We start from the raw sequence: 72,089 nt of genomic DNA, 5'->3' as shown, positions 1-72,089 counted from the left end.
ATGTTTCTTTGGGCACCCTTTGGGACGATGTGCTCACTTGTTCCCACTTCAGTTTCAGTAATCAGAAGGATTGAAGCGCGCAAAGATATCCGATTTCGTATCTTAGTGCTCTACCGAGTATAGTGTTGTCGTGTATCTGTATTATATGTATTCTTTCTTTATTCTGTAAAACAACACATTTATATATTTATATAACATGAGAGACTTTCAAATATACTGTATGAGATAGTTTGGGATTGTTTGTTAGCACTTTATGTGAAGATGGTTCTTAAGATTGATAATATGGATTTGATGCTTCAATTAGGTTGTAATCTTATAGTTAGTAGGTTTAGGAGTTGGGGCGTCACAACATTTGAACATTCGTGTCTGATTGAAATTATCATACAGAATACGTAAAGGTTGCAATATGAAAAAGATTATAACTCATCACATCTAAGTACTACTTGAAATAAATAGTACACCTCGCGCAGTAATCCTTATCTAGCAGGATTTTTATGAATAAGGTTCCAAGACTTGTGCCTAATTTGCACAAGGGTGAGAAGTACATTCACCAGAGGAATTATGCTGCCGTTTATTATTTTACCTCTTTCTTTTGATAAGGAAGTCCTTTTGGAACGTGAAAAATAATCATAGAAATTACTGCCATCATAATAAGAGATATGATTAGAATCCTTACTCGAAATTGCTTGTTTGGATGATAAAAGTTTATCAATAAGATCTTTGTATCCTGTAAGATCAAATTCATGTTAGCTTCTTGAATTGTTTCATTGATGAAAACATCAATTTTCTCAGTTGGTATATGAGTATCCTTACAAATCCATATCTATGATGGTTTCATTGAGTTCTTTCTTATCTGATTTTGCATACTACCTTTTTGACTTGTTCAAATATTTATGGACCATAAAGTACTAACATTCCTAAAAGCAGATTTTCTTGAATGTGATTTCACCCCAATAGGTTTAGACATTCAAATATCAGACACACCCTTCAGAATTAAATCCAAGGTGTTTTGGAGACAACCAAACTGATAATTTTTCAACCTGAGTTTATACTTTCATTGAACATGTCCTTTAGTGTTGAAATAGAAGCACACTTTCTGAGTATCAATGAAATCAGAATAGGTAGTTTTATCACATCGTCTTGTAAAGAACTTTTCCTCCTTGGAGACACAGTTTTTTCTTGGTCAGGGAATTTAAACTGATCATCTATTGTCAAAGTAATAGTACTTCGATTGTTAGTCCATGACTGCGATTTTGTTACCATATCATGAACAACAAGTGTTTTTACCCTTTCTAACTCATCGCCTTGTACATTATCTGCATCCATGGTAGTTTCTTTGGATCCACTATCACAACGTCGAGTAGCGTTTTTACTCGTCAATCGTTCGATCATCAAGGAATTACCTTTAAGTTTATCTTAGAATGAAATAATTCTCGATTTCACTTTGGCCTATTCTTTGAGAAAAATACTTGTTTTGGAATCATGATCATAAATAATGCCAATGAGAGTATTGACTTTGTATTTCAGCTGAATGACCTTGGAAGACTGAAATTCAATATGCTTGAAAATCTCAGAACTTTGTTTGGATGTTTCCCGTTCTACTTCTGAGTATTGACTTTGTGTTTCAGCTGAGTGACCTCAGATAACACTTATCGACATCCAACTATTTTATGGGAACAAAATGTTCATCTCTATGAGAGTTTGAGAATTCAGACTCTTTTACAGAATCCATAAAAACCGTTTCTTTTAAACTGGTGGAACGTTTATCAGAGATTATACTTGTTAGAGCATAACTCGGTAGAACTCACCAAGCGTTGGTATGTCAAGTTTGGTTGTCATATTTTAGTGTGTCAAAACTCATCTAAAGTCGCTTGGTTGTAAACTAGAGTCAACTTCGTTTAGGTTAGACTAGAAAGTCTAGGAATGTTGAGACATACAAGTATTACTCCGAAGACCTGAAGAATGTGAAGAAGAAGTGGACTACAACGACAATATCATCCTTCCTATTGAGGTTAGTAATATTGAATTGAACTATTTCATTCCTAAGGTATCTTTTAAGTCGTGCTATATTTAAAACATAAATGCGAAGCTGTATATACTATACATATTGTATAATACTCTAGTGATGTGACATGGTCATATTTGTATGATCATAATATTAGGGAATTAGACTACGAAGTATATCGCTTATCTTTTGAACTTCGTAGATATGACATCGACATAATCTTGTATATACTGTTATGATTATGTGAATGGGTTATGGTGAAGATTTCATCCTAGGAAACAATGTTTTACATTCGTTTAAAGGAAGTACATTCATGAACTTGTTTTATGAATAAAAAATGGAAATCATTAGGCTTATTGGTACGTCTATTCAATGCAAATATTTAAATTACCAATATGTTTTAGATGGTATAACCGATCGTAAATTTTTTATGTATCTTGGTACAACTAATCACAAGTGCCTGACTTATGATTTGGTATGAATAGTTTTTATTAATTAGTGTAACCGATCCAAAGTAATCACCATAAGATGGTATGATCGATATTTGTAATTGGTGTGACCGATCCTAGTAATTGGTGTGAACGATCACAGAGAATTGTGTAATTGATCCTTGTAATTGGTATAACCGGTCCTGGTAATTGGTTTAACCGATTCTAGTAATTGGTGAGACCGATCACAAGCAATAACATAAGTATATGGTAACCCCTCCTGGTAATTGAAGTAACCGATCCTGGTAACTGACGTAACCGGTCTTGGTAACTTGTGTGACCGATCACAAGTGTTTCCATATTAGGGTATAACCGATCCTAGTGATTGGTAGAACCGATTGAACCCATGTATGTGATTTGATATTTGATCAATCACATAGTAATCTTGGAATACATGTGAACCAATTCTAAACTTGTTTGGAAGTATGGTATAACCGATTCTAAGAATGTAAATCCATGTAAATATGAATAAGGATTTACAATGAAGAGATGTCAACATACTTTGAACACGTATAGTAACTCTTATCATTTATTGTTCAAAGATGTTCCTCAGTACTCAAGGAGGTCATGTGCCGAAATAAATTGATAATCTTTTAATTAAGGTTTTTGGTTTTATATGCTTTAATTACCAGCAATTAAATGCATATCTCTACAGAATAAAAATTAGTAATGTGCATTTACTAATTGGAGATCTTCTATTGATAGATTTCAGAAATTTTAGACAAGCATTTATTGGAATTAGGAAAACCGAATTTTGCTATTCATTGCATATCTTGAGAATATTTTAGGTTTTGGAAATTCCTTGGTGTCCAAACATACTTGGTCTATAAATACCTAAGTTTGCATTTTTAGCAAACTATCCTAAGAGCCAGGAAAACTTCATCTTGTTACTTCTGGTGGAGCCGTCTAATCAGAGACGAAAGTATCCTAATTAGGTGAAATCTCTTATGACCGCTCGTTTAAAAACTTATGCGGAATCAACAAGCTCTACAAGTACCGTTGGTGGGAAACTAGATAATTGTAGTGTTATTAGTTTTCGATTGATTTGATTGAAGAACGGTTGTTAAAATTTTGATTGCACCTAGTTTGTTTATTCTTTAGAATCTTCTCTTCTGATATAAGATTCACTCAAACTAGATCGAAGTATCGACAGGATCTTTAGAACTGTTTGTATATCTAAAGACATCTTATGATAATCCATTGTTAACAGACTCCGTTATGTATGTGATTGATCACAAGAGATTCAAGTGGTGTTGTGCAGGTGTTTATTGAAGATAAAAGAAGATTTGAAGACGAAGAAGATTTAGTTCTCATATATTTGGTGTGCACAAACCTCGATCGCTGGGATCCAACTAGAATCAGATTTATTCGATTGATTAGTTGCGTGAGATCGGCATTCTCAATATATCTCTTTGAGATTTATTTGGATTGAGTGTGAATCTAAACTTGACTACTTTTGTAGTTATTGGATAGATTGATTTAACCAGGCAAATGAGTTTATTAGATTAAACGGAAGAGCCTTTGCGTATGACTTGAGATATCTGTATCTTGAAAGAATCGAAAGAGTTGTTACCAAACATATTTGTTGTTCCTTTACTGTTTGGAATACGATCCAAAGGAATTGTTCTAGTGCGTGCACTCATCGAAGTCGGAAGCGCAGGGATACTGAGGAAACTAAGTGAACTAGGAGTAGTTGCTTGGTCTCAACTATACGAAGTTGGTTTAGATTTTGTATAGCGGCTTAATTCTGAGAGTATTCAATTCTGGACTTGGTCCCGGGGTTTTTCTGCATTTGTAGTTTTCCTCGTTAACAAAATCTTGTTGTGTGATTTACTTTGGTTTCCGCAATTATATTTGTTTATATAGTTTAAATTAAATTACATAAATGTTAACTCCGATATACTTGATAGTGATTTTATAGAGTTTGGTTAAGTACGAACCTATTATCAAGTATCACACTTTGATAGTCGTATTGTCTCGATCCCGTACCCATAGACAATCACACAAAGTGTGAATACCGATTTGTTGTATTGTCTCGGATTTGTCCATAGACGATCACTTTCGGTAAGAGGACTTATATTTGGATAAATAAAAGATTGTGGTGTATTTGGGTACCCTCGTGTTTACAATACTCTTGTCTGTATAGTCAGATTTCTTCAAACACATACTTATTAGGTCTTAAACGTGTTTGCCTGCTCGGATACCAATTGAAAACATAGGGGGATCCAAAATACACCACCAAATTTTTCTTAGGCAACCTGTATGGACAAACTTAAATACAATTCTGAGAGTTCAACTTAATAAATCTCAATCAAGGAATAATATTTAGAGTTATATCTCTGTCTCCCACAATGAGAAAATTTACAGAGACAAGTCCGTGAACCTGATTTGATTGTGAGAGTTTTTGGACGATTCAAAAGATCAATATTCAAGAATCAATCAAGTTGTATCCAACAAACAAGGATGGATGTATCTAATTTAATTGATTAACGTACAAACTGTGACATTTCAATAATAAAGATAAACAATATAATGCGAAAAAGAAATAACACAGGCACCAAAAATTTTGTTAACGAGGAAACCGAAAATACAGAAAATCCCTGGGACTGAGGCGCCCCATTTACTAAACCTGCTTATCTAATAGGTTTACAAACTAATTGAAGTATCAATTCCAGATCAACGATTTTAAGAATCACAATTACACAAAAATGAATTACAACCAAATCCTAACTGTTAAACCCGAACATTCTGATATCAATAGATGAAGAACTCTCAAATAATATAAATGTATTTATGTGTTGTTTTACAATAAGTAAAGAAAACACACATATAAAAGATACATGAACATAACTTAGTTCGGTAACACTTTAAAACTACGAAAACGGATATCTTCACTTCACCCTTTTCTTCTGATAACTGAAAAACTGAAGTGGGAACAAGTAAGCACATCATCCCAAAAGGATGCTAAATGGAAACATGTAAATCTCAAATAATCACTAATATGAGAATATAAGTTGAAAGAATACAAGAGGAAACAAATTAATCAACAATTCATACATTATGAAGCAAGTGTCGCTCTAACCTCGCCAAACTCATTGGAGAAGACGACGCGAAAGCAACCCTAATCAATAATAAGAACATCGTCCACACAGAGTTCCCATACAAACCATGTTTCAGAATATTACCATCAAGATCAGAAAGATAGACAAAGCAAATATGATATGCATACGAGTGATTTCCCCCAAATAAAATAGTATTGTAGGATCAGAATCTCTTATGTGTTCAATGAATGTATTCCCCATGTTTATGATTTTGGTAAATCTAAATCTATAAAATGGATTCCCATCTATTCTAATCCACTTGAACCAGTTTCAAGAGGTCCTAGATTTAGTCCTCAGAAAAAACCTTCAAAAGGATATGCAGAACAAGCTTTGTCGTATTCTTCTAAACTGAGGGATAATCAAAGAAGGAAGGCTAAACAAAAGCAATGGTAATTTAATGAGAAATATTCTCATACTTGTGCGAATTAATCACAAGGTTGATATATCACTCACCAAAAATCCTAGTTGTGTGAGAACTGAATAGGTATACTCTGTGCAAAGTAACTGTGATTATATGGCTATTTTCTTATCGTTCTTAGATGGATAATCAGTCACATACTTTTACATGAGTATTTTATCATCTTTTTGTATTGCTTGTGTTAGTTTTGTCTTGTCCTTCAAGAGCTTCATGTTTTTTGTTGGGTCCTCATAAGGGTTCTTATACGGTTTTGGATTTAGTCTCTTATTACTACTGTTAAACCCTAAATTCCCTCAAATACGTTTATATACCCTTCCTATTGTGTTAAAACTTTCACTCTAGGCTTATTATCAATGGCTTCTTATTCATGGGACTTGCCTGAAGACTTTGTTGATAATGGTATATACTTTAAGTTTAATAAAGAGAAGGGAACCCTTGTTGAAGTTGAAGGATCTTTTCCTCAATTTCCTGCTTCTTACTCAGATATTGGGGAGAAGATTCAATCTAAGGTGATCATTGATTCTTAGCAACTTGTTAGAACTGTTATGTGTCTTGATGCTATAAAAGCTGAGTTGAAAAAGGTTAATTGTAACCTTGCTATGATGAAGAACCGCGTGAAAGAACCTCTCAAAAAGGATGTTTCCTCAAGGGTTGATGAGGTTGCTGTCACTCATAAGCCTAATGATCACAAGTCTTATGAGTCTTTAGATCCGTCCTTCTGATTTTTAGTATCTGGGTGTTCGCCTAAGAGTCTGCTTCTGGTTTATGTGCCTAGTAAGTCTTCTTTTTGGATTAGTTGGAAGAATAACTAGTGCTTTGAATAACGATGACTGTAACTACATATAGCTATTTTTGTTTCATCTTCTTATGTTTATTTTTTAGGTTATTGCTTTAAATTCTAAAAATATTTGGAGGATGATGATTATTGCAGTATTGATTGTTATGATTTTGTGATATTGCAATTTTATGGGATATGTATTATTTGCGTCCGTGAACTTGAAGGTCCCATATTGCGGTCAAAAGTAAAGTCGTCCATGAATTAGTATTCTTATTGATGAAAGGACGAATGGACTTTTGACATATACAAAAGTTATGCCTATGCAATCATGTAATTCATGGAAAATAGAATTAAATCTTTTGTGTGACAAGGATAAAGTCTATTATGTTGTTATGCATATAATGATGCAAAGATAGAATAGATCCTTGTATGTTAACCACGGTATTGATCTTCATTGATCCATCTTGCTATGTTTTACCGTGAAGGCTCCATTGTGTGTCTTATGTTGAACACCTTACAACTAAGTCGATTAACATGGGCTTTGTTGGTTGTTCCATAAGATGCTATATGTTGAGCATTATGAACTAAATTAATCATACTTGGTTATTTAGTTTGTACTCCATAAGTTTATTTCTTATGTTGAGTACATGTGCGGTTAAGATGGTCCTGTTCCATGATAATCTTAGTCGGGGTTCCATAATCTCTTATGTTGAGTCCAAAATAATTAAATTGATTACTCGGTGATTAGTTTGGTTGTTTGCTTTTCGATTAGATTAATTATAGGCTCTCTTGTAATTAATCTAGTTGAGTTTTCATATATTCCACAAGCTCTTGTGTTGAGTATATGAACGGCTACACTATCATGTTATATTGGTTAATGTAGTCACGTATTCCGTAAGGTTTTCCTTATGTTGAGTACTTGAACGGTTAAGTTAGTCACCTCCATATGATTAACTTAGTCGTAGCCTGTTGCTCCGTGAGTTTATTTATGTTGAGCACTTTCAATTAAATTGATCACTTTTGTGGTTTTGATTTAATTGTGTATTCCAATTAGAATATTCATGGGTTTACTTGTGAGTATTTTGGTTGAGTTTTGGATATAAAAAATCATTCACATGGTTTTTGGTGTCCAAATAAAAATCCTTCTTTTCTTTCGAAATTAAGGTCGCTCTTGTTGTTCCTCTGGGAATGACATCAAATGGGGGAGAGTTCTTTTGAACTTGTGCTTAATGGTAATATCTTGCGGGGAGTGCGTATGTAAAAAATACTAGGTTCATGACCCTCAGACGGTATTCACATCTCATCTCTCAATACTCATGGTGAGATTATATCTCACTTTGTTTCCTAGTCCTAGGGATTTTCGTCCTTGTATCTAACTTGAGAGTTGCAAGGATGATATTTGTGAGATGCTCAAGTCTGATGTTCGTTACCATTTGTGTTGTGTTTGTTTGAGTTCTTCTCTCCCTATGTGAAGGTTGAGTCATTTCGTGACTCCTTGTGACAAATGTATCTCTTCTGTATGCTCTGATTAAATTTTTTTTAGTTATTGAGCCCTGATGGTAAGAGATATTTGAAAGGAGATGGTATTTCTTATTGGATTTTTTCTGATCCATTAGTCTTCCACACCTTGTCCATAAACGTCTATGTCTCTTAGGAGTTTTAGGGTTTCCACAACAAGGGTGTCCTTCTCTTGGTTGTAAACATATATATTTTCATTGTTTTTCCTTCCCTAATATAAAAAAAATAAAGAATGGAAAACTCCTCAATACCTCAAGAAGTGGCGAATCTTGAGATGGAAGAAGATATTAAAGGATACGACTCTGTTCAAGAACTTGTCTTGAAAAAGATGATTGAAAGGAAAGAGTATAACTCCAGGATTGGAGAACCTGTCAAGGATTTAATTCTTTTTCAGAATGACTCTAGGGTCGAATTTGCAAATCTTCAATTGCAAATAAATCAGCTTATTGATGGTCAGACCAAAATCCTGGATAATCAAAAGATCTTGATCAGGAATCAGAAGAAACTTATCATGGACTGTGTCAAAGCTAGGCATCTTGCCCGCGGTGTTGATCGGAAAGTTAATGTTCTAACTCATGAACATGGTGTCTCTACGGTCAAAAGAATCAAGGATATCGGTGATACCTTTTATGATGGACCCTTTCAAAGGTATGATTTTATCAAAGAAACTTGATTTTTGTTTTGTCTAGGAAACTTCTTATGAGAATTTATTCTTGTGTTTTAAGAAGGATAACCAGGATTTGGAATAGCAATTATTGTGAGTACACATAGCTATTTCCAACGATTTTCATCTTGGAATGTTTTTAGATTTATTTATTTAAATTCTAAAGTTAATTTGGCAGATGATTTTGCAGTATTAATCTTTATGGTTTTATATATTGCAACTTGTTATCGGATATGTGTGTTTGCGTCCATGAACTATGATTGTCCCATATCTGCTCAAAAGTTAAGTCTATCATATGTCTATATGAAAATATTGATAAAAGATAGAATGAACTTTTGACAACAAAAGTTAAGCCTATTACGTCATTATACGAATATTGATGACAGATAGAATGAACTTTTGTTTACAAAGATTAAGTCTATTACATGTCTCTATGCAAATATTGATGAAAAACAGAATGAATCTTTGAATATTACGCAGTATTGGTCTTTCCCTGATCCACTTCTTGTGAATATATTGTGCGGCTCCACAAGTTTTCTTATGTGAGCATTTCCGATTAAATTAATCATGGGTTCTGTTGTGGTTAATTTAATTGAGTATTTTGGATACAAATTCATGTTTCATGTAATTTGTTAATGTCCAAAGTAGTCCTTCTTTTCTTGTGAAAGTAAGGTCGCTCTTGTTGTTATTTCGGGAATGACATTTTATGGGGGAGAGTTCTTTTTGAACTTGTCCTTAATTGAAAAATCTTTGTGGGGAGTGTGATCGAATTTTTATATAGTGGTAAGAAGGTTTTCGTTCACTCGGACTTGATGAGATTGATTTTAAGAATTAATAAACCAAAATAAAAGAAAAATATATACAAAATATTGTCACGGGATGAAGAGAGTTACTGGGACTAGGATTTCGTCGAATTCATAACATGGAATTCAATTTATTTATTCTCAACAATTAAAGCTCAATAAATAAAATAAACATGGACTCTGATTTTTCCAAGTTAGATTCTCAAAATATTAGTTGTAAATCCTAAGCATGATGTATCGAAACATTTAAGCTAAGCATACCTCATCAAATTGAATGACAACCAATTAATTAAAACCCCTAACACTCTGTATATTCTCTATCCCCCAAACACCTCTTTTATACTTAACAACCTCAAGAAATCTTCATATTAACTCCCCAAAATTCTACCATAACTTCTCGGGATTGATTTTATTCCCTTTTCTTCTCTGCTTCTGATCTTCATATGCTTTGCAGCTGTTGACGCACTCCAAGCTCGCTAAGTCCACGTCAAACATGCTCTTGCCACACACACATAGTTTTCAAATATATAACCAGAAAACCAAAAAGAAACCCGAGAATCATCTTCTTCCTTGTTTAAAGTAACTACCAAATATAACAGAATATCTTCTCCCATTATCTTCATGTATCTTCTCATTCATGCTAGAAACACGTTCTAGACATAGTCAAACTCTCTCCAAGACGTTCCATATACACCCAATCTTCTCATAATCTCGAGAATATTTCTCACTCCTCTGTTTATGAAAATCGTGAGTGATATTCCCTTTCTTTCCACACTTCTGAAGATATTACCTTCCTTGTTTCAGTTAAACAGGGAAATACCAAACTATCCCAACGAGAATATCTCATTGAATCTCATGCAAATCACATCCAGGAAGTTACTGATGAGTGCCAAATATTGTATATATTTATCCCTTTTTGTTGGCATTTTAACTCATCTTTTATGCATTAATTCTACATTTTATCCCATATTCTGTATTTTCATTGTTTTCAAGAATAAATATTTTTATTAATTAATTTTGCATTTTTAGGTAATAAATAAAGTTCGGATGAGTCGCGGAGCGAAAAGAGCAGAAAAGTAGTGAAAAGCCGGGAGAAATTACGCAAGGAAGCCGCGAAGAATGGTGCGCACAACCTCATTTTCTACACACAAAAGCGCCTCCGTTCTCAGCCGTCAGATCAGTTCTCAGAAGCATCCGATGGTCGCTCCTTCATAGAGCATCAAAATCTGAAGTCTCGGCCAAGCACCACAGCGCTGAAATTCCAAGCCTTCGGATTAGATGGTTGTTGGATCCAGCGGTCGCTCCCTTGCTGTTCATCAACGTTTGATATCTCCGCCTTACACTACAATACCTAACCCCATCTAGAGCCGTTAACTTCGTTGTATCAAAACAACCCAGCGGTCGCTACAAGCTTCACTTCACCTCACCGTCCGATTGATCTTTCATCTCCCTATCCCACGGCTAAGCGTCGCATATCATCACACTCGATACACTCGCCTCACACCCTAGCGACCGAGCACCTACACCTCAAACAAACACACCCTTCCCTTCTCCATCGAACCATCTCCTCCATCACCCCCTCTGCAGAACCGCCATGCCCCGTACCACCACCATGTCCGTCTCCATCACCACCACCTCACCCCAAATCACTCCACTAATTTCTCCCCAACTCTATTCTACCTAAACCCATCACGTACCATCTCTTTAATCATCATTTACAACCTCAATTTCTCATCTCTCTGCCTGAAACCCTAGGTGAGAAATTGGGGATATATATGATGATTAAAGCATCAATTGGAGCTCGAGAGGAACGAGAAGAAGCAGGAGAAGATTGGGTCGACGAGATGGAGCGAGTATCTCATCAACAGTAGGTAAATCAATTTCACCAAACCCTAGTTCTACTGACTTTGGGGAAAAATTGGGGAAAACCAAAATTATGTGTATTGGGTATAAATGGGTGTTGTGTGAAGTGTGTAGAAGACACTATTTACCTCTCTGGACTAGCCAGTAGAGAAATTGCTACAAATTGTTATGAACTTCAAATTTCAGTGTTTTTCAGTTAACAGTTGAGAATTGCTTCTGTTTGTAGTTATCTGATATGTTGCAATTTGTGTTTAATTTATATCATATGATGAATGTGAATGTTTTACTCATGGTTAGCATGAGCTAATCAGCTTCAGGCCAAGGCTCAGTGAAGCCTTGTGCACTGTCAAGTGTGAATGAGCTAGGATAGTTACTTCCTGTTGCTGTGTTTTGATTGTGCAAATGAGAGATGCAAATGTTCATAGAGCCTGTGATTGGCTGTACTGTCAAAAGACAGCCAATGCTAGGGGTAGACTAGTGAGCAATTTGGTGTTCTTCCATTTCTAGTTGTATGCTTAGGAATGAACATAACCTAGAAACATGTCACTTGATTAGGACACAAGGTGGATCATAAGCCTTGGCTTACCCACCACTTCTCTTTCAGTCAATTATAATTTCAGTCCTGTGTGTTTGCTTCCTGATCAGTTATTTTCTTCAGTTAATTTTCTTGCTTTTTATTTTCTTGCACCTTGTAGCTTTTGTGCACTGAAGTCAGTGCATAATCCTCACCCTGCCCTTGGCTGCCAAGCCTTGGTTATTTGCTGCTTTTCTTGGCTGTTTCTTTGCTGCTTTACCTTCCAAGCCTTGGTTATTGTCTGTTATCTTTCCCTGCTGTGGTTCTTAGCCTGTTTCTCCATTGCTTTACCTTGCATTTTTGTTTGTATGCCTGAAACCTTGTTTGCCCTTAGCTCACTGCCATAGTGCATTGCCACTCTTATTAGCCTAGGAAAACTTCTTATATGCTCCTCTCCCTGTGGACAAACCCCTACTCCCCCTTTTATTACAAATCTTGACCTTGTATACTTGCAAGTGTTTTGTGTGCTTCCCATTTTCACACCAAGTTTTTGGCGCCGCTGCCGGGGAGCTGGCTGCCATATTTTTGAAGTTTTCAGAGTCTGCTGCTGTTGTTGGCCCTGCCAAGTTGCTGCTGTTGCTGTTGCTGCTGCCAACTGAAGCTGCCTAGCTGCTGCTGCTGCTGTTGCTTCTGCCAAGCTGCTGCCAACTTGCTGCCAACTGCTGCCAACTGAAACTGCCTAGCTGCTGCTGCAACTGCAAGTGTTGCTGAAGCTGTTGTGAAGCTGCTGCTACTGGTGCTGTTGCTGTGCAGCTGCTGCTGTTGCTGCTGCTGCCAAAGCCAAAGCCAAAGCCTGCTTTCTCTGCTGCTGGGCTCTGCTCCACCTGTTGCTGCTGGGCTTGTGCCAACTCTCTGCTGCTGGGCTTGTGCACCCTCTGAACTGGGCTTGAACCAACTGAGCTGGGCTCAGTAACCTCAACTTCTGCTGGGCTTGCAACTTCAGCTGCTTCACCTGTTGCTGATGGGCTTGTGCGTGAGCTTAGGACGATCCTAAAGCCCAACTGGGCTGTGCAACTAAAAGGGGACTAAAAGCCTATTTTTGGGCTTCCCTCCAAAAACCAAGTAAGCCTAACCCATGAGTTAACCCAATTGGGCCTCATTTAAATTCAAATTTGGGCTTGTAATAATTAATTTAATTATTTATTTGGGATTGTAATAATTTTTATTTTTATTTTCTTTTTCTTTTTTTTTCTTTTTGGGATTGTAATAATTTTTTTTTTTTTTTTTTTTTTTTTTTTTTTTTTTTTTTTTTTTTCTTTTATGGGTTTGTTTTAATTATTATTATTGTTTTTATTTTCTTTTATGAGTTGTGATAATTTATGCTAGGTTTAGTTCAAAATTTTTTTCAAAGCCCAAAATTTTTAAACCAAAAACAAAACCCCTTCTTAAACCAAAACCCATTCAAAACCAAATCTTCATAACCCTGTGGGCCAAATTGTTTCCGATTGCTCTGTCTGACCAACATGTTAGTTAAGGTACCTACTAGGACATGATTGTGACCTACAGAGACCAGACAAACAGACTTGTTAGAATTAACCCAGACGAACCTATCGAAATTCTAAGTTCTGAGGGAGACAGTCCAGATCAACCAGAAACAATGGGAGAACCACGTACCCTCAAGGATTATATGTACCCAACTAGAGCCAGTCAACCTTCTTGTATTTTGGCCCGAGGCTAATGGCCATTATGAGCTGAAATCTAGCACAATACAGATGCTTCCTATTTTTAGAGGTGTTGAGAATGAAAACCCGTACCACCACGTGAGAGAATTCGAGGAAATTTGTGGAACTCTGCGTTTCACTCAAATGACCGACGAAACCCTGAAGTTAAGGCTTTTTCCTTTCTCCCTGAAAGATAAGGCAAAGGCCTGGCTCTATGCTTTACAGCCTCAATCCATCATGACATGGGATGACCTCATAAAGGAGTTTTTCAAAAAGTTTTTCCCGAACCACAAGACTGCGACAATTCGTCAAAGTCTGAATAGCTTTGTGCAATTAGAAGGTGAGACCTTAGCTAGATACCTGGAGAGATTCAATGAATTATTGCTCCAATGTCCCCATCATGGTTTTGAAAAATGGAGACTTGTGCAAATTTTGTATGAAGGTCTAGATGTGTCCACCCGAACAACGGTTGAGTCGATGTGTAATGGTCTATTCGTAGATAAAACTGCTGACGCGTCTTGGGACTTCTTGATTGAAGTAGCTGAAAAGACGCAACAGTGGGAATCCATCCGTGAAACCAGAAAGACTACATCCGAAGCAAAGGCTTTTAGGATTGAAGCGGATTTTGAGGGTAGAGCAAACATGGCATCAATAGTTAGGAGATTAGAAGAGTTAGAACTACATAAAAATTCAAAACCTTCCACCACTACTCTCCGAGAACATGTCGCTTCATCTGTTTGTGCTGCTTGTAACGACCCCAACCATCAATTCCAAAATTGTCCAGATTTGCTTGCAGTCCAGGAGTCTAGGCTTGAACAGGCACATGCCATGTTTCAGAAACCAGAGCATAACCCTTATTCACAGACCTACAATCCAGGATGGAGAAACCACCCTAACTTTTCATGGTCAAAAGGACCCACTCAAGGAGGACCATCTCAACCCAATCAGAGCTATCAAAACAATCAGGGATATCAGAACAATCAAGGTTATCAACACCCGAGAAACCCTCAACAACAATCAAACTCTCAACAACAATCATATCCTCAACACAATACGACAAGAGATTGTCCACCTTAGAGGAAATGTTCCAGAGTTTGATGCAAAGTCAGAAAAATCTAGATCAAAAGATGGATCAAATATGTGAGAGAGAAAAGGGTAAACTTCCGAGCCAACCCCAACAAAATCCAAAGAGGATATTTCAAACAGGCACAACATCCTGCACTGAAACCTCACCTGATCAAATCCATGCCATTACCACCCTCCGAAGTGGTAAAGTCATCGAGAACAACGTAGGCGAACCTAATGAGTCTGATACAAATTCCACGTTGTCTCCACAACCCCAGAAAACCAAAGAATCTGAGCAAGTTGGAAAATCTGACAATTCTACTGCTGTGAATGTCCCTTTGCCAACTCATCTTCCTGTTGCTCCATTTCCTCAAAGATTGATCTATCAACAGAAAAGTACCCATTACAATGAGATGTTAGATCTGTTCAAGAGAGTCAACATCAACATTCCTTTTCTTGAAGCAATCAAGCAAATCCCTGCTTATGCCAAATTCCTCAAAGACTTGTGCACTCAAAAGCGCAAGCTCAATGTGCAAAAACGTGCTTTCTTAGCTGAGCAGGTGAGTTCCATCATTCTGAACAAAACTCCACCCAAGTTTAGGGATCCAGGATGTCCAACAATTTCTTGCACTATAGGAGAACACACGGTCAATAAAGCGTTATTAGACCTAGGTGCAAGTGTTAACCTACTGCCATATTCTGTTTATGAGCAGTTAGGTCTTGGGGAGTTGAAACCAACATCTATCACTCTACAACTGGCAGACCGATCTGTCAAGATTCCTCGTGGAGTGGGGAAGATGTTTTGATCAAGGTTGACAAATTCTATTTTCCCGTAGACTTCATTGTCTTAGACACTCAACCTGTACAAAACCCAGACTGTCACATTCCTGTCATCTTAGGACGTCCTTTCTTGGCTACGTCCAACGCATCAACTGTCTGAATGGAGTGTTAAAACTGTCTTTTGGTAACATGACGGTAGAATTGAATGTGTTCGATATTAGTCAACAACCTGTGAATCTTGATGATGATGATGTGCATGAAGTTAATATGATTGAAGGATTAATGCAAGATTCGTTGACTAACATTCTATCCGTTGACCCCTTTCAAGCATGTATGGAGAACTTTAACCCTGATTTCTATGATGATGCATACTGTAGTGACGTCCTATCTCTGCTCGAATCTGTACCTCAAATGGACGTCACTGAAAGGAAATATGAAGTGGAACAACCCCTATTCTCTGATTCCAAGCTTATTCCATCCATTGTTGAGCCACCCAAGCTTGAATTGAAACATTGCCTAGTACGTTGAAGTACGCATTCCTAGGTTCTTCTGATACTTTACCTGTCATTATTTCATCATGTTTAGACACGGAACAGGAAAGTAAGCTTTTAGAAGTACTTAAGGAACACAAAGAGGCCTTAGGATGGACCATCTCAGATCTCAAAGGAATTAGTCCCACCATTTGCATGCACCACATTAACCTTGAAGAGAATGCCAAACCATCGAGGGAAATGCAAAGGAGACTTAACCTAACATGAGAGATGTAGTCAAAGGAGAGATCCTGAAACTACTTGATGCGGTATCATATACCCAATTCCCGATAGCAAATGGGTTAGTCCCATTCAAGTTGTGCCTAAGAAGTCAGGCATTACTGTTGTTCAGAACGACAAGAATGAATTAGTCCCTACTCGTACAACCACAGGATGGCGAGTATGCATCGACTACAGGAAGTTGAACACAGTAACAAGGAAGGATCACTTCCCGCTCCCTTTCATTGACCAAATGCTAGAACGTGTGTCTGGACACAGTCACTACTGTTTTCTAGATGGCTTTTCCGGTTATAACCAAATTCACATTGCTCCGAAGATCAGGAAAAAACTACATTCACGTGTCCATTTGGGACGTTTGCTTATAGACGTATGCCCTTCGGGTTGTGTAATGCACCTGCTACTTTTCAGCGTTGCATGATGAGCATTTTTTCTGACATGATAGATAGTTTTCTCGAGATCTTTATGGATGATTTCTCTGTTTTTGGTTCCTCGTTTGACGAATGTTTGAAGCATCTTGCCCTCGTGATATCCAGATGTAAAGAAAAGAACCTTGTTCTAAATTGGGAAAATGCCATTTTATGGTGAATTCAGGAATAGTTCTAGGACACATCATCTCAGAAAGGAATTGAAGTGGATAAAGCTAAAGTTGACCTCATTCAACATCTACCACAACCTTGCTCTGTGAAGGAGATCAGATCATTTCTAGGTCATGCTGGTTTTTACCGGCGATTCATCAAAGATTTCAGCAAAATCTCCAGACCTCTGTGCAGTCTTCTCTCCAAAGATGTTGCCTTCAATTTCGATGCTGCTTGTGTGAAGGCATGGGAGGAATTAAAAACCCTTCTCACCACCGCTCCTATAGTCACCACCCGATTGGAAGCTTCCGTTCGAACTTATGTGTGATGCCTCTGATTATGCTGTTGGTGCTGTTTTAGGACAGCGATAGACTACCATATGTGATATACTATGCTAGCAAAACCCTTAATGATGCCCAACTCAATTATTCAACTACCGAGAAGGAATTGCTTGCCGTCGTTTTCGCATTAGACAAGTTTAGATCTTATCTGATAGGGTCTAAGATCATCATATACACAGACCATGCGGCTTTGAAGTATCTTCTTTCCAAGAAGGATGCTAAAGCTCGCCTTATTCGATGGATACTCTTATTACAGGAATTCGATCTCGAAATCCGTGATAAGAAAGGTTGTGAGAATGTGGTTGCTGATCATTTGTCTAGATTAACTTTAGAGTCTATTGATGAATGAGCTGATTAGAGAATCATTCCCAGATGAACAGCTGATGTCTATCTCAGACCTTCCTTGGTTTGCTGATATTGTTAACTACCTCGCTACAGGTAGGATGCCCTCACGTTGGTCGAGACAAGACCGCTCTAAATTCCTGGCTGAAGTCAAACATTTCCTTTGGGATGACCCATATTTGTTTAAGTACTGTCCAGACCAAATCATTAGGAGATGTGTCCCCAACACTGAACAGAAAGATGTGATATCTTTCTGTCATGACCAAGCATGTGGAGGCCATTTCAGTGCCAAGAAAACCGCTGCAAAGATCTTGCAGTGTGGATTCTATTGGCCATCATTGTTCAAGGATTGCCATGATTATTGTGTTGCTTGTGAACGCTGTCAAAAGCTAGGAAGCATTTCGAGGAGAAACATGATGCCATTGAACCCCATTTTGATTGTGGAGATTTTTGATGTTTGGGGGATAGACTTCATGGGTCCATTTCCCATGTCTGACAGCAAGTTGTACATCCTAGTCGCAGTTGATTACGTTTCTAAGTGGGTAGAAGCCATAGCAACCAGAACAAATGACCACAAGGTGGTACTTTCATTTCTAAAGAAACATATTTTCACGTTTTGGTACCCCTAGAGCTATCATCAGTGACGGCGGTTCACATTTTCGTAACAAGTACTTTTAGTACTTTGAGTCTTTAGTAGTACGCAAGTATGGCATAACTCACAAGGTTGCTACTCCTACCTACTCCGTACCACCCTCAGACTAGTGGACAAGTGGAAGTGTCTAATAGGGAAATTAAGCACATTCTGGAGAAGACGGTCAACCCGTCCAGGAAAGATTGGTCATTGAGATTGAATGATGCTTTGTGGGCCTATAGAACAGCTTATAAGACACCAATTGGCATGTCCCCCTATCGTCTAGTGTATGGAAAGCCGTGCCATCTACCTGTGGAATTAGAACATCGTGCCTACTGGGCAATCAAAGAGCTGAACTTTCTCTGGACGAAGCTGGAATTCAACGGAAACTTCAACTCAACGAGTTGGAAGAATTGAGAAATGAGGCTTATGACAGTGCCAAGCTGTACAAGCAAAGATGAAGATATTTCATGACAAGCGTATTCTGCGCAAATCCTTCACTCCTGGTCAGAAAGTCTTGCTGTATGACTCCCGATTACATCTTTTTCCAGGAAAACTGCGTTCCAGATGGAAGGGTCCGTACCTAGTACGCACAGTTTTTCCTCATGGAGCTGTAGAGTTGGAGGATGTCTCCAACAAGAACGTTTTCAAAGTCAACGGGCAGAGATTAAAGCCATTCCTTGAGCCATTTCCACCCGACATTGAAACAACCGACCTGGAGGACCCAGTCTATGTGGACTAAACTGGTCCACTCTTTCCCTAAATAACCAAACAGTTTTCCAAATGTTTCCCTAAAAACCAAAATTTTTCGTTTTCCCATCAAAACCAAATTTTTTCCAAAAAGTCCAATCCCATTAAAAACCAAATTTTTTGTAGATAATGTGTTAGTTAAATTTCCTTTTGTATATATTTTGTGCTCATCCATTGTGACTGCTAATATGATGGATTTTTGCCTTGAAATAACGGAGTTTTAATCGAGCTACCACCGTACAATCGGGTATTCTCTCTCCTTTTACTCTACTCAGCATGTTCCTCTTCATATATTGTTTTATAATTCTTTCCATGTTTGAAACATTGAGGACAATGTTTAGTTTAGGTTTGGGGGTATAGAGTAGATACCATGATAATTTGCTAATTGAAAACAAAACTCCTCTCTTTTTGAAAAAAATTGAAAAATTCCAAAAAAATTAAAAAATCAAAATTCAAAAAAAAAAAAATTAAAAAATGAAAAATCATAAAAATGGAGCTCATTTACCTTGAAATGTTGACTCTTGTGCAAATATGTATTTTTATTAGGAGTCTTAGTCTAGATATTTAGGCACCCTGATTCTAGCACAATTCACATAGTGATAAGAAATTTGCACGCGCACGATCTACCAATACATGTATGGCCTCGATCTTCAAGGTGTTGGATAGGAAGTTACGATTGCCAATCACTTTAGAATACTGAACGAAACTGGACTAGCTTGTTCTTTGGTTGGTTGGGATAGAAGGTGGAGGTTACATTAAGAAAGACAACCATCGAATTTAACTGGGTGCATCAAAAAGGGCTACCTCTTGCAAAGTGTCATGTAATCTTTTGTTTCTTTTGTTGTATCAAAAGTGTTTCCAGTTCAAAAAAAAAAAAAAAAAATCGATGTATATATTCAGAAAAAAATATCAGAAAAATACAAAAAAATCAAGTTTTTATCAATTCCATCATCTCTTGTTCCAAAAATAAAAGAGATAGTCAATGTAAATAAGAGTCATGTAAAGAGTTATTTTTGTTGTTGTGTTGTAAGCAAGGAGGGTGTATGCCATTGATGTACAACGCGAGTAATTGTGAAATACCTCCAACTCATTCACAATTCTCGTAAAGTCCGGACAGCTAGCTAGATTTCGACCTCAGTTCTTAGCCTGAGAAACTATCTCTTGGTGATTAGTAGTCATGACTTCAGATCTTTCTTTACACATGTGTAGATACACTTTACACTCTTATCACATGTCCTTATTTGTTATCAGTGCTAGGATTGTGCCTTCGATAGCTAGATTGACATCTCCATTTTGCTGTGAGCTTAAACTGTTTTGCACATGTCACGTTTGATGGAATCTGAGCTTATATTTTGACCTAGAACTTTGTAGGTACGTTCTAAGCAAACCTTCACGAGACTTCAACTCGTCCACTAGGGACACTTAGTGGTTTAAAAGGCTTAGTGCATACGCTAAATGCATTCGAGAAACCAGCGACAGTGGTATAGTTAGGATTTCCTTAGTTTTGTTTTACTTGAGGACAAGTAAAATTCAGGTTTGGGGGTATTTGATGAGTGCCAAATATTTTATATATTTATCCCTTTTTGTTGACATTTTAACTCATCTTTTATGCATTAATTCTACATTTTATCCCATATTCTGTATTTTCATTGTTTTCAAGAATAAATATTTTTATTAATTAATTTTGCATTTTTAGGTAATAAATAAAGTTCGGATGAGTCGCGGAGCGAAAAGAGCAGAAAAGTAGTGAAAAGCCGGGAGAAATTACGCAAGGAAGCCGCGAAGAATGGTGCGCACAACCTCATTTTCTACACACAAAAGCGCCTCCGTTCTCAGCCGTCAGATCAGTTCTCAGAAGCATCCGATGGTCGCTCCTTCATAGAGCATCAAAATCTGAAGTCTCTGCCAAGCACCACAGCGCTGAAATTCCAAGCCTTCGGATTAGATGGTTGTTGGATCCAGCGGTCGCTCCCTTGCTGTTCATCAACGTTTGATATCTCCGCCTTACACTACAATACCTAACCCCATCTAGAGCCGTTAACTTCGTTGTATCAAAACAATCCAGCGGTCGCTACAAGCTTCACTTCACCTCACCGTCCGATTGATCTTTCATCTCCCTATCCCACGGCTAAGCGTCGCATATCATCACACTCGATACACTCGCCTCACACCCTAGCGACCGAGCACCTACACCTCAAACAAACACACCCTTCCCTTCTCCATCGAACCATCTCCTCCATCACCCCCTCTGCAGAACCGCCATGCCCCGTACCACCACCATGTCCGTCTCCATCACCACCACCTCACCCCAAATCACTCCACTAATTTCTCCCCAACTCTATTCTACCTAAACCCATCACGTACCATCTCTTTAATCATCATTTACAACCTCAATTTCTCATCTCTCTGCCTGAAACCCTAGGTGAGAAATTGGGGATATATATGATGATTAAAGCATCAATTGGAGCTCGAGAGGAACGAGAAGAAGCAGGAGAAGATTGGGTCGACGAGATGGAGCGAGTATCTCATCAACAGTAGGTAAATCAATTTCACCAAACCCTAGTTCTACTGACTTTGGGGAAAAATTGGGGAAAAAAAAATTATGTGTATTGGGTATAAATGGGTGTTGTGTGAAGTGTGTAGAGGACACTGTATATCTCTCTGGACTAGCCAGTAGAGAATTTGCCACAAAATTTTAATGCATTTCAAATTTCAGTGCTTATCAGTGACAGTTGAGTATTGCATATGTTCTTGGTTATCTGATATGTTGCTAAATGTGTATGAATTATCTATGTTAATGTATGTATGTTGCCATAATATGGTTAGCATGAGCTAATCAGCTTCAGGCCAAGGCTCAGTGAAGCCTTGTGCACTGTCAAGTGTGAATGAGCTAGGATAGTTACTTCCTGTTGCTGTGTTTTGATTGTGCAAATGAGAGATGCCAATGTTCATAGAGCCTGTGATTGGCTGTACTGTCAAAAGACAGCCAATGCTAGGGGTAGACTAGTGAGCAATTTGGTGTTCTTCCATTTCTAGTTGTATGCTTAGGAATGAACATAACCTAGAAACATGTCACTTGATTAGGACACAAGGTGGATCATAAGCCTTGGCTTACCCACCACTTCTCTTTCAGTCAATTATAATTTCAGTCCTGTGTGTTTGCTTCCTGATCAGTTATTTTCTTCAGTTAATTTTCTTGCTTTTTATTTTCTTGCACCTTGTAGCTTTTGTGCACTGAAGTCAGTGCATAATCCTCACCCTGCCCTTGGCTGCCAAGCCTTGGTTATTTGCTGCTTTTCTTGGCTGTTTCTTTGCTGCTTTACCTTCCAAGCCTTGGTTATTGTCTGTTATCTTTCCCTGCTGTGGTTCTTAGCCTGTTTCTCCATTGCTTTACCTTGCATTTTTGTTTGTATGCCTGAAACCTTGTTTGCCCTTAGCTCACTGCCATAGTGCATTGCCACTCTTATTAGCCTAGGAAAACTTCTTATATGCTCCTCTCCCTGTGGACAAACCCCTACTCCCCCTTTTATTACAAATCTTGACCTTGTATACTTGCAAGTGTTTTGTGTGCTTCCCATTTTCACACCAGTTACGCAGGCGAGGAAACTATTTTCCCGCCAAATTCCTTTCTTTAAACCGAGAAGGAGGGGGTCACTACACCAAATATGGGGTTTAGCAACTCAGATTAGGTGCCCCTAACAGGTTCTTGGCTGCCGATAGTAAGTAGGTTCCCCTTAAAAATTGGGTTCCCCTTATCCAAAGTCGGAGTCCGTTTAGCAATTGTCCTCCGGGGTGCCTTTATCAACTTTTTGAGCCGATTTTCGCAAAAATTTTATTGCCCAGAAATACCTACAAACACATAAAACACCATAATAAGTGCAAAATCGAGTACCAACAATACAGAAAATTGAGGACAACTTAGACAAAAAAATGTGTCTATCAAATATCCTCAAACTTATTATTTGCTAGTCCTCGAGCAAATCTAATCTAGAAAATAAAAAAAAAATCCTAACTCACTGTCGCAGACATTGCGATTGTACTTAGCATGTGCAACAAGTCTTTGAACCCCTAGGTGGCCCTAGTGGCCGAGTTGTAGTCTCGGGAGGGTTTACAAGACGTGTACCCACAAAACCTTTAGTCTATACCCTAGATATCTACGCAGAACCTTGAAAGGCACTAAAGAATCTCCTTGGTTGGCATACTCTCATTGATTACAGGAGGAAGTTCCCTGATACAAAATTCTAATTGTTGTACACGAGTTTGCACTCACATATTAAAATTCATATATAAGTGGCAGAGCTCTACTCAGATAGTCGCACTATGGACATCAATATCCGGATCGAACAAATCACATGAATAGATTAAGAAGATGGAAATAGAAATAGATGGTTGTGAATGGACGTCAATGCCAAGATGAATCTTATGACCTAATGGATTGAGATACTGGTATGGACTAATATCAACACAGTTGGCATATACAAGGGAACCAATGGTCGATTTTATTGAATTTATTCCGGTTGGTTTGATGATGGTCTGGTCTCAATTTATTTTTTTTAGTCACTCAATCACCCTATTTCAACCCAGCAGACATCAACATAAAAATTGTGCAAAAAATAAAAATAGAAGTAATAAGATGATTCTGAGATACGGTGAAACTATCATGTTATTTCTAACATCTGAGCTCTGTGTTTTTATGAATAGAGTCTATTTAGATGTTTCCATCCACCCAGATTGGTTCCTCAACTCTTACAACCAAGATGCTTCCATCCACTTAGATTGGTTAGTGCCATCCTTAATAAGCATAAATTTCTAGGCTCTGGAGTTTATTTATTGCAACTAAAAAGTTTCTCCCACACCCCCAAACTTAAATCTAACATTGTCCTCAATGTTCTGAAGATGAAATTAAAAGCATGAACAAGGAGAAACTGTTACCACTTGAAGCAAAAGAGTTAAGGAAAGATATTAACGTGTTGCACGAGCATGGGTTACCTCCCAATAAGTGTTAATTTTAAAGTCTTCATCCAGACTAAGAAAGGATTAGTCACCTTATAAAATCATAAATTAATATCCGAAATATCTGTGGGTCATCAAAACCAAATAGTGTTATCACAAGTAAAAGAAATCTGCAATATGCCAAGAAAATTAACAAATAAAGCAACCCTTGTCTAGTTTCTTGTTTAAGACAACTACATCTAGTTGTGGTTTAGGTTCAAGTTCTATAACTGGGTCTAGATAAAATATTTTCATGGGTTGCATTTCCTCATAAGTTAGATCCGAATGTTCAGGTTCTAGAGTCTGGAAAAACTCAAATAAAAACTTAGAAGCACATAATAATAACCTGAATAATTATGGATCCTATAAGTCAAACAGATTTGACTTACACAGCTGACCACAATGAGAGTGGTGGTCTTCCTTAAACAAATATGTCGACCATAATCTCCTAAAGTAATTAGGTTTAGTCTCAAAACTTAATAATTGACACATCTGAAACTTATACGTTCCCACAATTGGTTGAAAAATATATGGTGGGAAAACAAAGTTAATTTGGGTATTATCGCCTGGGTAAACCACATCAATCAAAGGATGGGTTTCTAACAACTGAACATCTTCCTGGACATTATTAGGTTCTGGAGAGCTAGTATGAAGGTAATCTGACACAATGGTTGAGGCACATATATCAAGTCCCAAGTGAGGGATCTCTACAAGAGTCGAAGGTGAAGCACGTGGAGAATGATAATCACCCCCAAACTTAGAGTTTTCAGTGTCTCTAGGTAGACTAGTCACAATCTCCCTAATCTCTAGGTCATCAGATTCCTGAAAATGGTCAATTGATTCTTCTAAATTATAATTGGGAGGTACATCCTCACTCATATTTGAACTCTCTACGAGTCTATCTTCTTTATATAAGACTAATGTTTCTAAATAGCTAGACTCGAAAACAATATTCTCAGAATAAACTCGCTCCTCAAAACTATCATCAGCTTCGTAATCATAAGAAAATACTACATCGTCTAAAACGGTGACATCTCTAGTCAAATCCTCGTCCTTTTGAATAGGTGAATAATTATTAAAATTATTTGGATTTGAACTAGAAATAATATTATCATTGTAAAGATCAATTGGAGTAACAAATTCCTGATCATTATGCCTATATATGTCTGATTCTTCATCAACACTATCCTCATCATAATGAAAATGGTCGAACCTCATATAAAAAAGTAGTGTTACCAATTGTAACCTCGTCATCTTGATTATGCAAATAACTATCCTCATTTTCAATGGTACTATTGGAAACACTAAGATTATTTCGAGCAGTTCTGTTCTGGGCCTCTAACAAAAGCTTTTGACTCGCCTCACATGACTTCCTTATGGTATCGTGAATCGACTCACATAACTTCCTTATTGTATCGTTTATAAAAGGTTCACTTATGGGTGCATTTTGTTTATTCATTTATAACACAAACCTATTTGTATTCTCAGTTAATTGTTTGAGAGACTCTTCTAGAGGAAGAACAGGTTCAGAAGGATCATAATAGGGATTAGTTTTCAACATTTTCATTATATTGTCCAAAGAAGAGGAACTAATACTATAATATTCCTTATTTTCTTGCTCGTATGATCGGTACATGTGTGGATAGTAATTAGGCTCACCATGGTATGAAAAGGCGGATGTCCCCAACCACTATTCACATTATGGTCAAAGTTGTAATGTCCATTTTGATAATCAGTCGTATATTCGTTGTATTGGCTATTGTAATACCAGTTCGACATTGTTTTATGCACGGGTGTGAGTTGTCACACAAAATAAAACCCACTGACAGGGGATTCGTGGGTGGATAGAGTCTTACCTCCCGTACTAGACAGGCGATGAACCATTAAAGTCGACTCAGGCCACCGACTCCTATGTCAGTGAACGAACCTGAGGGGCCGAGACAGTATCGTAATTGTCGTCCTTCCCTGCAGCAGTTTTATTTAAATTAACCCTTCCTTAAGGTTTTTTAAAATAGTAATGCCCAATGTCCCAAAAATAAGGTTCAAAAGGTCCAAAAATAAAAGATTACAAAAAATAAAACCCTATTTACAGTTTCTAAAAATAAAATAAAATAACTATATACAAAATCTTCTTCTTCACTCCTTTTGGATTCCTCGTTTTTTTCCTTCTTTGGCTTCGCTTTTCTTTTCAACACTTTCTCTTTTTCTTTACCTCAGCTCCAAATCTAAAAGCAAACAAGAAATACCAAAACGCGTAAAAAAGAACAAAAAATAATAAAAATAAAACTAAAAAAAATAAAATAAACCTAAAACAAATCTAAATACAAGTCTGCATCGGTGGCGCCAAAAATTGATCGAATTTTTATATAGTTGTAAGAAGGTTGTCGTTCACTCGGACTTGATGAATTGATTTTAAGAATTAATAAACTAAAATAAAAGAAAAATATATACAAAATATTGTCACGGGATGAAGAGAGTTACTGGGACTAGGATTTTGTCGAATTCATAACATGGGGTTCAATTTATTTATTCTCAACTATTAAAGCTCAATAAATAAAATTAACATGGACTCTGATTTTTCCAAGCTAGATTCTCAAAATATTAGTTGTAAATCCTAAGCATGATGTATCGAAACATTTAACCTAAGCATACCTCATCAAATTGAATGACAACCAATTAATTCAAATCATATTTCAATTAAAATTAATGCAAAAGTCTTATAAAGAATTAAATAATTTTACCCATGTATGAAATTCATCTTCCTCCGTCGTCCCAGTATTGGGGTTTAGCTCATCACGTCGAAAACACACTTAAAATATTTATTCATGGCTCAAAAAGTGTTTACAAGATAATGAAATGTGAGAAAAATGGTAAGACCGGCTTTGTAACAATTATATTTGTTACAAACTCATCTGTTACAGAGAACGATAAAAATAAATTGTCGCTGTCACGGTAGCAAAACGACTGTGACAGAGTGTCTTATGTTCTTCGTTTCTTCTTCAATGGCAGCAACAGAGACAAGCTCTGCAACTCCCAGTTCTCTGCTCTATTCTAATCCATAACACTCCATATCCTTCTCTATGCCCCAAACATCTCTTTTATACTTAACAACCTCAAGAAATCTTCGTATTAACTCCCCAAAATTCTACCATAACTTTTCGGGATTGATTTTATTCCCTTTTCTTCTCTGCTTCTTATCTTCATATGCTTTGCAGCTGTTGACGCAATCCAAGCTCGCTAAGTCCAAGTGAAACATTCTCTTGTCACACACACAGAGTTCCCAAATATATAACCAGAAAACCAAAAAGAAACCCAAGAATCATCTTCTTCCCTGTTTAAAGTAACTACCAAATATAACAGAATATTTTCTCCCATTATCTTCATGTATCTTCTCATTCATGCTAGAAACAAGTTCTAGACAACTCTCTCCAACACGTTCCCTATACACCCAATCTTCTCAAAATCTCGAGAATATTTCTCACTCCTCTGTTTATGAAAATCGTGAGTGATCTTCCCTTTTTTTCCACGCTTCTGAAGATATTACCTTCCTTGTTTTAGTTAAACAGGGAAATACCAAACTATCCCAACGATAATATCTAATTGAATCTCATGCAAATCACATCCAGGAAGTTACGCAGGCGAGGAAATTATTCTCCCGCCAAATTCATTTTTTTAAACCGAGAAGAAGGGGGTGCCCCTAGCAGGTTCTTGGGTGCCGATAGTAAGTAGGTGCCCCTTAACATCTGGGTGCCCCTTATCCAAAGTCGGAGTCCGTTTAGCAATTGTCCTTCGGGGTGCCTTTATCAACTTTTCGAGCCGATTTTCGCAAAAATGTTTATTCCCCAGAAATACCTACAAATACATATAACATAATAAGTAAAAAATCGAGTACCAATAATACAGAAAATTGAGGACAACTTAGATACAAAAACGTGTCTATCAGAGTGCGGCAGTGAAATATTGTAGGAATTTTCTTGTATCTTCATAAAACTCATTGACGAATGCATTTAGTTTCGACTATATGATTGCATCTAAATAAATTTGATATGTTCTGTTTTGGTCATGAAGTATCTCTATGGGAATTTCATTAGGATCCCACTACAAATACATATGGCTTACGGATCATTATGTAAGGGGAGTGGTTTTCATGTGAGATAAAGTATTGACGGGGGGGGAGGGGGGGTGATACAATTGAACTTTGATGTTGTGTAATAATACTATGATATTGTATAACAATGATTGAGAGCTACTGTTTTCTCATTGTTATAGCAACGGATCTTCAACAACTATGATGTTGAGTTGAACACATTCAGAAGCACTGGAGTACTTGGAAGTGACGAAGATTTCGAGTAATGTTGAAGAACCAAGGAAATCAAGCATTTGGATTAAGAGCTACAAAGTTTATTTATTATGTATTCCATATGTATTGATAGTTTTGTCGCTAAAATTGACAAAGGGGGAGATTGCTAGAGCACTGCTCGGTCGAACTCGCAAGCGTTTCTATCTCAAGCTTGTTGTCAAGTTTAGTTTCCAAAACTATAAGTCTTGATTTCTAGTATACTTATAACTAAGTCTCGGATTAGGATAGAAAGTGTAGTTGAGCATTAGACTTCACGGCGTTCATCGATTGAAGACGAAGAACTACTAAGGGGAGCTTGTGGAACTTCATCAACAAAAGGTATGTGGAGACTTGAACTCATCTACCACTCAAAAGTCTATCTACTCCATCTCCTATTTGAGACAAAAGTCGTATATCTATATAGAGTTCAATTATACACATTTGATATTTCGAGCTGAGTTTAACTCGCTTACATATTTCTCGAAATATGTGTTGGTAAGCTTTCGCTTTAACCAAGTTCAACTTATATTCTTGACGAAAGTCAAGATATGATCATGTGAAAATCACCTGGTAACATCTTACATGATTTGTGTGAGACAGTCATTTGATGTAGACTTAGAATGTTTCAATAATTGAAATGGAGTTTAGAACAATTAACCATGATTGGATAAAGCATAGTATGCGTACTTTCATATATGAAATCCAAGTCTGGGAACCATAGTATGCATACCCGTATGCGTACTGGTTGGTTTAGTGAAAGTCCGGGAACCTTGTACGCATACCGGTACGCGTACTGGCGTGAGATTCAGGTCCGGGAATTTCTGTTGAGTTTGGAAGGTATGCATACCCGTTCGCATACTGGCGAACTCAAACTTAGAACCAGCTACTTAAGTATGCGTACCCATTTGCATACTTGAATAGGTTATGTTCTAAACTCGGTTTGTTGATGAACTAATACATTTATATAATAAGGAATGCAATCTTTTGCAAACCGTGGCTATAATGTTCATGAATTGATTCATGTGAATCAAAATCGATTTTGCTTCAATTGTGTCTTGTATACTTCTATGAGAATATAAACAATTGAACAACTCTATAACTAGTTTCATTTGAGTCATTTGAACTAGTTATGGTTAAAATGAATATGGTTGATATGAAAGTGTTCATATGGCTAACTTCGGTTAACTATTGTTGAGCCAATAAGGTGCACACATAGGTACGGTTACTCATATCTAAAATAAGTCACTTTTCATTTGTGTGCAACAAGCTAAGTTCGATCTAACGGTTGAAAGATATTATCTTGAGTCTAATCAGGTTTTCATCTAACGGTGAATGTTGAATGCTTTGTTACAAAGGTAGCATTGATTGAGACCCTGATGTGAATACTATATAAGGGAGAACTCTAGCAACTGGGAAACCTAATCCCCACACCTCCTATGTGATACTAGTTGCGACCAGAGTCGATTCTCCTTTAACCTTAGGTTTTTTTCAAAACCCTGTAGGTTAACGACTTAAAGACTTCATTGGGATTGTGAAGCCAGACCCAACTATTTTCTCTGTAGTTGCGTGTTATGATCTTGTTTTCTTCTATCGTATTAAGTATTATCTTCACTAAGATTTGTTCGAGATTTAATCTCTGCTAGGCAAGATAAAAAGTAGTGACAAACATCTTCGTCTCATCGTTCGTGATTCCACAATATTTTGTTTCGCTACCATACGATTAAGATTATTGTGACGTGATTGATATTTCTAGGATGTTCTTCGAGAATATAATTCTGGTATATCAATTGGTTCATGTTCACCTTGATTTATCAAAAGACGGAACAAAACTCATAGGTTTATCTGTGGGAGACATATTTATCTAAACAATTTACTTTTCTGTGTGAGACAGATTGGTTTATAAAGTTTTCGACTTTGGGTCGTAGCAACTTTTAGTTGTGGGTGAGATCAGCTAAAGGAATCAAGTGCGTAGAGTCATGTTGGAATTCAGAGACGTAAAGAGCGCAACTGTACCTTGATCAATGTGAGATTGGTTATGGCTCAACTACATTCCAGTCTGAAGTTAAATTGGAGTAGGCTAGTGTCTGTAGCGGCTTAATACAGTGTGGTGTTCAAATCTGGACTAGGCCCCGGGGCTTTTCTGCATTTGTGGTTTACTCGTTAACAAAATTTCTGGTGTCTGTGTTATTTCTTTTCCGCATTATATTTGTTTATATAATTGAAATATCACAGGTTGTGCATAAGTTCAATCAATTGTGAATCCAACCTTTGGTTGTTGATTAAATTGATTGACACTTGGATATTGGTTTTTGATACCGTCCAAGTCATTTCTTATATTCAATCGGGCTCGCAAATTCCTATTTGTTTGATTGCGGATTGAATGGATAAATTGAGATACAACTCTTGGATATATTTCCATTGATTGAGTCTGACTGTATAGTTGATTCTCTTGGAATTATATTGGAGTTTCTCCATACAGATTGCTAAGCGAAATATTGGGTGTGGTTGTTAGACCCCCGTTTTTCAGCCAGAACTTAAAATCTTGTGAACATTGTTAATGAATCACAAATTCCTAATATTCAACCATTGGGGGCTCAAGTCAACATCAAATACTACCGATTTATGTTAAAATGTTTCAATTCTGTTGTTTAAGTTTAAGTTTAAAATAAGGAACAATCTACATTTAGGAGACAAGCAAGCAAAGAAATCTAGAGTTAAGGATTTCAAGTTTTTTACTACTGAATATATATCTGACATTTGTCATACTGATAGTACAAATATGTGACATTCACTATGTCTAAACTGATGTGTGTAATACTTTTCAAAAAGATTATCTAATAGTTTCTCATGACTATTATCTTTTTAGAATTGTTGTTTTTGGAAAGGGAACAAGAGAAATCTTAATAAATATATTTTGGTATAACATCCATCCAAATATATATGAGCACATATTCAGTACTAAAATTGTCTACGTGGCAAGAAATAGGTCTGATTCTTGGTACCTTCCTGAGTCTGTAAAAGAATTTTTTTTGTTAACCATGGTGTTAACAAATGGCTGCTTCATGCTCCTGAAAAATGCTTCCATGAAGCATGTGACCTATTAAAGGATTTTCGGATTAAAAATTCTAAGGATATTTTATCTAAATATCTTTTCATGTACATGTTTATCTTCTCCCACTCAATCATCTTCAGTCAAAAGTCCATTGTGTGTTTATTCATGTTGTGCAGGTTCTGGAAGATGTTACCGAAAGTTTTGGGTAATAAGAGAGTAACCACATCTTTGGTCATGGATACAGAATTAATCTTTTGCGAAGGCCCAATCCAAAAAGGAAAATCTATCTTTCTTAAAGGAGATCGATTTCCAAATCCGGATATGTTTCCTAAACCTAGCAATTTTTGAAAAAGGATGTTTCTTCTTCATATAAAAGGAGATGCTCATGTACTGTTTTTGCAAACACTTTTAGAGCAAAGTTTCGGTAATAAACTAGGCTTTCTTGTTTATTTTCGGTACAAGGAAATTTGTTGGAAATTATGGGAAAAAGGAAAAACAAAAAGTGGAAAGTGGAAAAACTCCGGATCTAGCCAATGAGGATCTCTTAAATCCGTATATTCCTTTTAGGGATATTGAAAATATTCGTTTTCCTAATATGACCAATGATAAAAATGATTTTTTTTCATTTGTGGATAGTTCATGTATTAAAAGATATCAACCTCTCAAAGGAATGAGATTTATTGCAGAAAAGAGATTTGATTCAGAAGCGTCAGATGTAAGCTATGTGAAAATCGTTCAAGATTGAGATTGGGGAAACCTCTTCAGTTTTGATAACTATTCACCCGACGTGGTAAAGTTTTCTATGCTAATATTCACAATATTAATCATAAAAAACTTACCTTTGTCACGCTTGTTGGTTGCAATCTTATCCTTGTCAATCGTAAGGTGATTTCAAACATCATCAAATACAATGAGAAATATAGTCATATGATTACTGATAATGAAGTTGATCATGCTACCATTTCAACTCGTCTTATTAGAAAAACGGTTGACTGGGAGAAAGGCAAATTGCCAACTAAAGAAGTGCCCTTTGAGTTAAGGGTTTTTGGAAAGCTAATGTCACTCTTTTCGCAAGCACAAGAAACAACTCGTACTGGGACAAGGAGTTTGCAGAGTTTATGTATTTTCTTTTGGAATGTGATAAACAAATTGATCTTTGTGGGATCATCCTTAATAAAATGATTAAGATTAATGAGTACCCTACGCTGTTAGGATCTAACAAAAATCTTGGTTATCCCTGTCTTATGACCAAACTCTGTGCGAGCTCAATGGCATATATGTTCGGTGATCATAAAAACACTAAATCTGTCTCTAATAGAACCATCAACCAGATGATTGGAGGACGAAATAAAGGAAAGATTATTGTCTCCTCTCAGACTTTTGATGAAGAAAACAAGGATCTCTTGTTCTTCACCCATCGTCTTGGTAAGCAATTGAACTGTATTAAAAAACAGCTAGCCTTTACCCGAAAAGATCCTGAAACTCTTCAAGGTATCTTAGATATTGACACAGAGTTTCAGAGAGGCGAAGGATATCAAGGGCCAGGATTAAGTCATGAAAGCCAAGTATGATTTCATCATAAGGAATGATCTACTTCTTCAATCTAATGAATAGACTAATCAATTGAATGAATGATATATTTTTTATTTTCAAATCCCTTGTGTCTTTCTTTTGATAGTTACGATTGCATTGCGTAATTTGAACGGTTATCTCTTTTGCTTTGCTTTCGGTTTATGAGATTTAGCTTCGATTTTCATCAAACCCTAAATTTCTGATTTCATAATATGATTATCTCTTATGATGTATGTGACTTTTTGATATATCAGGTCTCAGATCTGACCTCGTGGGATGCTTTATCAATAAATCAAAAGTATATATTTATTAAAACTCATGAGTGAAGTCACAATTATATTGTTATCAATTTATGTTTCATAAGTTGTGTATTTAGTATATATATGAATTTCAGTTTTATCTTTTTGCGTCAGCATGTTATAGCTAAGACTTTATTGGCCTTTCTCTGGTAAAGTTTGTCTTGTTTGTTACTTATTTTCTTGTCGGGAATAATAACTCACAGGTGGAGAGTTTTATTTTCAATCGGTGCTTAAAGGTCATATCTTTGTGGGGAGAGTGGTTGTGGAAACCGAGGGAAGAATTATTTTGATAATGTTTCCTGGTATGAAAACCTCATCGGTGATCGGATCTTAGTTTGTCATATCGAAGAGTAAGGTAACGATTTATTTTTGTTTGATTAATCGTTTTCCTGCTAAGAAAAGATGATTTAAATGCTTATTCTTGCTTTTGCTTAACGAAATATGGTACAATTGTTATGTTTCAATTGGTTCTGGTTAAGAAAAACTGAGTCAAGTTTGATTTTTATTTTTTCTTAACAAAAAGAAGGTTCAATTGCTTTAGTCCAATTGATTCCTGATAAGAAAAATTAAGTTAATTCTGATCTTAGTTTAGACTAATTATCAAAACGAGGTACGATTATTCAAGTCTAATCAGTTCCTTGATAAAAAAAAAAAAGCTAATTATCTAACCTAGTTTTGTCTTGTCTAAATGAGGTACAATTACTTATGAATAATTGGATCTTTATAAGTAACTAAGTTAATCTGATCTTTAGCATGACTTATCAAATCAAAGGGAAAATTGCTTGGGGAAATTGTTTCCTTTGATAAGGTGCTAAAAAAAATACTTAGGTAGTTTCAGTTTTAGTATTGCTTATCTAAAATGGTATGTTAAACCTTCGTGCTTAACTGTTATAGGTTGTATAAGTTCTTATGAACTTGTAAGATCCTTTCGGTTTGCTCTTGTATTCTTTAATTTCTTTGTCATTTTTGTGACAAAAGGGGGAGAAATATATGGAGTATACGGGTGATTTACAATCAATGAGAAAGGATATATATGCTGAATAGTATATATCTAACAAAAGAGTAAAGCATTGACCAAAAGAGTAAAGAATCCGAAGACGTATCGACATCTTGTTTGGATATCAGAGTAATACTTGTATGTCTTAACATTTCTAGACTTTCTAGTCTAACCTAACAAAGATGACTCTAGTAATCTAATCAAGCAATTTATGAGTTTTGATACTAAAATATGACAACCAACCTTGACATACCAACGCTTGGTGGGTTCAACCGAGCAATGCTCTAACAATTTACTCATCTCATCCAACATTCTATCTTATGAGACTATGTTGTATGATTTTAGTAGATTTAATATTGCAAAGAAAGAATTTTGTGTTCAAGCTTGTTTTGTTTAAACTCTTCAAATATGATTTAAGTAATGAAAGTTAATAGCAATCTTAGTCAAGAACAATTTATTGCTCGCAAATTATTTTTATCTAAAAGTGACCTTTGGAAATTGCCCAAACAAAACAACACATAAAGTATTTTTAACAATACACGACTGTTGAGGGGTATGTATACTATGGCTATTGGGAAGGTTTCTGAACTTATATATGAGAGAAATAAAAAGTACACAAACTTCTTGGGGTACGCATACAGGTCCTTTGACTTCTTGAACCGCAAAATTTAAACATACCCAGTATGCACACATTGTGGACTTGACTTCGTGAACTACCAAGGGTACGCATACTCAATATTCACATCTTGTTAATCATCCAGTTATGTAAGAATAACTTACCAAAATTGACAACATAAAGGAAAATAGTATTGTGTTCTTGTAAATTGAATTGGTACACACTTTATTCATCTTACCGGAAAGCACTCTAAAGTATAGATGCACAAACACTAACTCATTCCAGTTAGAACTAGTTTTTATCCCTTCATTAACAAATTCTTCTGTTACTTTCGATAGTGTTGACCAACTGCGAGAAAAAGATGACTAAAAAACCTAGATATATATAGTGACCAAGGCACCCTATTTAACAATGAGAACATGGTAGGATCAAGATTGAAATAGATTGTGAATGTAGCATATAAAACATAAATTCGTATATAAAACATAAAATCTTTAACAAGAAAACCATTCAATTGAGGCAACTAAAATCAACTTTGTTGCACACACCCCTCCCATGACCCCAATTATTTCCCCCCATGTTCACATCTAAACTCTACATCTGGAAACCTCGGATCATTTGGGGCCATCGTTTGATGAGTCCTGGACTGAATGTTATGGGAAAGTAAGGACGTGACACGTCATAAGAAAAATAATATGGGGGAAAACGGTAAGGCGTGTAAAACATTTTTGAACTAAAATAACTTTAGAGCCAACCTTGTTAGAGGTGGACTAAATAGGTGAACCGAATGTGGATCGATGCTCCACCACCATAAGATTGAGAGGGGTGGGCTTTCAAAGGGATCCATGAATTAGATTCATTGAATTCATTGGATCACATTTGGTACACCTTTCAAACCCTTTGTTTGGTCCACCTTTCTTGTCTATAGAAATAGAAAATAACTCTATATCTAACAGTCCTAACTCTAGAAGCATTAGTCAGGCTCAAAGAACCAAAAATAAAAAGTAAAATCCAATTTCAAGAGGCGAGCTTTTAGCTTTTCATAATATAACCCATAGCTTGGAAAAGATGGTAACATTTAAAAGTTGAAGATATCACTGGATACTCAAGCTACCCACAAAACCAAAAAAAAAATAAACTCAATCACATAATAAAATATATTACCCTGCTGGTACCATAAAATGTGAACAAATGATCCCAAAGCACTACTTGGAAAAATCAATAAGCCACACTCAGAGTATAATGGACCATACATGACAAATGACTATAGCAATCAAGCCAAAAAGGTAGCAAAGAACTAAAAGATGAGACAAAATATCACCATCCCTTTGGACCAAGCACTATGGTAAGGGATATTCCTTAGCTATCCCTTATTTGAAACGTAGTGAAATGCATCCAAAATTTATCTCACTATGGGAAAAAGGCATCCCTTAGCTAAACTATGTTTCCTTGCAAATAGTGCAAAACGGATACTGAGTATCCGTCTAGTAAAATAAAAACAGTGAAAAAGAGAAGTATTAGCTTAAAATAGTGAAAACCAGAAACAGATACTGAGTATCCGTTGAATATTGCATGGATACTCAGTTTCCGTAAAGTTGAAAATCTCACGGAAACTGGGTATCTGTTTGATTTCCTTTAGTTACAAAGTGGATCATATGTGATCAACTTTGAAATGTAGCTACGAAATATCTCTACTCTAAAGCGATATGGAAGACCGTAGTAATTGGATTTCGATATAATTAAGCTATAGCGAAGAGAAATCTCTTACCATAGTGCTCGGCCTTAGGCACGTTCATAATATAATATATCATACATGACGTATGACTTTAACACATTCATATGCGCACACATGCTAATTATGTTGTTGTATATTATGACATTTAAACATCTTAACTTTCACTGGCTTAAACTGGAATGATTTGATATACGAAAGTTACCCCCCACATCTTCAATCTTTTGGATAAATGAGACATGATAGGCAACAACAAACATTATAATGGAGCAGAATGATCACATATTCACTTCGGCCTATCGTGAATGAAATACCTAGTACTTAGGAATTCTTATCTTCCCATTAAATATAAGCATCAACAAACATAAAAAAATCTAGAACTGAGCACAAAAGAAACTGCACCAATGTTTCAAAATCACTTTACATTATAAGTCCATGGATCTTCATCATCTAGGTTACAATGAAAACATGTTATTCGCTTTCATGGACTACCGAAAAAGAGATAAAACTGTACGGAGATAAATAATCTTGTGTGGTTAACAAAGTAAATTAAGCATTATGGGAAACTACCTTGAGAGAGAAATATTCATATGATGTAAGGTGATGTCATATATTACCCGTTTGTATGAATCCAGAGATGTCACCATCGAATTACCAGAAACCCCAAAACAAACTGACTACAATTCTTGTAACCTGACTAATTTTTGTTATATTCCCTTCATAAATCGAACCAAGTTTTTGTGTTGGATACTTATGATCATCCTCACTCCTCCGAAATTTTGGTTCTCCTTAGATTCAGGGATAATTTCCCAGCTACAACTCTATCATCCCTTAAATTTCCATGTTAACATACAACCGCATTGTGCACCTCTTCAATCTCCACGTTAATATTTGATCTGTAGACATTAGTTCTCGATGAATCTTGATTTTTTTTTTCAGTTTGTAATGTCGCATAAAAGGTCAAGAAATTATCTTATTACTGCTACGATTATTTTTTTCATTGTTCAGACAGATCTAATGATTGTAAATTATTGCTACAAATTATGAAATATATGGATAATGGGGGTAGGGTAGTAGGAAAAGAACTTAAGTCACCACCAAACTTAAGTAAGCACCAAATAAGCTCACCCAATTAACCCTAGAACAAACTATGAATATACATAAAGGACATAACTTGCAAATAGCCAATAAGGAAACATATATTATGACGCAAATAACCAATAAATTGATTCCTACGCAAATAACCAATAACTAGAATCATATGCTTATTCCTTGATAAATAACCAAACTCTTTGTAATCGGTGTTGGTGCCCCAACAGTCTTCTCTCTCTTTTGCAGTGACAACAAGCTCGGGAGTTGTGATCGGAACACTACGCCAATACAAGTCTTCACACTTTAACTACAATTAGAACATTTTAAAACAAAATTTTTAATTCCAACACAAAATTCAAGGGTGTAGTTGGTAGTTTTGCGGGAATATATGAAAACCTTGAAGTATTATAAAACTAGAAGAAAAAAAACCTAAACCTTTATCTAAAATAGGACGAAGGGAGTATTATTTAATAATATTTACATTAACCTGCCTTATATTATCGAGAGGTATTGTTTCTTTTTAATTAGCTCGGTCGAAATATTTATTGGAGCGAAATTTTAATACTTTTATTTGTACGCATATGTATATATGTCTTAAAAAGGAAATGTTTGAAAGCATGTATTAAAAACGCATTTTCAAAATTCTAATATAAAATATATATTATACATACAAAAGCTTATATGCCATACTCATAACGTATGTATCATACACACACATTGTTAAAGGTAATAATACTTCGGATTATAAATAATTTTTTGATTAATATTCAACTTCATTTTAATTGTTCATTGGAAACTAAAGTAAAACCTTGGTTAAATATAATGAACAACTTTAAGCAAATATTGGCGAAGTTGACCTATCAATATTCTATTCAAATCATTATTTAGGCTAAAATAATTTATGAAGTTTAGTTAATCAAATTTAATCCAACTTAGTTGTGGATTTTATTGTAAATTGAATCTAATCCTATTGATGATTGAAAGAACAACATCTAATTTCAACATTATTTCTAGTTAATTTCAAACAAGCATAATCTATTGAACTGGGAGGTTTTTTAGTTGGTGTAATGTATGTTAATGTGTTTTTCTTTTCTTTCTTTCTTTTTTTTTTCTTTTTTTTTTGTTTGTAAAGGGAAGAGATACCTAGGTATTTTAAACAACCATAATCCTTGCAACTAAGTATTTTATTTTTCATTTTTCATTCAAAGGCTCAAAACAAGCAGTTATTGACCTGTTAGTGAATAATGGAGGATATGGAGGGTATGGGGAAATCTTGCCGTGTGACGATCGTCATCCCATTGCTGCTCTAGTCGGGGCTTCTGTTCATGGGTTTTCATAGTTTTATCACACCTTGTAGCAGATTTGAGCTGGTTTTCGCTTGCTATCTAGAACAATGTTAAGTATATAAAAATAGTCTGCAATACATATTGGGTTTACTGGATAGTTGGTCAATGTTTCTCCTTTAACCTTGAAGGACGTTGTTGTGCTCATCCTCAAGGTTCACCATCTCATCGCTTTGATGTGTTCTGTGTTACTAATCTATCCATGGTGGGTAGAGATTGGAACAAACCCGCCGATTTCTTGGCAAAGATGGAGCTGAAGCCCGGGGAGGAGTTGACGCTCAGTCCCCGTGAATTCCCAGATAGGTTAATCTCTCTTCTCAGCAAGTATGACGGAGACTTGCCTTATGAACTGAATTACTTTTATACTTTTATTTGTACGCATATGTATATATGTCTTAAAAAGGACATGTTTGAAAGCATGTATTAAAAACGCATTTTCAAAATTCTAATATAAAATAAAATATATATTATACACAAAAAAGTTCAGATGCCATACTCACAATGTATGTATGTATATATTAAACGTAATAATACTTCGAATTATAAATAATTTTTTGATTGATATCCAAACTCATTTTAATTGTTCATTTGAAACTAAAGTAAAACGCTGGGTAAAGATAATGAACAACTTCAAGCAAATATTGGCGGAGTTGATCTATCAGCACTATATTCAAATCATCATTCAGGCTAAAACAAGTTATGAAGTTTAGTTAATCAAATTTAATCCAACTTAGTTGTGGATTTTATTGCAGATTGAATCTTCCAAGAATAAAAGGAATGTTGGTTTATAATCTTATTGATGATTAAAAGAATAATATCTATTTTCAACATTATTTCTAGTTTTAAACAAGCGTAATCTATTGAAGTGGGAGGTGTTTTAGTTGGTGTAATGTATGCTAGTGTGTTATTCTTTTCTTTCTTTTTTTTGGTAAAGAGAAGAGATACCTAGGCTTATTATAAAGATTAGATTAGATTATATTACATTACGTCAGTTATTTTAAAGTGGTAATCATACACATCGTCTATTTCAATTCAGGGAACGTCAGATCTCGTACAGTTATCTCATTATCATCATCATTATAATTGTTATAGCGGATGATAGGGTTGAACCTACATACCCTGGTATATGTTATCATACTTTAGTTTCCAAAACTAATTATTGTTCAACCTACTAAAGTCAGCTTTGGTTTGAATATATTATGTGGTAGAGTCTTAGAATTTTCCAAGTTATTCAAGACAAATTAAGAATTCAAGATCACACAAAGACATCAATCTGAAGAAGCTTTATCGAGGTATGTAACAAAGTATGGTCTCTCTATTTAAACTTGTTTCCATCTATATATGTCTATCAACTGTACCAAAAGTTGAGGACTTTATTAGTTGATCATAATTATAACAAGTTTATATCACGAATTAGCTTATTTCTAAGTCTAGTGATGTTTCGACTTTCAAGAACTTACTTGTCTAAAAATCGAAACTAAGCTTGAGAAAAAAGCATAAGTGTTAATGAAAGTCTCAAGGGTTGTATATTCATTCTTGAGTTTGCGATGTATTGTTTTGGTACTTTAACACTAATACGGTGAGTTCGCGAGAACTTTTGTCTTTTGAGTTTGGAAACATATAATGGTAAGTTGGCGACCCTACATAAGAAAAACTTATCCCGAGCTTAAATGTCATTTCGGTTCACGACCCTACAAGAGAATTCTCCCGCTTGCGGTTCACGACCCTACAAGAGCGTTCTCCCGAAACTTGAGACTTGAGAACATATGAGTTCGTGAGTGTAAATAGGTGACTTCACGAGACTGACAAAGGGTTATTCTCCTAAAACTTTTGAACATTTGAGCTCGCGAACATAAATAGTTGAATTCTCGAACCTAACAAGTATAGTTTTCTTTGTAGCAATTTTTCATTTGAGTTCGTGAACCTATTTCATTCGGTTCGTGAACCTACAAAGGAAAATTTATATTTTTCTCTCTTATGCTTCGTGGAATTGACACTTATTGGTCATAAACCTAAAATCTTTGGTCATCATGGTGGAGTTCATGTCAAACTGTCTCAATTGCATCATTTATGGGTTCTGCTAAAACTTTGTATTAGAAAACTTGTCGAAATTGAACACAATTTGAAGTACATGTCTTGCTTGGTGTGCAACATAAATCCACAGCATTCTGGAAATTCATTTTTTTGCGAGAGTTTCAGTTATTTTAGATATGACCAGGAACATCTCGAGTTAATGATGCATATTTCTCAAATCACTATATCGACATCTTACGAATATTCCAAGTTCGATCCGTGTACATATCGATGTTTGTAGAAACCTGAAATAACAAACGCATCGAAAATGTAGAATAAAAATTCAATTAGTCAGGATCGGTTATGACTTGATGATCGATCCTTACCAGGGATCGGTCCTAATGTAGGATCGACCACATGATCGGACCTGAATCCTTTTCGAATACGAAACAATGTTTCGCAAGTCTAGTTCCTTAAACTATGTTTATGAGATATCTTTCTTACAAAATTCCAAGGTTTGAATTCATCAAAAAGTTCAATACACTAAATAATAAGAAGCTGCAAATTAGTGTAATGTTGATTCACGAAGTCCATAGATAAACTATACTTCGTAACTCCATATACTCAAGTTGTATAAAACAACTAGTATATCTCTTGTTAATACTTTGGTCATAATAGAATGACCAAGCCATCGATACTAGAGACAAGTAAACACACATTACTTAGTATTTTAATATTTTTAATAAATACCAACTTGAAAGATCAAAGATAAAAATGGAACCAGTCAGGTTTGTTGTTACTAACCTTGAACTTAAGGATGATGTGTTCGTTGATGCCGATACGTCTCCAGGTTCTTCGTTGGTAACAAGAGAAAGTCTCAACATTTCTACGTTCCTAGCCTAACCTAACGAAGTTGATTCTAGTGCTCAAATCAAGCAGCTTCGAGTTTTAGATTTAAACATTTTATAACCAAACTTGACATATCAAAGCTTGGCGATTTCAACCAAGCAAGTACTCTAACAATATTTTCAAATCCAACTATCTTTCATATTTGGGGCACTATTTATGTGAAGAATATCACAATTTTTAAAACACACAACACTTTTAGGGATTTGTTAATAGAGTTCCAATTTTAAAGACACACCTTTATTACCTTTCTCATTAAGCCCCTTTTGTAGTCTCTCTGAAGCTTTGTTATGCTATTGCAAGTCTTAACTAGAAATTTTTACATTCTTAATCACGATACTTTTCCAGTAGTGTTTAACTGAAAATTCTTCCAATTAAGTATTTTATTTTCATTTTTTCTATCAAAGGATCAAAACAAGTAGTTATTGACCTGTTAGTGAATAATGGCGATCCTTAGTATTTATCAACCTGAGGAATAACAATGACTCCTGATACCTATTCACCTTATTCTGCTGTTAGTTTCGATTTTTTGGTTAAAAAAGACTCTAGATAAACTTAAATTGACTAATCGGCCCGAAGTTGCACCAAAATCTCAAAGCATTTGTACTGTATTTTAGACGGAAAATGCACGATTTATAAAAGGAGATACTAGTACTACTAGGGATTGATACCATTTTATATAAGATAAAAAGGTCCTAAACGATCCTGATCATTGGATCGATTAAATGGTATCCCCTTTTTTTAATATTTTTTTAACGAAGCAGTTTATTGAATTAAGGACCACAAATTTCTGACTGAGGACATTCATTTAACCATAGTGGCAACGAAGTACCACAATTTGTACTACAAGAATTAACCACTGTATGTTTGGCTAATATATGAGTCGTGTTATTCGCCACTCTTGGTGTAAATGAACATTTCGAAGAGATAAAATCCTTTAAAAAGTAAATATTAGTATCTTTTAATATATTATTGTGAAATCCACTTCACCGCTCCCATGTTTCCATTTGACAATTTTCCTCCAAGTGAATCTTCTGAAATCTCATTTCTCTTACCCATTTTATTGCCTCAAACATAGCCATAGCTTACGTCTGCTTCGAGTTTACGGCCTTTGTAAAGATGCATCGAGCTCCACAACAAGTACCTGCATAATCTGAACTTATTAATTTAATTCCAGACATTCCATTATCTGTAAAACACACACAAGTACCTCCATGAATTCAAACTACTGCATATTTTGGAACTATTTCAAACACACACAAAAACTATGCACCAAAACTATGTACACTTACAAATGGGATTAATCAAGTCAATAAAACCTTCATAAAACCCTAAATAACAAGCACAAATACAAGGAAAGAGGGAGAGATGAATGCCTGGTTGTTGTTTTTTCGCTTCCAAAAATGTTTGTATTTCAAAATTCTTCTTCCAATGATTTACTTGCATTGTCAAGCTTCATCAGTAAAACCTTGTTCAATCAAACAATTCTATTGCCTCCTCCATTTTTCCATTCTTGCAGAGACCATCCAACATGGTAGTGCATATCAGTTCATCTGGAGATGGACCAAAAGTTTGCATCTCATTAAGAAACCTCTGTGCAGTCATCATTCTTCCGTTCCGGTACAGTCCCCTTAATTGAATAGTGTAAGTAACTGTTGGTGGTTTCAACGTATTTCGTTTCATTTTCTTGAATAGCTGCATAGCTTCTTCCAACTTGCTATTCCTGCAATACCCATTGGTTAGTATACTGCAAGTAATAACATTCGGTTTTAAGCCCTTATCCATCGCTGAGTCGAATAGATCTACATCATCTTTCAAGCGACCAGTCAAACACAAACCGCCGATCATTGAGCTACAAGTAATCTCATCAGGTTTTATGTTTATTCTTTCCATGAGTTCAAATAACCCCCAAGCAAATAAAACCCATGATCAACTTTTCCTAATTGACAGAACCGATTAATCAAAATGCCGAGTGTATAAAAATACTGGGGTTTACTACCATTAAGCTCATCTTCTTAGACAACATAATGACATCTGAATAACATCCAATCAACAGAATGTACCATTAGACGGTAATGACCGTTCCAAAATTCTTCCAGATTTAATGTATCATCAAGCTTTTTAAACTCTTCAGTTGTGCTACTACTCTATTAAAACTTCTCACAATTATATAATGATGATGCAGAACTGAAGGCATGGTTTTCTCCATTTAAGATCAAGTAATAGCAAACTGCACCGTCGTAAGAGTAAATCAAAATTTTGGGTTTACAAAATTGGCAGGGGCAGCGCGGACGCACACCCCCTTAGTAACAAATTATGACGTAGACTCTCCCTCGGTGGGGAGATCTTAGGCGAGCGCCCTTCCAAAGTGCAATGGAAGTCACTAACCTAGGCCATGATCCTTCATGATCAACCATAGACCCCGTCCAGGTAAGTATGATTTCTGGTTGCATTTCAAGTTTCTCTTATACGCTTGTTTTCCCATCTTTTCTTATGTTCTAAACGATGTGGGATTATTATTACCTTCATTTTGCAATAACTAAGCATTAATGGGAGAGGTTGGGCTATATAGATTGTAGTGAACCTATAATCTTTTTGGAGACACTGCGCCCAAAAGCGATATGTTTTTTTTGCCATATCTGTGGGGAAAAAAAATCAAAATCTGTGTTTGAGATGATTGCTTTTGGCGACTTCTGTAAACTGGTGGTCAATTGAGTAAGTTATTGTATGAATGGTGGTGCAAGTTTACAGTCGCACAACATTTTGGGGCTTGATACTGAGCCTGGAGCTGGAGTGACATTGTTTGCTAATAAATTTGGAGCGGTGGTACAAGAAAAGTTAAACTTCAGAGATCATTTAGCGCAGGTAGACTCCTCCAACTGTCAGTCAATTGCAATCAAAATTACCCTCCATTTACACAAGTCTGCAACCATGTACTATGAATTCTCAATAAATTTCAGAGGCTTTTCATTTAGACTACAGCATTTATTCAACAAAGTGATTTACGAAAGCCTAATGAGTTCCAGTAGATTGGGCTTCATGAAGGTTAAATCCATCTCTGGGAATATTCTTTGATTCACATTTGAATTTGTAACCTATAAAGGTGTTTGCAGCAGCAGCAACAACATAGATAATTTTCTGTTCATAGCTAAACAGTCCAATGAAAAGGGCACCTATATAATCCGGTGCCCCTTGTATGGAGTTGTGATTTATTTCAGGTCGTAGAAAAACTGATTGGATTATTACTGCTGCAACTCTGTAGTAATCTTCAGAAATACGAGACAACAAACTTCGATTAGTTCAATTATTTCTTGAAATCTGATATTTTCTACATAACTATGGAGTTGCAGGGTAATACCCAGTTTTTTGTCTCTTTGCAGTTAAGTCATTAGCTTGGTGTGCATTCCTCTTTGAATGTCATGAATTTCTTATTTAAACAAATATAAACGGTCCTCTACTACCTCCGGGGAGCCAGACACACTATCTAACATTGTCATTTGTATCCTCCTTTAGCCATTTCTGCGTCTACAAAATAAAATGACGTTTCAATAGAATGTTCCAGAAAATATTCCAAGCAAAAAACATTGAGACAGCAAATCTAATTCATGCCTTGGTATGAATTGTTGTGCCCTTCTTGTATGATCACCCCGAATGAATCGTTATCTTGACATTGAGAGAAGCTTCGAAGAAAACGTACCATATCAGTCCCCAATTCCTCAAGTAGAGCTTCAAGTAAGGCCTTTCTGTGCACTCCTAATTCCAGCTGCCATCCACTCCTAGTATCAGTTGAACATAATATGAGCATCTGTTGTTGCTTCCTCCTGATTGCGATGCTGCAGGTTGTTCTATCTTTTTGGCAGTTTAGGTGCAGAGGAAGAACCATACAATATGCTGCCTGAACTAGCAGAAGTTAGCCAAGTCTGGAGAGGAACCATACACAGTGCTGACTGAACTAGCAGAGCTTACCAAGCCTGGAGACTACAAAGTTTGGTTTTGAATATTGTTGGGTTCCTCTTAGAAAAGAGAAAACCCTCCAAAAATAGGCGTATGCCTCTTATAAACGGCAAGCACACGGTATTCTTTAGTAAAAGGCGAAAGAATAGATCGCTTTGTGCTTACCGCACGGCTGCGTGATTCTTTTCGCCGAGGGGAGTGCTAGTTATATATACGGCATTTTGAGTAGAGTTGTGCTTCCCAGTCTGTGTGGGGCTAATACATTTCCAAAGACCAAGGAATCACTCTTAATCTTTTTGTTATCGGTCCTTGTTGTTCCACTTTGACTAGTATGACTCCGTCCGTGCAACAAGCTATCAAAGATAGTCAGGTAACTCAACATTAGCAGCTTCAATCTCGATGATATGAACCGAAACTTGATAAAGTTCAGTAACTTTATATTGGTTGTACTTTGAACTTGTTAATCCATCATCTTCTTTTACTTGTGAAAATATTACCAGTCATGACTCATGTTTCACATAATTTGTTTTGTTCACGGCTCCATGTTGTTGCTGCATATGACGGGTTGTAGTCGCTTTTAACAGTGCCAATTTTGTGGACCTAAACCCACAAGATCCACCCAGAAGGTGTTGCCCCCTCATGTAGATGCAACACTTCATTGATGGACTGCTTCTAAATTGGGACTGGAAAACAAATATGTTCAAGTGAACCTGCAATTGCTAGTCGGCAATAATCCATCTGACATGTTCTCTTCGTATGTATTATGGCACTATGAACTGCCCAAGTCCGTGTCAAGCCAGCGAATTTTTATAGGCGTGTGTTTTCAACAGACGGATTGTGAGCATAACTGGTTTGGGTTGAATTCTTTGTGTAAACTTGGAAACTCGCAACATCAAAACCTTACATATTATGAGAACTAAAATAACAGATGGAAACTATCACTTTGTAGTCAAATAGCAGGCTAATTGGACAGGATGTAGGCCAAAGTCTGCTGCTGGAAAGCCTCCAGGATATGTTAAAAGTTGTGAGGAGTGGACACTGCAGGACTCTTAACAGTCGTATCAGATGGAGATTTAGAGTGTATGCGTTTACAATGTAGGTTTTCATTCCCGTTAACAAGATTGGCCCAAGATTTTTATTAACAAGATTTCTACTAACACATGATGTTTATCTTTGGTCTTTGGTGGGGGTGCGCCAGGCCTTTGCAGTAGTGCAACGCAAGGGCGACGCTTGAGAACCCCAGCAGCAAGCTGCTGTGGTGGGAACTCCCCCATGAAAAAAATTAATTTAATATCGTGTGAGCCAATGGCTCACATATCAGATATTAAACTAATAAGAACAGATACTACACTTGATCTTAGCCAAAAGGCCGAGAAAGGTATGCTTGTTTTCTGTATAAGCTTCTGCTTTTATATTGTCTTGTTTCGATCCCTCTGCTCTAGATTAGTCTATGTGGGACTAAATCTTTAGTTTGCAGCTGCTAGGTGCCAATGTTTTAGTATCTAACTGGCTTGATGGTATGAACCTTTATAATTTTCTATCCTCTCACAGCTTCACTTGAACATAGTAAAATAAGAGTTCCCAACGAATATGTGCTTAGCGGTAAGCACAAAGCTTGAGACAGCTTGAGTCTTCCTTGATGCTCATTTATTGTGAGTAGTTGGCAAACTAATACAGGTACTGCTACATTTTGATTTTGTTTTCCTTTACAGTTAGCATTCCATTGAGGTTAACCGTCCCAAAATTTGAATGGTTTTTCATGACATTTTGAATGGGTTTAGATGTAATGGTTCTCATGAATGAAGCTTTCATGAAACTTTGGCTGTATAACGTCAATTGTGTAAACTACAACATCTGTTACATGAACTGCAACTGTTTGACAAAATATCCCAATGAAAAAATTGATTTGGGCATCTCAATTGGTACCTTGATTTGTGTAGTGTGAAATAGAAGAAAATCGCAGTTGAATATCTTAATGGAGAGATGACAAAGACTAGTTCTCAAACTCATTGATTCTTAGCAAACAGTTCAAGAAAGTATGCATTTGTGGTGTTTCTTTTAGTTATTGGTTGATGTGTGTTCTCCTAATTTTACAAGCACTACTCTTAATTGTGTACATTTCCTGGATGGGGTGTTCTTATGTCTGATATTTCAACCCTAACATTTGCTAGAGTGAGGGATCCACCAACTACTAGTTATCCCCATGACAGTTCGTTTATGTGCTGCAAAATGTTTCTTAATTTCTTACTTAATATAATGGTCACCACAGTAAGAGAATTTGACTGAAAGAGAAAGAAGAGAAAATTCTTAAACCAACCGTTTGTGTAAATGGGAATTTATGATTGAAGAAATATTAAATGAAAAGTTCAATTTTAGTTGGAAAAGAATGGCTGTAATATGAGCTTTTTTTTGTTCTTAAATTTTCTTCAAGTGAAGTGAAATTCTGGTTCTTCTTCTTCTCTCATCAGTAGAAAGATAGACAGAGACTGAAGGGAGGATCTTGAAGGTATCTTTTGTGGTGTTGGTGGATCTCTATTGATAGGTACACCATTCATTTTCTAATCCTCGTAGTTTTTTTGAGATGATGATTGGTGATACGGCCTGTTTTGAGTAGTAACGCAGAACTAGAAATCAGAACACTAAACTAGGGCAAACAGAACAAAGATCATTGAATAGAACATAAGATTGATAACAATAAGAACGTAGATAATTGAGTTTTAGGGTAAACCTAACTCTTTAGCATAATCAACAGATTATAGTCATATGAAAATATAATAAAAGTCTGTCTTCTAAAGAAAACCTAGCAACCTATTTATACTAGAAAGATAAAACAAAATACAGAAACCCTAAACTAAGTATGGAAACAACTAAAAATGTCCTTATTCTGTAGGACATCCCTAGATTAAAACATTCCTCAAGAAGCATAAAATGCTCCTGCATCAAGTAGTGTCTTTTTATTGTTTGTTTTTGAGCAGTTTGGGGATTTCTAAGAAAATGGGTCTCATTGAACTCTTCATGTCTTTCAAAATACTGCCATCATTGGAATTATACACACTTCCTTATATGCTTGCAATTGATGAATGAGATCTATCAAAACAAGAAATTACTTTATGCAAATTTTGAAAAGTTTATGTAATTGAAACAAATTTTTCATGAGGGTAAATGCAGTTTTAGGTTGCTGACCTTCATCATGTGCTAGTTGAGTGTGAGTTGCTTGAGTGAATCTCTGTACCTTGTTAGTCGACAACTTAACTGTTTGCCTTTGCCATGTTTTATTTGCTTGCTTGTCTTTGACAATGACACATCGGTTGTCAAGGCCTTAGTCAGGGCTGTAGTTGTGTTTCTCTATGCTCTCCTTTTGGATCTAGATTTCTCTTTTATTTCTAATTCGCGGGCAAGATATGGAAGAACATCGATCTGCATCTTACTTAATTAGTAGTGAATAAACCGATGCAGAATTATTCAACTTAATAAGCTTACTTCGTTTGCATTTAATTCTGTTATATATGATCATTTTTATTTCCTTGGAGCTTTTGATGTGTCAGCTTTAGAATCCAACTGTAGGTTACACCAAACTCTGGAAATATGTGAACTTTAGACATAAATTAAACATCTGATGCAGGCTGACAAGTGTTTGATTTGCGTGCAGGGGTGGAAGACATCAAACAACTTGATTTACAAAGAGAAGACAACTATTTTATTGTTGCTAGGGAGTATGGCTAAGGGTATGATATGGGCAACAGCCGAGGACTTGGCAAGGAATGGAGGACGAGTCCTTTCTCTATACCGTCAGATACTAAGAAGCCCAAATTCCCCAAAACTTCCCATGAACTTAGCAGCAAGACTTGGCCAAGAAAACAGAGGCTCGTGCTATCTTCATGCTAGGGGCAGAAGAGGAATCCCTTCACAACATTGAGGACCTCATTGATACTGGAGAGTACGCTCTTTCCCTATTAAGAAAAGGGGAAATCCCTAAATGAGTGCACCACTGGTTACTGAGCCTCTCTCGTATTATGCTAGTTCTTGATAGATTTTACATTGTCCTTCAAATTTAGTTTGTCATAATAGGAAATGTAGCTTTTAGCTATAAAATATATTTTCAGATGTTCATATTTTCTAGCAACTGTGATATTATAAGAAGTAGAACTAACAAAAAAAAAACAAAGTTTTGGAACTAATTTGTTTCTGATTCATATTGAAGGAAGATTTGACTGAGAAACAACCACAACTAGGACTAGTAGTGAAGGAAGATAAAATTTAGTTTAAAGTTTTGCAGGGCTTTACCCTTGATTAGAGGGAGCCCTTCCAGAAATTCTCGACGGCCCTAGGAAACCCAAGGCCGAGGAGGGGGTTTGGAAATAGTGGTCAACCAGCAATTGACGCGCCTCGGTTATTACCTCATTAGCTGCGTCATTAGCTGCGTCATTCATATCCCTAACTCGGATTTGAAAAATATGGACTACATTTTTAATTTTTCAAAAATGAAGAAAATGTGGGTTGTCCTTAACCTGTAAAAGGATTCAATTTGAAACATGCGCCAGTAGTTAGTCACAAATAGTTCCTAGGGAAATCAGAAAAATCCCCATTTTATGCATATTAAGTTCCTCATGGATGGAGTTACTAGAAACGAGTGGTTTATGAGGCAGTTCGGTGATTTACTTGAACTATATGAATTTCAGTGTTTGAATATGTGGGGATGGTTTTTCAATAGAATTATCTCAGCTGAAATGGGTGGGTTCTAAGTATACTTACTGTACCTAAGTTGCCATTGGCGTCAGATTTTGTGTACATTGAACCACTCCATAAACATTTTTATCTTACGTAATTGGTTACCGATAGCGAATAGAGGACTATATGGAATATTGGTAACAACTTTAATCACTAAATCATCTGGAATTCCAGTTACTATCCACAGATGGAGCTGGGTTTGTGATACATCACTAATAAGATCAACATATTGTTGCCATGGATGGGGTCTGGAGATAGTTTTCAACCGGCAATTGAGGCACCTCAGTTACAGTTAGTACATTGATGCCATGGCGAAAAGTAAAAGTTATGTTTTGAAGATTGTTAGGGACCCTTATAGAAGGCAGAAGATTAGTTTGCTTTCAGCTGCATAACTTATTTGCTAGGTTGAAATGCTAATCATAAATAAACCAATTGGAGTGGAGCTGTACTTCATACTCTATGCAAGACTAATCCTTCACCTCAACTGAGATTTAAATATGCCAGTCCAAGTTTCTTTCTGGACTTGCTAACCTAAGGAAGAATAATGCGCTGCAAAGCTTCTAAAATGTACCCATTTTGCTTCTAATGTAAGAGGAATAATGCTCTGCAAAGCTTCTAAAATGTAACAATTCTGCTTCTAATGTAAGTCCGTAAATGGAACTGCAATTGTAGAGTAATATACCAGCCATAATAGGAGCTTAGGTTGAAGCAATTGTCAGCTCAGTAGGAGCACCTTCAGATGCATTTTCAATAGATACGGCAGCAAAGTTTAGTTATAAGATTTCGCAAGGGCCGCTCGGACGCGTCCCCCGTCAGGACCAAATTATGACGTAGACTCTCCCTCTTGGGGAGATCTTAGAGCGTCCACAGTGGGAGAATAAACCCAAATATTTGGTCTTTTGAACAGACCATACTAAACCCAAAATTTGATCATACTAAACCCAAAATTTAATTTTTTTTTTCCCTCTTTGGTCTTTTGTTATACTCGCACCACTGCGGTTGCTCTTAGGCGAGCATCTTTCCTTGGGTTTAAGATTCTCCATTTTACTTCTCTTCTCTTTATAGTGAATCGTTCCGCGTCTCTCTTATCGACACAAGCAATGTGGGACTAACAGCTTTTTCAAAGTGAAACATTATGTAGTTTTTTGCGCCCTGCGCACCAATCAAAATGAGAATATTGGGAATTTGCAACATTCAGTGGTCTAATTCCTGTGTGCATTCTTATATTCTTGTTATCATTACGATGATTTAATTGCAATGCGGTCACCAGCTCTTGGTGTGTGAAATGGTACTCAATTAAGCATATGAGGTGCAAATTCTGTTCCTTACCTTAACGGATGGGCTTTTTAAAGCTCATTCAGTTCTGAATTCTCCAGTTTCAGCTTGAGTGTAAAGATTTGTTGGGTCATTCTAATTCACTCTCCTTTGGTTGTGACATCGATCCAGAGCTTCATACGAACTAAATTTATCTTCTTTGTTGCCATGTCTCCCAAAGCTCACTAAATTTTGCACCAAGTGAATTTTCAGAGCAAGTCTTATGGTGGAAGAGTTGCATCTTCCACGCCACCTCAGCATTTGGAACCGTGGATGAAAGTGCAAGTGTAGTGGTGGAATAGTGAAAACGCTATTCTTAATAGCGCTAAAAAAACGCTATTAAGAATAGCGTTTTTTTCTCAGCCGTTAGATTTCAACAACTCATCCTAAATTTACGGACAAAAAAAAAACGCTATTCTTATTGGCGTTCAGATGGATTCCACGAACCTTTCCACGAAACAGTGGAACCTTGCTTGGATTTTCTGTGAAAAATCCCAACTTGGAAGCCATTAGACTTGACATTCCATAGTTTTTCCACACTTGGAATAGGTTGGATTCCACCATAAGACTTGCTCTCAGTGCAAGGTGTAAATTTGCAGTACAAAATTTGTGAGATTCCTGAAAATGTTGTCCATCAAAAATAAATTGTACTGTAAATTTTCTAATCATGTTTTGCACCGCAAAACATGATTAGAAAATTTTATCCATCAAAACATGATTACAAATTTACAATTTGTGACAAAATTTCCCCCCGAACATGAAAATTTTGCATTATAAAATTTTGTTCATTTCCACCCCCATATAGGCAACAACTGAATTTCTAGTTCCGGCGTTTTCCAGATTGTACTCGTTTTGAATGCAAACAGACAAGCTTAATTTCTAAATTCTTTTGAATGCAAACAGCCTTCACGAATTAAATGACAACCAAGGAAGCGGAGAGGTTAATAAGTTCCGTTCTTTATGGGGGTGTAAAAATATGACAACCAAGGAAGTGGAGAGGTTCATAGCAAATCTGTCTGGTTCAAAACGAGGGTCCTAACATTGTCGAATTCGCGGCATTCAAAATAGCATGCTTCTGCTAGAGAGACTGTCACTTTTTTCACTTATAATTTTTCCAGAGGAAACTACAACAGATTTCCTAAGGAAGAATCGCATCAACAAACTAAAAAATTGCATTCTTTACACTCGTATCAGCTAAGTATAAGTTACAGGTACCGGTTCACTCATGGCCCTCCACTTCTTATCCAAGCAAGTCATTATAGGTTACATGTACCAAAATCCTATTCATAACAGATGCACTTTCACTCACTCACTTTCTATCTCATTCTGGCTCTCTTTCTCGCCCTCTTTCTCTCTCTCGGTTTCTCTCTCTAACAATTTACTCATTTCATCCAGCATTTTAAACTTTGGAAATATGAACTAAATAATGGAAGTTAATAGCAATTTTAGTCAAGAACAATTTATTACTCACAAATTATTTTTGTCTAAAAGTGACCTTTGGAAATTGCCTAAACAAAGTAACACATAAAATATTTTTAACAATACACGAATTGTTAAGGGGTATACATGTATGATAGGATTCTGGAGAACCCTATATGAAATAACCGCAATCGCACGGTGTCTAACTAGTAGACAAAGGCAAGTACGGGTCAAACCCACAGGGAGAGGTGGAAATACCAATAATCAGTTTTCTCAATCAACTAACCAAGAACAATATTTTTGTGTTTTAGAATTAAATTCAAAAAGAATTAACTAAATGCAACGGAGCGAGTCAATAACCAGGGTTTACGGATTCCACTACTATTTATTATTGGTATGTTTTCCGATCATAAACTCGCATCTCTTAAGTATAGCACGTCAAATTTCTAAGCATGACCTATCAGATTATAATGACGAGAGAATTATCGAAAACATAATTTATAGATTCACAATTAATATTTGCTTCGTCTAAGGATAAATCATCAAAAGTATTAACCTAAGCATGAATTATCAAATACTAACAAATAAAATTGCAAACTATATGAATTTATGAATTTAAACTTCCGAAATATGATCTAAATAATGGAATTTAATAGCAATTTTAGTCAAGAACAATTTATTACTCACAAATTATTTTTGTCTAAAAGTGACCTTTGGAAATTGCCTAAACAAAGTAACACATAAAATATTTTTAACAATACACGAATTGTTAAGGGGTATACATGTATGATAGGATTCTGGAGAACCCTATATGAAATAACCGCAATCGCACGGTGTCTAACTAGTAGACAAAGGCAAGTACGGGTCAAACCCACAGGGAGAGGTGGAAATACCAATAATCAGTTTTCTCAATCAACTAACCAAGAACAATATTTTTGTGTTTAGAATTAAATTCAAAAAGAATTAACTAAATGCAACGGAGCGAGTCAATAACCAGGGTTTACAGATTCCACTACTATTTATTATTGGTATGTTTTCCGATCATAAACTCGCATCTCTTAAGTATAGCACGTCAAATTTCTAAGCATGACCTATCAGATTATAATGACGAGAGAATTATCGAAAACATAATTTATAGATTCACAATTAATATTTGCTTCGTCTAAGGATAAATCATCAAAAGTATTAACCTAAGCATGAATTATCAAATACTAACAAATAAAATTGCAAACTATATGAATTTATGAATTTAAACTTTCGAAATATGATCTAAATAATGGAATTTAATAGCAATCTTAGTCAAGAACACATAAAATATTTTTAACAATATTTTTAACAATACATAAATTGCCTAAACAAAGTAACACATAAAATATTTTTAACAATACACGAATTGTTAAGGGGTATACATGTATGATAGGATTCTGGAGAACCATATATGAAATAACCGCAATCGCACGGTGTCTAACTAGTAGACAAAGGCAAGTACGGGTCAAACCCACAGGGAGAGGTGGAAATACCAATAATCAGTTTTCTCAATCAACTAACCAAGAACAATATTTTTGTGTTTTAGAATTAAATTCAAAAAGAATTAACTAAATGCAACGGAGCGAGTCAATAACCAGGGTTTACGGATTCCACTACTATTTATTATTGGTATGTTTTCCGATCATAAACTCGCATCTCTTAAGTATAGCACGTCAAATTTCTAAGCATGACCTATCAGATTATAATGACGAGAGAATTATCGAAAACATAATTTATAGATTCACAATTAATATTTGCTTCGTCTAAGGATAAATCATCAAAAGTATTAACCTAAGCATGAATTATCAAATACTAACAAATAAAATTGCAAACTATATGAATTTATGAATTTAAACTTTCGAAATATGATCTAAATAATGGAATTTAATAGCAATTTTAGTCAAGAACAATTTATTACTCACAAATTATTTTTGTCTAAAAGTGACCTTTGGAAATTGCCTAAACAAAGTAACACATAAAATATTTTTAACAATACACGAATTGTTAAGGGGTATACATGTATGATAGGATTCTGGAGAACCCTATATGAAATAACCGCAATTGCACGGTGTCTAACTAGTAGACAAAGGCAAGTACGGGTCAAACCCACAGGGAGAGGTGGAAATACCAATAATCAGTTTTCTCAATCAACTAACCAAGAACAATATTTTTGTGTTTTAGAATTAAATTCAAAAAGAATTAACTAAATGCAACGGAGCGAGTCAATAACCAGGGTTTACGGATTCCACTACTATTTATTATTGGTATGTTTTCCGATCATAAACTCGCATCTCTTAAGTATAGCACGTCAAATTTCTAAGCATGACCTATCAGATTATAATGACGAGAGAATTATCGAAAACATAATTTATAGATTCACAATTAATATTTGCTTCGTCTAAGGATAAATCATCAAAAGTATTAACCTAAGCATGAATTATCAAATACTAACAAATAAAATTGCAAACTATATGAATTTATGAATTTAAACTTTCGAAATATGATCTAAATAATGGAATTTAATAGCAATCTTAGTCAAGAACAATTTATTACTCACAAATTATTTTTGTCTAAAAGTGACCTTTGGAAATTGCCTAAACAAAGTAACACATAAAATATTTTTAACAATACACGAATTGTTAAGGGGTATACATGTATGATAGGATTCTGGAGAACCCTATATGAAATAACCGCAATCGCACGGTGTCTAACTAGTAGACAAAGGCAAGTACGGGTCAAACCCACAGGGAGAAGTGGAAATACCAATAATCAGTTTTCTCAATCAACTAACCAAGAACAATATTTTTGTGTTTTAGAATTAAATTCAAAAAGAATTAACTAAATGCAACGGAGCGAGTCAATAACCAGGGTTTACGGATTCCACTACTATTTATTATTGGTATGTTTCCGATCATAAACTCGCATCTCTTAAGTATAGCACGTCAAATTTCTAAGCATGACCTATCAGATTATAATGACGAGAGAATTATCGAAAACATAATTTATAGATTCACAATTAATATTTGCTTCGTCTAAGGATAAATCATCAAAAGTATTAACCTAAGCATGAATTATCAAATACTAACAAATAAAATTGCAAACTATATGAATTTATGAATTTAAACTTTCGAAATATGATCTAAATAATGGAATTTAATAGCAATTTTAGTCAAGAACAATTTATTACTCACAAATTATTTTTGTCTAAAAGTGACCTTTGGAAATTGCCTAAACAAAGTAACACATAAAATATTTTTAACAATACACGAATTGTTAAGGGGTATACATGTATGATAGGATTCTGGAGAACCCTATATGAAATAACCGCAATTGCACGGTGTCTAACTAGTAGACAAAGGCAAGTACGGGTCAAACCCACAGGGAGAGGTGGAAATACCAATAATCAGTTTTCTCAATCAACTAACCAAGAACAATATTTTTGTGTTTTAGAATTAAATTCAAAAAGAATTAACTAAATGCAACGGAGCGAGTCATAACCAGGTTTACGGATTCCACTACTATGATTATTGGTATGTTTTTCCGATCATAACTCGCATCTCTTAAGTATAGCACGTCAAATTCTAAGCATGACCTATCAGATTATAATGACGAAGAATTATCGAAAACATAATTTATAGATTCACAATTAATATTTGCTTCCGTCTAAGGATAAATCATCAAAGTATTAACCTAAGCATGAATTATCAAATACTAACAAATAAAATTGCAAACTATATGAATTTATGAATTTAAACTTTCGAAATATGATCTAAATAATGGAATTTAATAGCAATCTTAGTCAAGAACAATTTATTACTCACAAATTATTTTTGTCTAAAAGTGACCTTTGGAAATTGCCTAAACAAAGTAACACACATAAATATTTTAACAATACACGAATTGTTAAGGGGTATACATGTATGATAGGATTCTGGAGAACCCTATATGAAATAACCGCAATCGCACGGTGTCTAACTAGTAGACAAAGGCAAGTACGGGTCAAACCCACAGGGAGAAGTGGAAATACCAATAATCAGTTTTCTCAATCAACTAACCAAGAACAATATTTTTGTGTTTTAGAATTAAATTCAAAAAAAATTAACTAAATGCAACGGAGCGAGTCAATAACCAGGGTTTACGGATTCCACTACTATTTATTATTGGTATGTTTTCCGATCATAAACTCGCATCTCTTAAGTATAGCACGTCAAATTTCTAAGCATGACCTATCAGATTATAATGACGAGAGAATTATCGAAAACATAATTTATAGATTCACAATTAATATTTGCTTCGTCTAAGGATAAATCATCAAAAGTATCAACCTAAGCATGAATTATCAAATACTAACAAATAAAATTGCAAACTATATGAATTTATGAATTTAAACTTTCGAAATATGATCTAAATAATGGAATTTAATAGCAATTTTAGTCAAGAACAATTTATTACTCACAAATTATTTTTGTCTAAAAGTGACCTTTGGAAATTGCCTAAACAAAGTAACACATAAAATATTTTTAACAATACACGAATTGTTAAGGGGTATACATGTATGATAGGATTCTGGAGAACCCTATATGAAATAACCGCAATCGCACGGTGTCTAACTAGTAGACAAAGGCAAGTACGGGTCAAACCCACAGGGAGAGGTGGAAATACCAATAATCAGTTTTCTCAATCAACTAACCAAGAACAATATTTTTGTTTTAGAATTAAATTCAAAAAGAATTAACTAAATGCAACGGAGCGAGTCAATAACCAGGGTTTACGGATTCCACTACTATTTATTATTGGTATGTTTTCCGATCATAAACTCGCATCTCTTAAGTATAGCACGTCAAATTTCTAAGCATGACCTATCAGATTATAATGACGAGAGAATTATCGAAAACATAATTTATAGATTCACAATTAATATTTGCTTCGTCTAAGGATAAATCATCAAAAGTATTAACCTAAGCATGAATTATCAAATACTAACAAATAAAATTGCAAACTATATGAATTTATGAATTTAAACTTTCGAAATATGATCTAAATAATGGAATTTAATAGCAATCTTAGTCAAGAACAATTTATTACTCACAAATTATTTTGTCTAAAAGTGACCTTTGGAAATTGCCTAAACAAAGTAACACATAAAATATTTTTAACAATACACGAATTGTTAAGGGGTATACATGTATGATAGGATTCTGGAGAACCCTATATGAAATAACCGCAATCGCACGGTGTCTAACTAGTAGACAAAGGCAAGTACGGGTCAAACCCACAGGGAGAGGTGGAAATACCAATAATCAGTTTTCTCAATCAACTAACCAAGAACAATATTTTTGTGTTTTAGAATTAAATTCAAAAAGAATTAACAAAAAACAAAAAGCGAAATAACCAGGGTTTTACGGATTCCACTACTATTATTATTGGTATGTTTTCCGATCATAAACTCGCATCTCTTAAGTATAGCATGTCAAATTTCTAAGCATGACCTATCAGATTATAATGACGGGAGAATTATCGAAAACATAATTTATAGATTCACAATTAATATTTCTTCGTCTAAGGATAAATCATCAAAAGTATCAACCTAAGCATGAATTATCAAATACTAACAAATAAAATTGCAAACTATATGAATTTATGAATTTAAACTTTCGAAATATGATCTAAATAATGGAATTTAATAGCAATTTTAGTCAAGAACAATTTATTACTCACAAATTATTTTTGTCTAAAAGTGACCTTTGGAAATTGCCTAAACAAAGTAACACATAAAATATTTTTAACAATACACGAATTGTTAAGGGGTATACATGTATGATAGGATTCTGGAGAACCCTATATGAAATAACCGCAATCGCACGGTGTCTAACTAGTAGACAAAGGCAAGTACGGGTCAAACCCACAGGGAGAGGTGGAAATACCAATAATCAGTTTTCTCAATCAACTAACCAAGAACAATATTTTTGTGTTTTAGAATTAAATTCAAAAAGAATTAACTAAATGCAACGGAGCGAGTCAATAACCAGGGTTTACGGATTCCACTACTATTTATTATTGGTATGTTTTCCGATCATAAACTCGCATCTCTTAAGTATAGCACGTCAAATTTCTAAGCATGACCTATCAGATTATAATGACGAGAGAATTATCGAAAACATAATTTATAGATTCACAATTAATATTTGCTTCGTCTAAGGATAAATCATCAAAAGTATTAACCTAAGCATGAATTATCAAATACTAACAAATAAAATTGCAAACTATATGAATTTATGAATTTAAACTTCCGAAATATGATCTAAATAATGGAATTTAATAGCAATTTTAGTCAAGAACAATTTATTACTCACAAATTATTTTTGTCTAAAAGTGACCTTTGGAAATTGCCTAAACAAAGTAACACATAAAATATTTTTAACAATACACGAATTGTTAAGGGGTATACATGTATGATAGGATTCTGGAGAACCCTATATGAAATAACCGCAATCGCACGGTGTCTAACTAGTAGACAAAGGCAAGTACGGGTCAAACCCACAGGGAGGGTGGAAATACCAATAATCAGTTTTCTCAATCAACTAACCAAGAACAATATTTTTGTGTTTAGAATTAAATTCAAAAAGAATTAACTAAATGCAACGGAGCGAGTCAATAACCAGGGTTTACAGATTCCACTACTATTATTATTGGTATGTTTTCCGATCATAAACTCGCATCTCTTAAGTATAGCACGTCAAATTTCTAAGCATGACCTATCAGATTATAATGACGAGAGAATTATCGAAAACATAATTTATAGATTCACAATTAATATTTGCTTCGTCTAAGGATAAATCATCAAAAGTATTAACCTAAGCATGAATTATCAAATACTAACAAATAAAATTGCAAACTATATGAATTTATGAATTTAAACTTTCGAAATATGATCTAAATAATGGAATTTAATAGCAATCTTAGTCAAGAACAATAAATATTTTTAACAATTTTTTAAAATACATAAATTGCCTAAACAAAGTAACACATAAAATATTTTTAACAATACACGAATTGTTAAGGGGTATACATGTATGATAGGATTCTGGAGAACCATATATGAAATAACCGCAATCGCACGGTGTCTAACTAGTAGACAAAGGCAAGTACGGGTCAAACCCACAGGGAGAGGTGGAAATACCAATAATCAGTTTTCTCAATCAACTAACCAAGAACAATATTTTTGTGTTTTAGAATTAAATTCAAAAAGAATTAACTAAATGCAACGGAGCGAGTCAATAACCAGGGTTTACGGATTCCACTACTATTTATTATTGGTATGTTTTCCGATCATAAACTCGCATCTCTTAAGTATAGCACGTCAAATTTCTAAGCATGACCTATCAGATTATAATGACGAGAGAATTATCGAAAACATAATTTATAGATTCACAATTAATATTTGCTTCGTCTAAGGATAAATCATCAAAAGTATTAACCTAAGCATGAATTATCAAATACTAAAACAAATAAAATTGCAAACTATATGAATTATGAATTTAAACTTTCGAAATATGATCTAATAATGGAATTTATAGGCAATCTTAGTCAAGAACAATTTATTACTCAAAATTATTTTTGTCTAAAAGTGACCTTTGGAAATTGCCTAAACAAAGTAACACATAAAATATTTTTAACAATACACGAATTGTTAAGGGGTATACATGTATGATAGGATTCTGGAGAACCCTATATGAAATAACCGCAATCGCACGGTGTCTAACTAGTAGACAAAGGCAAGTACGGGTCAAACCCACAGGGAGAGGTGGAAATACCAATAATCAGTTTTCTCAATCAACTAACCAAGAACAATATTTTTGTGTTTTAGAATTAAATTCAAAAAGAATTAACTAAATGCAACGGAGCGAGTCAATAACCAGGGTTTACGGATTCCACTACTATTTATTATTGGTATGTTTTCCGATCATAAACTCGCATCTCTTAAGTATAGCACGTCAAATTTCTAAGCATGACCTATCAAATTATAATGACGAGAGAATTATCGAAAACATAATTTATAGATTCACAATTAATATTTGCTTCGTCTAAGAATAAATCATCAAAAGTATTAACCTAAGCATGAATTATCAAATACTAATAAATACAATTGCAAACTATATGAATTTATGAATTTAAACTTTCGAAATATGATCTAAATAATGGAAGTTAATAGCAATCTTAGTCAAGAACAATTTATTACTCACAAATTATTTTTGTCTAAAAGTGACCTTTGGAAATTGCCTAAACAAAGTAACACATAAAATATTTTTAACAATACACGAATTGTTAAGGGGTATACATGTATGATAGGATTCTGGAGAACCCTATATGAAATAACCGCAATCGCACGGTGTCTAACTAGTAGACAAAGGCAAGTACGGTTCGAACCCACAGGGAGAGGTGGAAATACCAATAATCAGTTTTCTCAATCAACTAACCAAGAAAAATATTTTTGTGTTTTAGAATTAAATTCAAAAAGAATTAACTAAATGCAACGGAGCGAGTCAATAACCAGGATTTACGGATTCCACTACTATTTATTATTGGTATGTTTTTCGATCATAAACTCGCATCTCTTAAGTATAGCCCATCAAAATTCTAAGCATGACCTATCAAATTATAATGACGAGAGAATTATCGAAAACATAATTTATAGATTCACAATTAATATTTGCTTCGTCTAAGGATAAATCATCAAAAGTATTAACCTAAGCATGAATTATCAAATACTAACAAATACAGTTGCAAACTATATGAATTTATGAATTTCGGCTAATGTATCTTACAAAGTCGGTGTGCAACAACTCATATTCTAATAAAATCAATAAACATAATTATAGACTTCAAGATTCATTTTTATAGCCTAATACGAAAATAATTCCAATTTATTTCATAATGGTCTATGTTCAAAGTAGCTTTCTCTATGAACCCTAGTTACAAAATCTAGCTAGACATGGCTTTCTCAAAAGCCACAAACATATTAAAGAGATTAAAATTTGAAACGGGAGAAACAAAACTGCAAACCCAATTCCTTTCGGCGGCGTCCTCTCTTCTTCTCCGGCTGTCGGTTCTGTAACTGCTGCTTCACGTTGTCCCTGGCCGCGAATGCTGCTGATATATAACAATACCAGGCCAACTACGATTTGTCATTTTTGTCGCAAACGCCAATGCTTTAGCTGTTTATGCTCCCGATAATCAGAATTGCTTGTATTTTCTGTAAAAGTATTAAAATGGTGTTGTTAGACGAAATAGCGAGTCCTAACTAATATAAATATGGGTATAAAATGTAGTACTAACGTGCTTATCAAACACCCCCACACTTATATTTTGCTAGTCCTCAAGCAAAACAGAAAAAGACCCGCTACACAACTGGTCATATTATGAGAAAAAAAGAGAGAGACCCGCTTCACAGCTGATCATATTATTATTTTTCTTAATTTTTTTTTAAACTTTATTTTAGACCCGCTAAACAGCTGGTCATATCATGCAAGAAAAAAGAAAAAGACCCGCTACACGGCTGGTTATAACCCTAACAATCATAATAATTTTTTTTAGACCCGTTAAACAGCTGGTCATAATATACCTATGAATCCACAATAGACCCGCTCAACAGCTGATCATAAATTGCAAGAAAATTCCTAAAAAAAAAGAGTAAAAAATTAACCACTCCCCCACACTTAAACATCACATTGTCCTCAATGTAATTGAGTCATCCAAAGTAAAAATTAAGATGGGAAATTTCTAAAATGATGTGCAAAAAGTAACCAAATAAAAATAAAACAAGAACATAGACTTACCTACTGGAATATACAAACAAAACTCTCCATAAATCAACAACCTAAATATCTGGGGATCAACCAATAACACAATATATACAATCAATGACAACCTCGCACTCTCGTTGTAGCAATGTGAAGTTACAGAGACTATCAAGAGGAAAGAGCCACCCTTAAACCTAGTTTTTGCAAAGGATATATCGTCAGTAATATGTACAGCTTCGCATGTTATGTTTTCAAGCACGACTTGAAAGATAAGTTAGGAATTGAAACAAGTTCAAGTCAATATTACTAACCTTGAGCGGAAGGATGATATCGTCATTGTAGTCGTTACTTCTTCTCGTTATTCAGGTCTTCAGAGTAATATTTATATGTCTCAACATTCCCAGACTTTTTAGTCTAACCTAAACGAAGTTGACTCTAGTATTTAATCAAGCGACTCTAGGTGAGTTTTGATACTAAAATATGACAACCAAACTTGATATACCAACACTTGGTGGGTTCAACCGAGCTACGCTCTAACATATGGGATGTTATTCAAGATGATTCTTGTAGCCAATGTATTGATGCTATCGAGATTGACCAACTTTTTTATGATTTACCTTTCTTTGTTATGACTTGAGAGGCTTGTTGTTAAAAATGGGTTACGTCAAAAATGTTTCTCTTACCTGGGATGAGTAAATATATTAGTACGAAGATCAGTTCAAGTTGTATGACAACCATTAAGAAGTTGGTGCTCAATGGGTTTGTGTACCATATTTGGAGAGAAAAGAATAACAGAGTGTTCAGGTCTCAATCTAATCATATTAATCAGGTGAGCATGCTCTAGGATATTCGTTTTAATATGGCAGCTAAAATTCACAAGAAGACTGATAATCATAATGTTAAATGGTTGATGGGTATATGGAAGGCAGAGTTTCAGTTCCTTTATGCTGATATCATTTAAAGCACCTAGATGGCCCCTTAGGTGAGATTATATTGAATTCTGACGGGCATTTGAAAGAGGAAACGGGAGGGTGTGGATCCAATTTGAGAAATTCTAGTGGTGATGTCTTGGATGCTGCTTGTGCAAGGTTTTTTTTTCCTACTTTTGTGATGGCTCGTAAGTTGCAAGGTGTTGAATTGGAACTGGAGATGATTGTCCATATAGGAATTTTTTAACACTCATATTGATATAGGTTCCATGATATTTTTAAATTGCTCATTGATCCAAATGTTGATCCCTCCTGTATTATTATATAGTTGTAGAGAAGAGGTAAAAGAGTTAGGGAGAGATTCAAATCTTGGAAAGTTTGTCATTGTTTCAAAGAAATATCATGCCAGTTTGTGGGAGCAGATCAGAATTGCATATTTTTAGCCCGACTTTAAGGTTTTCATAAAAAAAAAATAACATTTGTAATAGTTAGTTTTGTGTTGTTCGTTTTGTTGTTTTCGTTTTGCTTGTTTTTGCCCTTAACCTAGCTGATCGTGTCAGGAAAAAAAATGAGATGAGGATATTCCCCATTGGAGGTAGTGGTCGATGAGCCGACAAGATGAAACGGGTTGATCAAAATAGCACCAAAATATCGGTCAAAAACCCAATGGCAAAAGGGTTCACATAGTGTATGGATGTCATTTATTGTATGTCTGTCCAAAATAGAAGCACGAAAATAACTTGTACTCCAATTGTATTCATGAATTTATTTGTCCCTTGAAAATTAATGAATTGACATCTTGAATGTCACACCGCATGCCTAAGTCAGCTTGTAAACATTTGAATTACTCGAGAAATAAAACACCGTCTTATATAAATAAATACACACACATTAATATTTGATAATTTTATACGAACATTTGTGGAAAAGAACCAAAACTCCGACAGTTGAGGCAGGTTGCGACCGAGCACTTAAAGGATGAACCGAATCTTAATTGTCGCAACTGAGCACTTAAAGGGGTAAACGGATTGAAATTTGGTAAGCTACCAACACGGATATAGTGATACAAATATGACGGTATGGGGATTCATCAATTTCCAAAGAGAAAATAAAAATACAGGGCTGGAAAGCTAATATTTTATAATTCTTTTTTTGATGCAATAATATTATATAATTCTATTGATCCAAATTATTTTAACTTAGTTAATGTGAACAAAATATAATCTGAAAAAATCACATTATATAAAAATTATTAAAGAAAAAATGAATCCAGAATTAGGTCCGAGTAAATAGGCCTAGCTTAATGTTCCATGTGCTCATTTATATACCCTTTCTTAGTTGGGAAAAGGAAATTGTCTGCGTCTTTCCTTTGCAAACATTTTCTCTCCGAGATTTCCCTCACAATCACCGAAAGTTTTCTCTCCCCAATTGCGATCTCCCAGATTTCCCTCACAATCACGGGAAATGGAAAACCAGGGAGCAGCAGCAGGTGAGTCAGTTTACTCGATTTCAATTGGTGTTTGTTTATTTAGATTATATGACAACAACGAATTATCTAATAAAATCTCTGTCCTCTCTCTTCAAATCGACGAATTAATTAGGGTTTTTTTTTTTTTTTTCCCTCTCAAGCGGATAACGGAGCTGGTCCCCATCTCCTAGAAAGCAAGTTTGAAATTTAGAATCTAGTAATCTCGTCTCTCCTCTATATCTATCTAATTTAACCTAAAATTTCACATAACTCCAAGACACTCATAAAAATTTACCGGAAAACACATACTGCACACAAATCCGCCTATCTTTTATAGACAGAGATAGTAATAAGAATTGCTGCTTTTGTCCATATAGAGAGACTAATTACGTGAGATTTGAAGATCATGTTGAAACAGCTCACCCGACTCGGGTATAAATCGGTAATTCAAGAGTCTATAACCATATACAAATCCATCATTAATTAGAAATTAATTTTATTCTTCAGCTGAACGTGCTTGTGGGACAGGAGGAGGTCAATGCCAACCATTAGTAAATATAAAAAGGTAAATCATCCAACTCAAACTAGAATACATTACGCCGAATGGATTAACAAGTGTCTCATGTGATTATGCCGTGTCCTATTGGTAGTTGTTAACAAGTATCTCATGGAAGAATACCTTTTATGCCTAGTCCATCAATCACTGACCGACTTAAGAGTATGAAACAGATGCACACTCTGAGGTCGTGTTTTCACCTTCCTCCTTCCGCACATTCCACTGGTTAAACTGTCGACCAGGGTGTTTCCAGCTGGGTATACATACTGGCGCTTAGGATTCTTCCCACTTACAAGACTCTGCGGCTTTATTGCATAAACTGTTCCAGGAGTTTGCATATCATCAGTTATCTTCAATGGGGTAGGATAATCTGACCACTTAGATTCGCCGTTACTGCCATTGGAATCATACTGGGACCTGAGTCAACAATAGACGACACTCCAATTTCCAGACCAATTGACTTGTTCTTGCACTGGCACCTGGGGATGATGCATTATCATCAATAAGTTGTCTAGATAGAAACAAACAAAAACGATATACTATCTACTTAAGAACGAGAGAGTATCATTCCTCACATTACGATTCTAACCCTCTCATCATTGCAGTACATATATATTTTGTGGCTACCCCTATACATATAGTACTAGTACTCTTCATTGGTAAAGGGAAAGAAGAAGTCAGATAAGGGACCTTATTCTTCTCTTTCTTATGTCAATGTGATCTCACTGCCTGAAATCATATGGCACTGACGTTCGTTTATTAGCATTACATGCTATCGTATGTCCTTCCCCTTTATTATATATATTTACTACACAACAAAGTAAAAAAGGTAAAATTAATAGCTGACTAACAGTTTTCTTTTTTGCATGTAGGTGCAGAAAAAATAAAGAAGATATGTCGATGGAAGTGAATTATGAATTAATACCTGAATGTCGTCCACCACGTCCACTTAGTCTTCTCGATTCTTGTTATTAAGACTTGTTTAATTTCTGGATAGTTGCAACAGTAAAAAAATACTTCAGCTTATGCCGACTGCAACTAGTTAGCTTATAAGCAAAACTTCTTTGTAAGCTTGTCTGTAAATCTTGCAGATATTTGATAATAACCCAAAAGCTTTATTACCCGTGAATCTGACTTTGAATAGCTATTCTTACAACAGTAATGTAATATCAATGTCGACATTCTTAAGAGCAGGATCGTCGTTAACTCCATGACCAGTGCTTTTTGACCTCGCAATGCAGATAAGGGGTACACATGTTGGTCCCATTTCAAGACGGCAGCCAGTTTCCTTCCCAATGGCCAGTTGATCACCTAATAATAAATGATCAACTAATAGTCTCAACACTGCCGTGCCTAAGTGGGTCAAAGAGAGGCAAGAGACCGATAAACTGCCATGTTGCTCTTTAGAAGTAAGGGGGAGGAAATATAGAGGAGTGGATTTGTAGTTTATTTTACCTGGTAAGCTAGTGACCTTAAGCCTCGTTCTGCAAATTTATCAATCACTGCATGGACTTTGGGCTTTACATCCGATTTATTGAACGCATTCTGATCATCAAAAACAGTGGCAGAATAACAATAAGTAGTCATTAAGAATGTGCAAACAATCAAAGCACAAAAAGTTCAAAGAGTAATACTCCCAGTAGTCACCTCTATGATCCAAAGCTGTGCTGGCACTAATGTCGCACGCCTCAGTAAACTGAGCACTGCTCTGAAAAATGTGTTGCATAAGCCAATGCGTTTCTGATTCGAGCAATCACACATATCTGGAGATGAACAAATCCACCAATATACACAAAATTTAAGTGATCCACTAGTAAGAAGAATAGAATTGATTTGCTTAAACATCAACACACATCAGTACTCCAACAGTCAGAGCCTAGTGCTGCCTGTTATGTGGTTTCCAACCACATAACCCTCAGACCACGATTACATACACATCACAAAACACAACTTTCCGATTCATAGAGTTACTAAACAGGTGGAACATTCATAGTACTGCCACCAAGGTTTCAAAAAGCGAAAGCATAAAGTGATAGGCTATCCTTGTAAAGCGTAAAGCGCAGCTTCAAAATGCTATCGAAACGTAGCTTCTCCAAATATATATAAATAAATACTTATAAATATCTATGTGAAACTTCCTAACACAAAACCAAACAATAAACTAACTAGCTAACTAAGCATATATATAGAGGTATCTAAAAACACTAGACAGGAATGTTTGAATCATCAAGGAAGAGGAAGGAGAAGTTGTTGAATAGAAGAAGAAACGTTTGGCTAGAAAGTTGGCTGTTAGTTAATTGTAGTTATAGGGTTTGTTTTTTTTTTTTTTTTTTTTTCAAAGTATATAATTAACAAGTTTTAAAACAAAACAAAAATAAGGAAACGTCAAGACTTATTTCTTGGCTTCAAGCCCATTTTTTTTCTGAGACTGGCGGTAGGCGTTATATTGAAGTGCATGTTTTGAAGCGTTTTTATGTTGAAGCGCCCAAATAAGGCTTCAATATGCGCTTCAAAACGTTTTTTGAAACCATGACTGCCAACCCTATACAAGTCTTGCACCCCAAATAGAAAAATAGTTGCACAGACACGTCTAACGACCTTAAGATCTTTCAAAGAACCCTCCTATAAGTGGAATTGTATAAATTCACCCAATCAAAAAATCATTGCCGGTGAGTCTTCAAAAAACTCTCCAGATGAAGCAATTCTAAGTAGCAACAACAAAAAGCAGCAGGTTTTAAAAGTTGCAGTCCTAACACCCGACATAAAACGGGAAAATAAAATTTAAGCAATTCAGACCTTCCTAATTGTCTCAGCATTTTTGTATCTCAATGGGTCAAAGAGTGGCGAGAGAACAATAACTTCCCTGGAGCCCGACACTCTCTCCTTCTTTCTGAGACTTCCTGAATGAATAAAATATTCAGCAATATATGTTAGAAATAAGTAAGGGGCAGGAGATCGAGGAGTAGGTTTGTAGTTTATGACATTATGTTACCTGGTATGCTACTCAGAGTAACCTTAAGCTTCGCTCCTCAAATTTATCAGTAACTGCATGGACTCTAGGCTCTATGCCCAATTTAGTGTGCGCAAGATTCAAAATCTGATCATTAAAGACATCACGCTGTGAGATGTTTGGTTAAGTCCTATAACGAGCGAAACCCTCGTTTTATGTTGCTGAGACATGCGCCTTTAACCATTATTAGGAATTCGCTATACTGACTTTACCTGGAAAACTCTGTAACAATAAGAAGCCATTAAGAATGTGCAAATAACCAAAGCACAAAATGTTCAGAGAGTGCACCTTTGCCGACGCATTTTACCTTCATTGTCAATACAAGTCAGTGATGTCCGCTTATCAGTCGGGTTAAATTGGAGAAAGTGAACCTCTTGAATGCCAGCCCACGCCTTTCTGTGAATTAGATCAAATTAGAATAATAACTAAATACTGAAAGATGTCTATTTGTCCAAAATTTAAGAAGAAATACTGCAGAGTCCAACATTGACAAACATACCTCCTTCAAATGCTACAGAAGGATATAAAAAACGGGTAACTGGTGTGAACAAATTAAAGCAGGAAATAGACATCTTCTTTCTCATTAAAAAATAGACATCTTCTTTCTCATTACAAATACTTCCCAAGTTTTCTTCCATATCCACTATTCGAGTAACATCCACCAAATTTTTTAATACACCATCTCGTATCAACCTCATATGTAGCCACTGCCACTGCAAGTCTAATTTAATTCCAACCCAACAGTGATTTTACCCATACTGTAACTATGCTTCATTTCCTCGTGACTTCAGCAGCGACCTTATTTCATTCAGAATTAACTTCACATATTAGGTTCACATAATATTCTGAATACGAAGTTCAAAGAAAACTTTCAGCCGTTCCATTAAACATTTTCCAGCACATTTTTAATGCAATGCATTAGGAACAAACCTACATAAAAACACAAGACTTGAAAGTTACTAAAGACTATTCGTTTTCATAAACTTCTGATTTCCTTCACCAACTTCTTTGATTTGATTCACCAACATTTCTAGAATAATGTAACCAGTCTTGACAATTGATTTCCAAGAGTTTGTTCCTCTTAATTCGCCATATGCCCACCATTTGCAGTTGGACTTCCTACTTGATCATCCTCAAGTACTTGAAGTAGCTGAAGTTGAGATTGACCCCTGCAATGAGAAATCCCATCAGAAATGGGATTACTCAGAAATCGAGCAGACGTAAACAGAACGTCCGGGGCATCAATTGCTATTAGTTTACCTTCCACGGTGGTTCGAACTCAAAAGCACATCCCAACCGTCCGTACATTTGCTATTAGTTTTCACGGGTCAGGCTTTAAAGTCTTTGACCTTATTTCCCAATTTAACTCTTAACACAGCCCTACGTGGGGCCCAGGACACAAGAAAAATAAAAAAGCTGCTCCTTCTTCTTCTATTATGAATCTGAAAACAATTTCTTTCCTGTTGCAAACACACAGAAATCTAATGACTCTGAGTATAGAAGTTAGGTTGTCTATAAAAACAGATACTTTCAATCATTCTCCACGGATTTCCGTGTTTCCTCTTTTCTCAACTTATTAACTTATCTTCTTTACTCTCAACAGTCGGTTGTTTTTTCCATGGACAAGCAATCAGCATCGGAATCAGCATCAGCTGAGAGAAGTGAAAGACAACGTCCACCGATTCCAAAGGCAGAACCTTGGCTTGTTTTTCCACATGGAAAAGGTAGGAAATTTCAGAGTTTTTATAATCCTTGTGAACCCAATAACAGAAATTGCGTTAAATCTATCCCTGAGATGCAAGGTAGAGCATATTTTCATAAAACTTGTCATCAAGGATGGCTAATTGTTATTGGTAATGTTGAAGATAATGCTGAGTATTCTGTCGCTGACGCTACAAACTTAGATGATTGTTTCTTGTGGAACCCGGTATCTTCCGAAACCATTCGGTTGCCTAACCTCGACCGTCAGTGTTTTTCTAAAAAATCAGAACAATATTATATGTTTGATTTAGTGTTATCCTCACCACCTGTTCCAAGTACTTGTAATCCTGACACTGATGATTCCTGCATGGTGTTCCTTATTTTTAGAGGTATAAATGATCTAGGTGAAGTTAATCGTAATATGCATATTCTAGTTTTTTGTCGGCCCGGAGACAAACAATGGAGAACAAAGGAATTGGATGGCCGTTCTAACCCCGATGGTGATTTTTCAGAGTTCATTGATTCGCTGCTTTGCTTTCAAGGTAAGTTGTATGCATTATGTGATACGGAAAATTGGGTTAATGAGATTGATATACAAAAACTATGGCATCATGTTCTCGTTGATGAACAAACCCAATTTCTTACAAAATTCAAAGTAGACATTGGCGATTTCCCGGTAGACGAAATCACTTTCCCATTGATAGGTGGAGGTGAAGAGTACGGTCGGTACATGGAAGATTGGGTTGAATCTGGTAACGAAATCTTTAAAGTTGTCTTAAATTGCAGTCCAAGGGGTTTTAGAAAAGTTGCATCAACACATATCTTCAAGTTGGATTTCTCATCAATGACTTGGGTTTTGTTGAAGACTTTGGGTGATCGTGTTCTCTTTTTGTGCACAAACATGGACACATCACGTTCCAGAAAGTGTTATTCAACTTCCAGTGCGTACTGCTCAGCAACTGATATGGGTCTTGAAAGGGGTTGCTTGTTTTATACACTATCGGAAGATCAAACCTTGTATGTGTATGAAGTAGAAGATAATGCTACTACAGTTATCATGCCGTGTTTGAAACTTCCAACCCCATGGTTTCTGCCCACTTGGA

At 35.5% G+C, this 72,089-nt stretch overlaps 1 protein-coding gene, 1 long non-coding RNA gene and 4 other non-coding genes across 6 annotated transcripts in view; 2 read left to right on the top strand and 4 right to left on the bottom strand.

Annotated features, from left to right (window-relative positions):
* Positions 1 to 44,356: 44,356 nt before the first annotated feature.
* LOC113354657 lies at positions 44,357 to 44,518 on the bottom strand. The gene has a single exon (XR_003361977.1). It is a non-coding gene; the product is annotated as a U1 spliceosomal RNA (small nuclear RNA).
* A 1,569-nt stretch (positions 44,519 to 46,087) lies between these two features.
* Positions 46,088 to 46,209, bottom strand: LOC113354883. Its single transcript, XR_003362086.1, has one exon. It is a non-coding gene; the product is annotated as a U5 spliceosomal RNA (small nuclear RNA).
* Positions 46,210 to 47,218: 1,009 nt separating this feature from the next.
* Positions 47,219 to 47,416, bottom strand: LOC113354679. Its single transcript, XR_003361978.1, has one exon. It is a non-coding gene; the product is annotated as a U2 spliceosomal RNA (small nuclear RNA).
* Positions 47,417 to 50,310: 2,894 nt separating this feature from the next.
* Positions 50,311 to 50,466, bottom strand: LOC113354827. Its single transcript, XR_003362038.1, has one exon. It is a non-coding gene; the product is annotated as a U4 spliceosomal RNA (small nuclear RNA).
* A 15,119-nt stretch (positions 50,467 to 65,585) lies between these two features.
* LOC113354047 lies at positions 65,586 to 67,431 on the top strand. Its single transcript, XR_003361649.1, has 3 exons — positions 65,586 to 65,740; positions 66,227 to 66,284; positions 67,148 to 67,431. It is a non-coding gene; the product is annotated as an uncharacterized LOC113354047 (long non-coding RNA).
* Positions 67,432 to 71,705: 4,274 nt separating this feature from the next.
* The window catches only part of LOC113354046 (F-box/kelch-repeat protein At1g57790-like), a 2,621-nt gene continuing 2,237 nt past the window's right edge, over positions 71,706 to 72,089 (top strand). The window contains exon 1 of the mRNA XM_026597495.1: positions 71,706 to 72,089. This exon is cut by the window's right edge and continues 25 nt beyond it. Within this exon, the coding sequence (XP_026453280.1) occupies positions 71,717 to 72,089 (373 nt within the window). The 5' untranslated portion in view covers positions 71,706 to 71,716.

The sequence above is a fragment of the Papaver somniferum genome, chromosome 2, assembly GCF_003573695.1.
Source record: "Papaver somniferum cultivar HN1 chromosome 2, ASM357369v1, whole genome shotgun sequence".
NCBI classification, from domain to species: domain Eukaryota; kingdom Viridiplantae; phylum Streptophyta; class Magnoliopsida; order Ranunculales; family Papaveraceae; genus Papaver; species Papaver somniferum.
This window is presented reverse-complemented; position numbering and strand designations above follow the sequence as displayed.